Genomic DNA, 71375 nt, shown 5'->3' with positions numbered 1-71375 from the left:
CTCCCTTCCCTTTTTTTTTTGTGCGGGGATTGTGTTTTCACGAAATTCCAAATTATTGGAATGGAGTAAAGACTTAGGAGACGGACTAGAATTAAATGGGAAATCAATTCAAAACAAGCTTATTTTAAGTTAAATATGTGTTCGTGCTTCCTTGGCAAGTCTCAATGTATGTTTGGTTGTGCTATTTGCTTTCTGTGGGGACTCTCTGGGATGGGCCCATTGACCAAGTATCGACTCACCTTGCATAGGCTAGTGGAGCCATTTGAGGGTGTTCCCTGTACCCAGTGCTTCCTGTAATGCTTGACCTCAATTCTGCCCATGCATCATAAGCACCTGAGTGGTATTTTTGTTTTGGGTACCAGGGACTGAACCCAGGGACACTTAACCACTGAGCCACATCCCTAGCCCTTTTTATTTTTTGTTTTGAGACAGAGTCTCCCTAAATTGCTTAGAGCCTCAATAAAGTGCTGAGTCTGGCCTCAAACTTGCAATCATTCTTCCTTGGACTCCTGAGTTGCTGGGATTACAAGCATCTGCCACCAAACCCGGTTGAGGAGTTTTTCTTATTTTGGGCACTGGGAATTGAACCCAGAGGCATTCTACCACTAAGCTACATCCCAAGTCCTTTTAATTTTTTATTGAGACAGGGTGTCACTAAGTTGCTGGGGCTGGCTTCAAACTGGTGATGTTCCTGCCTTAGCCTCCCAAGTAGCTGGGATTACAGGTGTGTGCCACCATGCCTGGCACCTGAGGAGCTTTTTAAATTAAAAAAATATATATATATATATATATACAGTCGTGATCAGAGAACCTGCCCTTAGGGTCAGGTTTCTGTGTGTGCAATCAGGAATCCTTTTCTTGTGTTATGTGCAAGGAATCAATCTTCATGATGAAGACCTGGGAGAATATTAAAATTGTCTCACAGCTTATAGTTCAATAAAAGAGATAGTCTTTTAAAATTATGGAAAAAAATAGGAAAATTTTAGAAGAAAATTTTAGAAAGATCTTGACATATGTAAACCACTCTGGGATATTTAAAATACTCCACTTTATCTACTATTTAATTTCTAATGTAGCATAAACTCAGATTAGCCAGCATATGCTAGCATTACATACCTATGTGCATATATATTTTAAGTAATTTGTTATAGAAGTAGTACATATACTTTGTTTTAATATTTTTGGTACTTGGGATTGAACCAGGGCACTTTACCACTGAGCTGCATTCCCAGACCTTTTTATTTTGAAAGAAGGTCTTGCTAAATTGCTTAGGGCCTCACTAAGTTGCAGAGTCGGGCCTTGAACTCATGATCCTCCTGCCTCAGCTCCCCAAGTCTAGGTGATGACAGGCATGTGCCACTGTGTCTGGCTTAGTACTTTGTAAACTTCTTTTCATTTGTAGAAAGATATGAAGTGAAAAGCAAACATCTTGCCTACTCTCCCTACTTCCAGTTCAAAGGAAACCCTAGCAATTTTTTATAGATTTTTCTAGAAATTCTGCCCACTCAAACACATCTGCTTCACATTAGTACTGTTTTAACTTGGTGGGCTCGGGACTCGTGGGTCGTAGAGATTTTCATGAGAGCACATTTCTTTTGCTTTTATTCCACCAATGGTCCAACAACCAGTCCAGTCTTTTACCAGGTTTTCCTCCCAAATAACTCTTCAGAACCCTGGGGAACATTTGCCTGTCGCACAGGACCGTCCTGATCATGGAGTGGCTCCTGATAGGGCCCTTCTGAGCAAACGCGGTCACGCAACCTCAGGACCACCTTCTCAGAGCAGGTCGCCACTGCTCTCCATGAGATGACTTGTCTCATGTGTGTATTCAACCTCTTTGTTTTTGTTTGTTTCAATGCTAGGGTTTGAACCCAGGCCCTTGCACATGCTAAGCATGCATTCTACCACCCTTGTATCCCATTTCACACCCTGACTGGTGAAACCAGACTACAACTTATACATGATTTTGTTGCAGGGTCAGAGATAAAAGAAGGAAAACAACACAAAACACTTAGAATTCTTACTAGAGGTGGTTTCCATCAGAAGGTTCAGGCCAGATCCTGGATTCTCTTTGCCTCATTCCCAGGCAGTCACACAGGACAGAGCCAGTTCTCTTTCCTCTGCTTCAAGGGCCACCTGATCCTGTTTCTCCCAACTGGAACCCAGGTTCCCAGATTCCCTCAGGCCATATCTTGACTTTTCAACATCCACCATTCACCACTGTCCACATTTCCAAATGGCGATGGGAAAGTCTGTCTGCTCCTAGTGAATGACTTTACCTTTCCATCCAGGAAAGGGTGGTTTTGACTCAAGTGTGGGTGCTGCAGTCTTAGAATAGGGCCTTCACTCAGCATGGTCACACAGAGTCAAACCCAGGCTGTTCTGGAAGGCTCAAGTGAGGACCTGTCCTGCACTCCTTTCCTTGAATCCTCAGACTCACTTTTAACTTCCCATGAACAAGCCCATGAATAAAGCACATTTCACATGCCCAAAACAATAAGTGAAACTGTACTGAGATGGGTAATGCGCCTAATTCTACACTTAGCAAAGACATTACTTACTGCAAGGGAACTATAATCTGAGAAACTGTCTCCTAACCACAGACTGCTTTCACATTACCAGTCCCAGTCAGTTCATGCCTCAACTCAAAAACTTCCATCTCAGAAATGATATTTGGGACTTGATTCAAAATTAATAAGGGCAGGGCATAGAGCAAAGTGAGGGGGACTGTGAGGAAACAAAACTAGCCATACGCTGAATGTCACTAAAATCAAGTAATGGACCCGAGTGGTCATGATACTGGTCTACATTTTTTTTTCCCAGTGTTAAATTGAACCCAGGGTCTTTTGCATGGTAGGCAAACACTCCACACTAAGTCATGCTCTCAGGGGTTTTTTTTTTTCATTTTTATTTTTGAGACAGGGTTTCGCTAAGTTGCCCAAGCTAGCCTTGAACTTGCAATCCTCCTGCTTCAGCCTCCCAAGTAGCTGGAATTATAGATGTGTGCCACTGTGCCTGGCTTCTTATCTATTTTTGTATAAGTCTGAGGTCTCCTGTAGTTAAAAACAAAACAGCTCCATCTCTACAAAGGCTCGGCCCCTGATGTTTGCATCACTAGAAGGTTCTTCATTGAGGCATGCAAACAGATATTGCACCCCCGAAGGTGAATTCAGTAAGTACGTATTGCAAAAAAAGAAAAAAGTCAAATATTCCCTCCATTTATAGATTATTCCAGAGATTTTGGGGCAAATATTTATTCAAAGCTCACATGCAGTTATGTGGGTCTTCCTTACCATAAACACTCTCCCTGAAGGAACTTCGAGCATTCCTCAGATGACACTATTGCTCACTATTTCTAGGGCTGTGTGTCATCTTGCTTGATATGTACACAGAGGATTTAGGCACCAGACAGGTAAAGGAAATTTTATCTGTGCTAACTTATGCCTCTTTTTTAATATTTATTTTTTAGTTGTAGTTGGACACAATACCTTTATTTCTTTATTTTTATGTGGTGCTGAGGATCGAACCCAGGGCCTCACATGAGCTAGGTGAGTGCTCCATCACTGAGCCATAACCCCAGCCCCTATGCCTCTGTTTACAAAGGGACTTAATCAGTACAATTTGATGAAAAAGAGACTAACAAGGGCAGCTTTAAGAATAATTGGCCATTAAGCCTAAGTAGCATTAATCTTAGCAAGATTTAGGGCAGAGACCTTGTTCTGCAATGTGGTCTTCAGCTTTATTAACTCAGAAACTTAAATGTTGGCATACACAGACCTAATGGGACCCTAAGGGATGATGAATACCAATTAATTAACTTGAAATGGGAGCCATAACTAGAAGCAGGCCCCAAATTCATTTTGTGGTTAGACATTTTCTGTCCATGGGAAACTTTTTATGCAAAGCCAAATTATAATCAAAAGGGTATTTGGTGAGAGCAAGCTCTAGAACAGTGAGTTTTCAACTAGAGAGAGTTGCTATCCCTGGGGATAAGTAGAGCAAGGGAGGTGGGGGCGTATTAGGGGAATGTGTACACGTGTGGTCTTTTGGCATGTGTAATTAGAAAAGGCATAACTAATGTTATAATTCAACATTTTAAAAAGAAAATGTAAAGTCTATTACTTTCACAACTAAAATGATACAAAAGTCAAGCACACAATATTCCTGGCTGGTGACTCAGCTGAGAGGGTAGAAATCTACACATCAACTCTCTGGAGGACCTAGGACTTTCTGTCTTTCAAAATGAGGCAAGAAAACATTGTTTACTGGGGCATTAGACAAGAGCTACACCAGATAACCTGCATTAGAGGGATGCAGATCAAGTTGTGTTTTCAAATTCTTTCTCACTAAACAGTTCTGTGATGAATATAATCACGCAGTTATTTTTAGTGAGAAATTATAGAGAACCATATCTATGTCCCTTATAGAGTATCATGTACTTCATAGTACATAATATAGTACTACAAAACTACTATAGTTTTTGTGAACAGATTCTGCAGCTGGCCCAAGACACTGTATGGGTACAGCAGACATCTAATTCTTCTCTTCTTCCTTCCCATAAGACTCCATTTTCATTTGAGCATTGCTGTGGTTTCTGGGAAGAGAACTCTACTTCTATGTCAGCATATTCCAATTCATGAAGCTCAGCAATTGCTTTTAATCTACATGCTCATTCTATGGTAGCTGCCTAACTTCCAGATACATGATAATTTGCAGAGCTGTCACAATTTTTTTGTGTGTGAAATAAAGTATGCAATTTTACAAAGTTAATTTCATTGTATTGTTATACTTGCTAGCATTTAAGGTCATTTAGGCCTTAACTTCAGCAGAGAAGATTCACAAGGCATGAATTAGGCCCCTGCAGAATCAAGGGACAGTCCTAAGACCAGGTCCCTAAAGAGAAGAACAGAAGCCACTTCTGAAGGCCATGGAACAGACCCATCAAGCATCTTGCAAACCTGCCACTAAAATGAACATGCATCAACCATCCTCTTCAATCCTGGGGCTTCAGAGTCCCAGGACAGACAGGGGCTAAGTGTGGATAATGTAGAGCATGTTCCTTTGTCTGAGAGTCCCACCAAATTATGTCCAACTGGGAAGAAATTATTATTATCCAAATGTAAACAGAAGTGCAATGACCAAAACAGCAAAAACAATCATGAAAAGCAACACCTTCCTATGCTGATGCTCCTAGTGAGAATTACTCATCAAAAATGCAGACCTCCTTATCGGCTGTAGCTTTTCTCCAGCACACACATCTGACTGAATTTATGTCCCTTTCCATTTCCTCCAGCTGCTAAAGAGCCCCCAAAGGCAATGGCTATAGCAGCTACATCATCTGGAGAACAGCATCCTGGGGCTCTCCAAGTGGAGCTATTTCAAAATTATTCTGAGGAGTGAACGTAAGCAAAAGTAAATGACCTTTTCTCTATTCTACCAAAAATTTTAAAATTAGACAATTTTTACTTTTCTTTTTTTTTTTTTTTTTTTTTTTGGTACTGAGGATGGAACTCAGGGACATTCGAACACTGAGCCACATTCCCCAGCCCTATTGTGTATTTTATTTAGAGACAGGGTCTCACTGAGTTGCTTAGCACCTCATTGATGCTGAAACTGGCTTTGAACTCATGAACCTTCTGTCACAGCCTCCTGAGCCACTGGGATTACAGGTGTGCACCACCATGCCTGGTACAGATTTTTACTTTCTAATTTGAAAAATATACAAAATAAATATGCAAAGTCATAAATCGTTAGTTGTTTTCCTATTTTTTTCTGAATATGTAAAATGCCCACAAAACATGTCTTATTTTAGTAAGAAATTTTAAAATTAAAACAAAAAGAATAATAATCCAATTTATTTTTATTAACATATTAATTGTACAAATTAATGGTTTCACTGTGACATTCCATACATGCATATTTTATGCATTGATCATGTCCAAACTCCCTTCCACTGCAATCTGATTTTCCTTTTTTTTTTTTTTTTTTTTTTTAGTTGTAGGCAGGTATAACACCTTTATTTTTATTTATTTATTTTTATGTGGTGCTGAGGATCAAACCCAGTACCTCATCAGTGCTAGGTGAGCACTCTACCACTAAGCCACAACCCCAGGCCCATAATCTGATTTTCTTTAGGGTTGATTTCAGCTAAGCTGCTTCAACAGTTTATCAGATAAGTATAACTTTTGAGAAACTTCCCAAGTATAACTTTTTTGAGTAAGGCTAAAAATGAAATGTGGTACAGTGGAGACTAAATCTTCTAATAACTTGCTAAAAAAGACAATTTGCATCTGGGAAGAGAATTCTAAAAAGTCATCATTGTAGAAAATACATTACTAAATCTATTACCAGTTGTGTGTGTGTGTGTCTCTGTGTGTGTGTGTGTGTGTGTGTGTGTGTCGCTGGAGATTGAATCCAAGTCCTTATGCACTCCAGTCAAGTGTTCTACCACTGAGTCACACACCCAGTAACTCAAAGTTCTTTTATGAACACAAAGTTCATGTAGTAATTAATTTCACAGACCAGAAATAAGAATCAAATACTATTTTTTTAAAAACTAGACCATCCAAACAATGGAATAATTTTTCAGTTGTTAAAATGGCATACTGATTCATGCTACCATGTGGATAAATCTTAACATTACGCTAAGTTGAAAGAAGCCAGAGGCAGAACATATTACATAATTCTACTTATAGGAAATGTCCAGAAGAGGAATATCCACAGTGAGCAGATTTGAGGTCATCAGGGGCTAGAGATGCTGCTAATGAAGACAGGTTTCTTCTGTGAATGATGAAAACATTCCATAATCAGACAGCTGCAATGGCTGCACAGCTTTGTGAACATATTAGAAACCAATAAATTGCATACTATGAAAGAGTAAGTTTTATGTTCTTAAAACTTACATCTCAATAGAATAATTTTTTAAAAAGGGAGGAAGGAGATTAGATGAGAGGTTTGGCATGAAAATAAATTGTTCTAAGGACCTAAGCAAGGCATGCAATTTGATATGTATTAAAACAACAAAGACTGGAAGAAAAAAGCACAGAAAAGAATACCCCATACTTACATCCTTGAGAGCCTGAACATAAAAACGTTTTTAATTACACTGCTCATACCACAGGATGTATCATTGTTGCCTTTTGGATACATTTTTTCCTTCTGCTATTTTTTTTCAGGTATTTGAAAAATTGCAGCCTTTCTTGGGCTCTTCTTTTAGCAATTATATTGCAGCACTTATTCATTTGAGCCCTGTAAGAATTTTTTATTTGTTTGGAATAAAGACATACAGTTTTCAGACTGTGCCAGGAAATCATATCCTAACCACCTAGACTTCCCTGGACTTTCCCCTTCATTCTCTGAATTTTAATCTATGCTTTCAGTCTCTGAGTTAACTGAGAAGGCTTTTCGTTCTGTGAACTAAGCACATTCCTTTAAAACCACAGGCATCCACTTGTGACTGGATGTCTGACAATCACAACATTGGCATGCAGGTAAAAAAGAACTCAATTTGCTTTTCCCATCACACCTCTGGTTACCTCAGGGAACCCCATTTGATGGAGAAGGTATAAGGATCATCTCTGCCATCCCAGCCACATCCAGGCATCCCAGTGATCTCAGCTCAGCCAGAGCAGCACATCACACTGTCACCTTCCAGAGGATGAAGGAAAGCACTGCCAGCAGCCAGACCAGAGAGCCCCTCTTCAGAATAGCCCCAGAGATTCTTTTCTGCAGCCTCATGAGTTTATGGATTAAACTATTTCAGGGGATGGACGGGCCTGAGGTATACTAAACTCTTAAGATTAGGATTTTGTCCTTTGTTAGACACACAACATGGATCACTCTAAACACTTAATCAACATTTAACAGAACTGAATCTGTATCATGTTTTTAAGAAAGTAGAAAAGGTGTCAAATTGTTTCTTGTTTTTCTATCAAAATAATGTCATAGATAAGTAGGTAGATAACATCTTGGTGTAAGAAAGAGTAAAAAATGAAGAATAAGAGGTAAAAGACCTCATACTGTTGGTGAGAAAAGGCAGAAATCCATTTGTCTGTGTTCTCTCCTTTTTAGTTGATGACTGGGCAGGCTGTTCTGAAAAGAGCAGTCCTCTGCAGCTGGGGAGTGCCCATTTATTCAGCTTAGGCACAATAAGAGCATGTTCCCACTACAATGGCCATGCAATTAGTAACATTCCTAATGATAATGCAATTTACACAGAAATCTTAAAGATTCATCCTATAAGAAGTTGTTTGGGTTTAGAAGAATCTGAATGAAAGTTTTAGAGTGTGTGTGTGTGTGTGTGTGTGTGCATATTTGTACTCCTGATGTTTCTTTTACTTTAAGCTCCTTTTAAAAAGAAAAAAAGGATTACTTTTCCTATATTTTTACATTATGATTTGCAGAATCTTGTGGACTCATGGTTATCAGGCAAACCTGAGTTATTGGAGTTCCTGAGCAAAGAGGATCTATCAAAACATAAACCAGGGCTGGGGTTGTGGCTCAGAGGTAGTGTGCTTGCCTAGCATGCGTGGGGCACTGGGTTTGATTCTCAGCACCATGTAAAAATAAAATATTGTGTCCACCTACGACTAAAAAATTTTTAAAAAATGTTTAAAAAAACATAAATCAAAGAGCCATTAAGATTCAGTGATCAGATCATAAAATATATATTTTAGTGTCATCAAGTTATTTTTTTTCAACATCTGGCTTTTAGAGTTTACTCTTTCAAAAGAAAAAGGGAAATTATTTGTAAACTGAGATGCACAGGGTAGAGCCAACTATGAGTGGGAACAAAAATCCTCCAGACGATTGAATCTCCACTGGTATTTTTTATTATTTCCGTTGTTTTAAATGTACATGACAGGAGAGTGTATTTTGATATATGACACATACATGGAGTATGACTGTTCTTATGGTTGGTTGTACATGAAACGCAATTTCACTGGTCGTGTGTTCATATATGAACATAGCAAAATGATGTCCAATTCATTCTGCTGTTTTTCCCATTTCCATTCCTGCCCTCTTCCCTTCATTCTCCCAGTGAACTTCTGTTGTTTCCTCCCCCCACCCTTATTGTGTGTTAGCCTCTGCATACCAGAGAGAACATTCAATCTTTGGTTTTGGGGACTGGCTTATTTCACTTAGCATGGTAGTCTCCAGTCCCACCCATTTACCAGCAAAATTCATAAAAAGTCATTATTTTTTATGGCTGAGTAAATATACCACATTTTCTTCATCCATTCATCTGTTGAAGGGCACCTAGGTTGGTTCCATAGCTTAGCTATTATGAATTGAGCTGCTATAACCATCAATGTGGGTGCATCACGATACTATGATGGTATTAAGACCTTTGAGTATATACTACGGAGTGGGACAGCTGGGTCAAATGCTGGTTCCATCCCAAGTTTTCTGAGGACTCTCCACACTGCTTTCCAGAGTGGTTGCATAAATTTGCAGTTCCACCAGCAATGTATGAGTGTACCTTTCCCCCCACATCCTTGCCAACATTTATTGTTACTTCTTTTCTTGATAACTGACATTCTGACTGGAGTGAGATGGAATCTTTGTGTAGTTTTAATCTGCATTTCTCTAGTTGCTAGAGATGTTGAATGTTTTTTCATATATTTGTTGGGCATTTGTATTTCTTCTTCTGTGAAGTTTCTATTCAGTTCCTTTGCCCATTTATTGATTGGGTTATTTTTATTTTATTTATTTTGTGTGTGTGTGTGTGTGTGTGTGTGTGTTAAGTTTTTTGAGTTCTTATAGATCCTGGAGGTTAGTGCTCTATCTGAGGTGCAGGTGGCAAAGATTTTCTCCCATTCTATAGGCTCTCACTTCATGTTCTTAATTGTTTCCTTTGCTATGAAGAAACTTAATAGTTTGTTACCATCCCATTTATTCTCAATTTTACTTCTTATGCTTTAGTTTTGTTGAAGAAGTCAGTTCTTAAGCTGAAAGTGGGAGTGGAACCTACATTTTCCTCTAGTAGGCACAGGGTCGCTAGTCTAATTAGTGCCATAAAGTTGGGGTTTTTTTTTTTTTTATGGCCTGTGTAGGACCCTGTGCCTACTAGAGGAAAATGTAGGTCCCACTCCCACTCTCAGCTTAGGAACTGACTTCTTCAAGTCAGTTATTTTGTGTGTAAATACAAAATAACAAACGTGCGGCCCCTGGGGATTGAACCCAGGGGTGCTCTACCACTGACCTACATCCCAGTCCTTTTTGTTCTTAATTTCTCTAAGACAGTCTTCCTAAGTTGCTGCACCTGGCCTTGAACTTACAATCCTCCTGCCTCAGCCTCCCAAGTTGTGCCCAGCTATCACTTTTTTCATCTCTACAGTATAATGCTTTGCAAAGCTGAAAAATGGGCTTACTCTACTTTTCTAATTAAAACATTGCTTTAAAAGTTTGTAAAGCTCACTGAACTAACCACACCAATGATGGAGTTGGGCTCATTTGTTTTGGTCTAAGAAAAGTATTTAAGCTTGAACATATGGTGGTTTCAAAGGGAACACAGTTGAGTTAGAGGGACTGCAGGATGATGACCTTCCCACCAAAGTATTTTCTGCAGCTTGTGGAGGAAAAGACATGCGCACAACCTATGATTGTGGGAACTCTAAGGGTTAAGAAAAGTCTATTAAGGAGGGACTTAATCGGATACCTATTTTTAAAAATAAGTAGAGAAGAGTAAATTATAGGAGGACAACTATAACATTGCAACTGCCAGAACTTCCTGAACATAAGGCCTGTGAAAAAAAATCACAAAGTAGTGTTATATGTTTTCCTTTGGTGATTAAAATCAACACAGTTAAAACTATTTAGAAGTAAATTTACATCCAAAACTAGAAAAAGAGAAATGGCTTACTCTTGAGATTCCCATGCTTCTTTTACCAAAATGGCGGGCAGGGAGGAGTTGCAGAAAAGAGGGACTCTGCAAGGTCTGCTCACAAAATCCTCGCCTCCTCACTTGTATCTTCCAGGGATCAAGCAGTCATGCACAGCTTTTTCTGGAGAGCTACATGTGTAACATTTCAAGAATTAAAAACCTGACAGGCTAGGGCTGTGTGACTCACTGGCAGAGCACTTGCCTAGCATGTATGAGAAACTGAGTTCAATCCTTAGCACCATAAAAAAATTAAACAAATAAACTAAGGGCATCCTATCCTATCTACAACTATAACAACATTTTCTAAAAAATTAAAATCTTGGATACAAATATTATATTTAAATCCTAATATTTTCTCCTTTAAACTTAATATTTCCTAAATATTATGAAAGTCATTCAAACTCTAATTATAGATATAAAAATGAATGCCTATAATTTTATCACCCAGAAAAAAACCAGTCAATGTTTTCCCTCCGTTTTCTTTTTTATGGTACTGGGAATTGAACTCAGGGCCTGGCACATTAGGCAAGCACTGAGTTTTATCTCCAGCCCTTGTAAAGTCTATTTTGAGACAGGATCTTGCTACGTTGTCCAGGCTGGCCCCAGACTTCCCTTTCTCCTGCGTCAGTCATATGCCACCACACCCAGCTTCTCCCAGTTCTCTTACCGAGTATAACAGGATTCTTCAAAATAATTGGGATACTATATTAATAGTCTACACAACTATCTCAGTAACAGTAAATATTTGTTGTGTACTTTTGAAAGCCTGCTACTATGGTAGAGGATGGGAGCCAATAATGCATCAATAACACCCTTAAAGGCTACACGCTGTGGCAGATTTTAAAGGCTCCAACACAGGGATTCCTCTTCATTCAGTAGTTCAAGGAACTTTTGCTACTCCCATTTTTCAGATCTCAAAGAAAGTACATAATTTTTTTTCAATGGCAATTCCATCAACTTTTTCATTTGCTGCTTTAGATTTCCAAACTTGGAAACATCTTTTAAGTGTATTGAAATTTTGTGAAATGCTTAAGGAGACTTCAATGAATGAAGTATATTGGTAAGTGCTCACAGTTCTGCTACCAGATGTTCCTATTTTGGCTTTGAGACACGAAGGATATGACTCCCCTCCCCGCTCCCAGTACTGGGAACTGAACCCAGGGCCTTTGCATATGCTAGGCAAGAACTCTGACACTAATGCCACTGAGCTATGTACCCAGCCTGAAGGATATGACTCTTAAATCTAAATGTGCATCAGCCAATCTTCAAAAAAATCAGCATACTCATAATCCAGAAAGCTTTAATAAAAGTTTAGTTATAGATGTAAAGGCACATTATTCAGAGTCAAGAAACTTGGGTCATATTGGAGAGAACAGTGCTGCATATGCAGAAAATCATGTTCACATACAAGCCACAAAAATTATCAAACATGCTATAAAACAAAGAAAGCAAGGGAGTCCAGAAGGATGTGGAAGGTTTTCACAAGAAATTGAAGCAGCTCATTTGATGGCCTGCACTAAAAGGGAGCCTCAGATTCTAAAAGGCAGAGAAACAGTCCCCAGTTCACCCTTGCCCCAGAAGATGGAGGAGGCAGAACATGACAGAAACAATGGAGTACCGAGAAAAGTGGTCAGGAGTCTGACTCACAAAGATCAGCACACCCTTTCCTGTTCTGACTAGTATGAGGACAGTGGACAAAGAGGTAAAGGAAAGGCTGCTCTGAGAAGACACAGGGTCACTCAGTCTTGTCAGGGCCAGCCTTGCTTACCTTCCATCAACTGTGGACAGACAACAAGTCTCACGGACCTACTAGAACCTTGGCAGACATGTTGCCCTTTTTTTTTTTTTTTTTTTTTGGAGCACTGGGGATGGGAGCCAGGGCATCACGCATGCTGGGCAGGTGCTCTACCATTTGAGCAACATCCCCAGCCCAACATGTTGTTTTTAAACCCGATATCATGCCACTAATTTATATGATAAATCATATTTGTGAGGTGGTAATGAGACTTCCATTAATTGAATTGTCATTATAATTAAAAATGATTTCTGATTATACTTTCCTAATTAACATGCAGATAATCTTTGTTTTGTAAATGCAGACCTCATACTTAATGGAAAAGACTGGTCCAGATGCCTGCAGGGGACCCTATGGCAATTTCAAGTGTGCTTTTCTGACACTGTTCTTTGTTCCCTGGTAAGACTCTCTACTGAGAAACAGGACATCACTCAGATCTTAAAAAGTTTTTCACCCTTGAGTGTAGCTCAGAGACTGATGGTTCAGAAGGCCTTCCTGCAGTGCTCTATGGGGATGAGGCCTTGGACAAACATGGAAGACTAAATCCCATTTCTACCCTTCTATAAAACTCTTCTTTCTCAGCATCCCACTGTGTCTCTGTACTGTCTCAGGCTGATGTCAAAAATCAGCATCTGAGTTTTTCAGATCAGTACCTTTTGTTCACCTCTTTAAAAACAACCAAACACAAATCAAACTTGTATGGTAGGAAGGATATTTGCTTACAATGTAATGAAGAGGGTCTTCCATCCCCCGATGTACAGTTTATCAAACGAAATGATAAAAAGTGACAGCATTGATTATATTATTCTTGTTATTTATAAATGTATATGACAGTGTATCTCTTAGTTACTTTGGGTATATGGGAATAATTAATCCTTGTGAAAATATTATTAATAATCACACAAAATTGAGTACTACTTAAGGCAATTAACCATAAGCCAAACTTCAGCAATATGGTAAAAACTACTTATCTTTACATACAAAGAAAAATGCATGAACTTCCTATAACAATATGGGCATATAATTAAAAAAACTCATACTCAACTTTACATTATTCTGTGGCTAGTAACATCATGAGGTGTTTTTAAAAGTCAGAAATATTGTACTATTTAGAAATACTCTGAATAGGAAAGGAAGTAGTTGTAAATTTTATTCTCAAAATTGATCAATAAGGAAGAAAATAACAGTTAAGCAGACAAAAAAGGTACCAAAACAGGGTATTACTCATATATACAGAAGATATGAACAGTATAGATTCATTTCTAGTTGATTCAATCCTATTTACACATTTAAAATACAAAATTACATTTCAATCTGTCAAGAAGCTGACCACATTTAGCACCAGGAAAGGAACTTGACTTTAGCTTCTGATCATGACCTCAATATCCTAGAATAGGAAAAGAAATTTCATGAAATCTAGATGCATTTATCAACACCAATTAATAAAAATTAATTCTGAAAAGTAATTCCTGAATGTCATCCATTCACAAATGAGTCAAAGGCATTAGGACCTTAACACTTGGTACTACTTGATGTTGCGAACTACTCTCCTACAGTGGTTTGTTTTCATCTCCTCCAAGGCTTGTTCCAGTTGCTGAACTAAATGAAGTAGGGTGGCTGGGTCTGTCTGCAGAACTTTGGTGTTGTGATCTCCATTCTGATTTAGGTGTAGTTTTATAGTCACTGCTGGTTTAATCTGTTGCCTGAGACTTCTGCTTGCAAGCTTGATGGTAAATAGAATAAGAGCACAATACTATTTAATAGACATGCAGAATATGAAATATTTATAATTACCTCACATTATACACCAAAATCAAATTTAAGATAATCACAGACTTCAAAATGAAAAGTAAACTTTTAAAACCTTTAGAGAGAAAAAATAAAAATATAGATGAAACCCTGTGATACAGAAAAATTTCTTAAATGTCATACAAAATGTGCAGATCATAAAGACAAAAACCAATGAATTTAGTGAATTTAATAAATTTTCTTCAAAGAGAACTTGAAAAAATTGGCAACATGTCTATAATTAAAAAAAGGTTAGTATCCAGAATGTATGTCAAACTCCTCTGATGTAGTAAGAAAAAAAAAACAAAATCTAAAGAGAAAAATGAATTTTTTTCTGAAAAAAATGATATGAATAAGCATTTTCACAAAAGACAGGTAAACATAGAAAAATATGTTCACCTTTATCATACATCAGGAAAATGGTTAAAAGAAAAAACCTCATGAAATACAATTTTACATTCATCAGATTGTAAAAACTGAAAACCTAACCATATCAAGCACTGCAAACAATGGTAACGAAAAACTCTTGCTCATTCTAGTGAGTGCGGTGAGAGATCACTTTGAAAACAATATGCATTATCAGCAATTCTACTCCTAGGCAGACACCTTCAACTCTTACACATATACATTTTATTCATAACAGTATTTGTTTTCAAGAGCCCAAAACAAAACATTTCAAAAAATCAGAAACATCTCAATAGAATGGAGAAACTGAGAATATTCACACACAATGAATTGTTCACTAAATGGCAGTGAAAAGAAATGAACTACAGCAACATAAAGTACTAGCATGTGTGAAGCACTAGATTCAATCCTTAGCACCATAAACAAACAAAATAAAGGCATACTGTCTATCTACAACTACAAAAAAAATTTGTTTAATTTAAAAATGTCACAGAATATAGGAAATATTTAAAAATATACAATTTAGAGACAAAAAATATTTTAAAAAACTATAAAGAAGAGTAACAAAAAACTCAGGGTTATGATTTTCCTCTAGGTGGCTGGGGAAATAGGGGTTAAAACTGGGAAGGGCCCAGATGACTCAAAAGTACTGATTTTATTCTACTTGCTAAGTTAGGTGATGGGTAAACATGTATTTGTTTCATTATTATTCTTTAAACTGTATCTTACAATCTTTTGTGTAATATGTTCTAAAGTATAACAAATAAGCACTATTGACATATTTTCAAAAGATAAAAAACACAAATATAAACAATGATAAACTTGAAGGGATGGCACTCAACCCCAGTGTAACAGAGTTCTCCAAAGACCCTCCTCCAGTAAAGAATCAAGGACCACTTCACAGCAGGAGCTGCCTCAAGGGACAGGAGTTGTACGATGAGCCTTGAAATATCTTACTACACAAGAAAGCTGTCAAAAATTATTATAGTCATATCAGAAGGACAGGAAGTCCACTTGAAGAGACTTCTCAGTAAGAACAAATCTAAACTTGAGATTTTGGGATTAATTTAATAATAACAGAATATTCTAATAACTTCTTCTAAATAATTCTAGGTGAGATACTTATCCAAGGCTGCAATTTTAATGTTTTAAAAATTTTGCAATTAATGACTTTGTTTCCAAGATAATTTGGAAACAGGCCAATCCCTTTGGACGAACTAGTCCTTGAACAAAAAATAGTATTTAATAAAGTGAAATATCTCTTAATATCATTTCCTAGTACAGAAAATTATAGATACGATATGCAAACTGTGACTGAAAATACTACTTATTCATTCAAATGTACACTGTTTATTTTTGTGGGTTTTTTTGTTTTGCTTTTTCCTCCTGCATCTGTATTGACAGGGATAAAAGTATTTAAGTGTGTAATTAATACATTTTTTGTTGAAAGATTTAAAATCAATTTATCCATCATTTTTTTTTTTAAGAAATGATATCTAAATTCCTTGACAGATGAGAATCTATGTCCTTCCTTTCCTTTACATTTAAGCATACCATTCTTTAAAAATTTTAGAAAAGGCCAGGCACAGTGGTACATGCATATGATCTCAGTGGCTCTGGAGGCTGAGGCAGGAGAACAGCAAGTTCAAAGCCACCCTCAGCAACATAGTAAGGCCCTAAGCAACTTAGTGAGATTCCATGTCAAAATAAAATAAAAAGAGCTGGGGATATGGCTGAATGGTTAGGTGTCCCTGGGTTCAATCCCTGAGACAAAAAAGAAAAATTACAGAAATTAGTTTAACATCCTAACAAACATGTAAGACATAATTAGGCCTCATTTTTTCCTCAAAAAGAAGTTAAATGACATTCAGTACTACAGGATAAAGAACAGAAGCCCACATGGTCCACTGATATGAATTTATTTTTTAATGGGGATGAAATTCTGTCCTTCCTGTGAACATAACAATAACAGTAAATTTAAACTAAAATGTTGTATGTCAATGCAACTTAGGGGAAAAAATGTTTAGTCTGAAGAACTACATCTCAAGGCCCTGAAGGGGTAAAAAAAAAAAAAAAAAAAAGTAGGTAACAGGATACATAGGTCATGTTTCGCTTAAAGTTGTTTCAAGAATTTAGCCCTCTACTTGCCGCAGAGCAAGTGCTATAATATGTGAGCAGGACAGGAAAAGGATGCTTTGATGCAGCTATGAATGAACTAGCCCCCAAAGCAACATTCTTCCGCATCAGTCCCAGATGCATTCAATGTACATACGCTATTAACAAGGGCATCAATTGTGCTGATAATTTATGAAGTCTGGGGAAATGCTCCTACAAGAAGCTAAACTATAATGATTACTTTGTTTCCCATGAACAATCACACAATAATTAGATGGTGACTGTCCATTCACCACCAGTCTCCATGAGACAAGTGAATTTACTCCCAGATGAAAGGCAGCATGTCCTGTTATTCATTTCCTACCCATTTGACTGGTGTGATCTGTCATGCTTTCTTCCCCCAAACAGCAAAATCCACTCCAGTCAGAACCCCTTCTAACAGTTTCATCTAATGAGCTCAGGGACTCCACTAGTCCTGAATAGCTTTTTCAGCTTTCAGTTTATTTCACCACGTGTGGCAGGTCCCTCAGTATCTCAACGTTAACCTGCACTCATCCTCATGTTCATGCAGCAACTCAAAGTCACTTCACTGGGCAAATGAACCCTCCAGTTTAATTTTAGAAAACTCGACTTCGTAATTTCTAACTTCTAAAAATGTCTTCATAATGGAAAATCAAAGTAAATCAATAGGGGCAGGGGCTGGGGCTCGGGCTGAGCAGTAGAGTGCTCGCCTAACATGGGCAAGGCCCTGGGTTCGATACTCAGCACCACATAAAATAAATAAAATAAAGGTACTGTGTCCATCTACAATTAAAAAAATAAAGATTTTTTTATAAGTAAATCAATAAAGCCCAAAAAGACTCCATGGGCTACTGAGGCCTTAAAAAGTCCTAAAAGCCAGAGAACACCCATGCAAGAGTCATAATTATGTACAAGATAAATTACTGATGGACCACCTAAGCATGACCACCCCCATATCTCCACCTGGTTATTCGAAAGATCTAAACATACAGGTTTAAACACATTGATGAAACTTTTATGTGCCACATACAGAGCTGGGCACACAGTATCTGCTGTCAAGGAGCATGCAGTCTGGTTTATACCATATCCTGTGATCATGGCTACTCATCATGCTGGATTTTAGTTTGCTTTTTGGTCTTCTTTTATGAAATTGTGATGACTTAAAGACAAGTATATTTCTTCATTGCTACACATATTTATCAACTTTCTGTTACTGTGACAAAATATCTGAGATAATCAACTTATCAGGAGAAAAGGTTTATTTTGGCTCAAGGGTTTTGCTTCCGGAGGTCTGAGTTCACCTTTAATTGGTTCTGTTTTTTATGGGCCTGTGGCTCATGGTGGGAGCACCTGGTAGGCAGAACTGTTTACCTCATGGAGGCAGAGAAACAAAAGAGAATTGGGAAGGGGCTAGAGTCCCAACATCTCCTCAAGGGTATACCGCCAACTGCCTAACTTCCTTCCATCAGACTCCATCTCTTCAAGTTTCCATCACCTTCCATCAGCACCACAGGATGAGCAAGTCTTTAATACACAGGCCTGGGTAATACACAGAGCCAAACCACAGCACTATATGTCTACAAGGCCTGGCACGCTCCAGAAATCCAACGAATGGTTTTTGATAACTGAATGGACATATGGTAGCATCAAATGATAAAAATGGTCTTTTCTGTGGTTATCTACATATACTAAGGATGCTGATGACAAGAGAGCAACCTCTCTAAGCCAGCCACACTATCCCAACCGAAAAACCTCAAAATACAGCATGACATGTACAGCTTTTTTCTGTCCAAATCCTAAGCCTTTCATCTTCTCAACCCCTAATGGTCCCCAGTGTAAATGCTACTCTTAATTCCAGTGACATTGTATTGTGATATGGTTGTTCCTCTCTGAAACTATTCTCCCTTTAACCACCAGCATTTCTTTTTTTTTTTTTTAATTTTAAAAATTTTGTTCTTTTTAGATATACATAGATATACAGGAAAGTGGAGTGACCAGCTCTTCTTTCTATCAACCATGAGTAACCAATGAGATTCAGTTCAGCTTTCAGAGAAATCACTCTCATTTGTGGTCTGGAATAAGTCTTGTATGCAAGTTCTACACCTATCTCTTCATCTGCTATGGACTGAGGCATACAGGGAAGAGGCTGTCCACAGCTGGCACATGGGCACTTCCTCAACTGTAACAGGGATGAAGGCTCAGCACAGGTGCTAATGCAGGCAGGAGGCAAAGTGGTGGCAGGAATGTGTCAGAGTTCTCTTCTGATTTAGAAGAATGTAGAAATACAGAAAATGCTGAGACTTTGAAAAAAGAGCACATACAAGACATGCATGCTCCTTGCTATCCCAGGTTATCGGCTCACTGTGTGCTGTATAAAACGGGTACTATAAGAGTGAAATGGCTTTCCAAAATGGAAACACAGGTGCGTGAAAAGGAAAACACAAATGCCACCAAGATTAAACTGTAACTAGCAGCACAGGGAACTTCTCTCAGAGGGAGGAATCATTTTAAGCAAAAGCCAGCAAACCACGTATTTCTGTAAAGAACCAAATAATAAATACTATAGGCTTTGCAGAACTGCACAGCTTCCAGCACAACTAATTCAACTCTACCTTGTACTCAAAAGCAGCCATCGACAATATGTTAGCAAATAAGCATGATTATGTTCCAATAAAACTTGACAAATACGCAGCAAGTCAGATCTGACCCACAGGCCACAGTGGACTGAGCCCTGATGTAACCCGATATGTAAAAGGATAAGGAATACAATCAGAAGTAATGGCAAGGCAGGGGGAAGGTATTTCATAGAGAGGGAAAAATACATAAAGCCCCAAGTTCTTCCTACTTCTAACCCCCATTTTCATTCTGGTCTGCCCAAGATACCAGATTAATTTTCTTAAATGTGACTTTCTTTTTCTTTTTTTAGAGCTTGTGGTTTTCTTTTTTGTTCTAAATGTTACTCTCTTATCCAAGAATCTACAAGGGCTTCCTATTTATTGTCTGTGATGTTAAGTCTAAACTCCAACTGAATTTCTAATCTATTTGATCACTTTACCTTAATTCAAATCATGAAGAGTCTATTCTAACAGCTGTTCACAAACAGTACTTAGTATTATTTGGGTGAAAGGGAAGCTTTTAAAAATTCTCATGTCCAAGCCAAACCTCATACCAATAAATCAGAATCACTAGGGGTAGAACATAGACATTATAAATTTTTTCAAGCTCCCCAGGTTATTCTAATGTGCACCAAGTTTAAGAACCAGAACAGTATACCAGATATTTGTATCTTTTTCTTTTTTTTTTTTTTTTGGTTAAAATTTTCTAGATAATGCCAGTACACACTGAACTATGCAAATACATAAATAAATAAAGATTTTTTTAAACACTCAGTTGGTATCTTTATTTATGTAATTATATTCTTTTTTCCCCTTCAGGACCTACTTTATAACTACTTAAATCTCTTATACCTTTTAGTGTCCCAAAACATTTAGCATAGCTGTTATCAGCCAATGGATCACATTCAACAAACATCTACTAACTTATCTTTTACTGCATAATAAAGGGCTACATGCAATAGTTTGAAATTAATTAACTAATTGATAAATTTGTTTGAGATGAGGTCTCACTATGTTGCTCTGACTGGTCTCAAACTCCTTGGCTCAAGTGATCCTCTTAGCTTACCCCTGAGAGGAGCTGGGACTATAGGCATGTGCCACTGTACCTAGCCTTTCCTTTTATTTAACTATGTGGCTTTAAAACAAGTGAAAGATAAGTTTCATAAAAATAATTTTGTGCAAAAGCTAGAGACCAAAGAGTATCTAACAAATCATTCCAAACGTGGAAAGAGAAAAAATGAGTAAACTCTGTGTGTTAGAAACAAGGATGCTGGTTACCTTTGAAAAGGACAGAAGAAGCAATAATTAGGAGGAGGCAAGGAGAATCCTTCAAGGATACTGGTGATGCTCATGTCCATTTTATGGGAATTTCCCCATGACCTAATTCATTATGCTGTACGCTTACTTATGTATTTCTTATATATGTGTTATATTTAAGGAGAAATGTTTTTTAAAAGTTAATACCACCTAAAATGTCTGCTAACCATTTGCTTTGCTAAAGTAATCAAATTAAGTTAAATTGAACACGTTAACAAAAGAAAATGAACTATTTGTAAAATGGTCTGAAAATGAACATTGATTAAAAAATCAGTTTCAAATCAGAGTTTGGTTGACATGGTAAAGAATACATAAGTAGGACACAATCTTTAAATAATTCTTATTCTATGTCAGGTTTTTAAAAACACACACACACACACACCTGTACATCTAGTCGCCACTCAAGGCTGTGGTAACTGGGAAGGCTGGGTGCCAGTTCACCCAGAATAGTCCTGATCTCTTTTCTGTTGTCCAGGTAAAGCTGAAGCAACAATTTGTTCAGTTCTTCAGAGAATCCCAGAACAAAAACAGAGTCTTGGAAATCCACTTCAGAAATCTACAAATGAATTGAATTTAACAGAACATCAAAATCTATTTTTGTCAGGTAAATGCTAAAATACTTGTTATATACAAAAGATATATTTGATATCCCCTAATTCACTTGTCTATAACATTCTTTATAGATGAAGATAATCATTATTTACTATTCCAAGATCTGAGTTACTGTCACATAAAAAATACTTTTTTAAAATATAAAAAGAACTAAGATGCCCAATATTGCCTCCTATTCTCCGTCAAGTCAGATACTGCTGATGTGCAAGGAAAGTAGATCATTTCCTTCCTCCTCCTCCTCCTCCTCATAGGGTCCTTCCCCAGCCAACGGTCTGGGCAACACCGGATGCCCCAGGCGCCCTCACCATGAGCTTGGAGCTCTCGGTGAGCAGGTAGGTCAACCCTTCCACACCATGCTGGACAGCGTCGCTGCTCACGTTGAGCTTCCCTAAAAAAAAGGAAAACGAATAAATCAATCACCGTGCGACGTTCTTCTTTTTGTTCAAATTCCTACCTAAAAATAAATATTTTAACTCGGCCTCTGGCTTTCTCCTCTGCTGGCCGGACGCCTTCCGGACTTCCAGTTCAGTGCAGGTCCAGCACGCGCAAGCGCACAGCCGCTGGCCCAGAGGGCTGGCCCGCGCGGGCCGCGCCCCGAGCCTCACCCGCTCGCTGCCCGGCCGGCCAGGAACGCCAGCGCCGCAGCTGGGGACCCCCAACGCCGAGCGATTCCGAGGGGCGGGCGACACAGTGCTCCCCTGGAGCCGAGGAAACGACTCATGGAACTCCAGCCCGCAGCCCGCGCCCCGCCCACCCTCACCCGGCACCCCGCATCCCGCCCACCCTCACCCCGTACCCCGCGGCCCGCCCCAGTCACCGAGGCTCCCGCCCGCCCCGCTTACTGGCGGCGCCCTCGTAGACCTTGGGGTTGGTCCCTCGCCTCAGGAACTCCACCGCGATCCGCCCTAACTCCACCACCACTGAAACGGAAGTCGGCAGGCCGTGAGCGCCCAGCGCCCAGCCTTCTCCCCGCACCTCGCCGTCGCCACACCCTTACCCGCACTGTCCACCTGCGGCAGGAAGGCCAGGTGCTCCTTATGCTCCTCCGACAAGTCCAGCAGCATCTTCGCTGCACACCCTTTTTCACCCAGCAGCGCCCTGGTCTTCCGCGCCACTTCCGGCTCCCGCGTCCAGGGCGAAGAGGGTCCGGCGCGGCAGCATCCTAAGTTTTGGGTTCCGGTCTACGACGGTCCTAGACTCGAGCGCCCCCTGCGGCGTGTTCTGGGATTGCGGGTGGAGGTGTCTGACTAGAGGAGTCTAGAGGCAAAGGCTGTACTGGAAATGGAAACTGTAAAATCCGACTCCCCCGCCCCCGTCACGTTTACAATACAATACGTTTACAATATCAATAGCTAATTTGTTAAGCCCTGTATCAGGAATGTTCTTACCACCACCCCCCACCACCTTCCTGGGGTGGAACGCAGGGATGCTATACCATTAAGCTACTTTCCCCAGCCCTTTTTGTTTTTGAGATGGGATCTGCTAAGGTGCGGAGGCTGGCCTTGAACTTGCAATCCCCCCATCTCAACCTCTGGAGTTGCTGGGATTACAGGCTTGCACCACTATGCCCAGCATGCCTTTACATTTATTATCTGATTTATGGTTCATAAGAAACCTGTATAGTAGGTTCATTATTATTTTCATTAGAGATAAGGAAACCAACAGACAAATCAAGCAACAGAAACATTTATGGAGTTATTTCTTTGCAGGGTTTTGTACATCTTATATATTTCATTTAACGCTCTCATCATTCTCTTCATTTAAGTAGCCACATCTCCTTATCACTAGTTATAAAGCAAAACTCCAGAGATATGTGAGCAGATCAGCGACAGAGATGGAAGGAGATGGTCGGACCCCTCACTTGCCTGGCTCCAAGACATGACCTTCTACACAGCAGCCAAACGCTGAAGCTGCCTTTTTTATTGTTTTTTTTTTTTTTGTGGTGCTGAGATGAACCCAGTGCTTCACATGTGCATTATACCTGCTTTACTACTGAGCTACATTCCAGCCCATGTAATGAGGTTTATGAGTGATGCTAAAGTTAGGATAATAATGATGGAAATAGGAATGCTTGACGTATTCTCAGCAATGCCATTATTTTTATGTTTTGAGAATGCATAAGAATTTGGTCCCTTTTTCCATTCTCTCTTCTCACCTGCTATAGTTCACATATAGGAAACTATAGAATTGCTAATGGCTAGGAAGATGACTTTCCACCTTTCCTCCCCTTGGTGGGGGGGGGAGGTGAGTGAGAGAAGGGAAAGGGGAGGAAGAGAGAGAGGCACTTCGCATACACCTTTCATAACTAGGAATGTGGGGACTGAATTAGGCAAGCATTCTGCCACTGAGCTACACTCTCAGCCTTTAATTTTGTTTTGAGACAGGGTCATGCTATCTTGCCCAGGCTGGCTTTGAACTTGTCACCATCCTGCCTCAGCCTCACAAGTAGCGGGCACTGCAGGTACGTGCCACTGTGACTGACAAACAGCAATTTGTTTTAATGTTTTAGCCTCTCCATCTGTAAAGTGGGTATTTTAAAGATTGCCTTTCTTTGCCATGCAGGGCTGTGATAGTGCTCCCATAAACTAATAAATTTACATTGAGAGACTTATTTTGATGATCAAATGCAACAATAAATTAGAATTAAGCAATTGAATGACTTGTAAACGGAAGTGCCTGTATTTTATAGGAGCAGGTTTATGTACACAAATAATTGAGAATTCCTCATAAGCCCATCTTAAAATCCACTCACCTAATTCAGATATGCATTGATTCACGCATATACTATGCCTCCAGAACTTGAGATGAATAAAACAATCTCCTTGCCCTCTAGAAGATAAAGACAGTAAAGTGGAGACAGACATGTGATTTCAGCAGTGTGATAAGTGGTGACACTTGTGGGATGAATACAGTGGCCGGGAAGCACAGAGAAGGGGCAGTTAACCCTAACTTCATCAAGATCAGAGTAAGTGTCATTGGATATCCTGTGCACGTTAATGATGCTTGACAGTTGCACCACAGGACAGGTGTGGCCATGCTTTCTGTCGATTCATGCTGTCTCTTCCAGGGCTAATATGGAAAGAGATCAGACATACAGTATTTTCCCATTGATTCTGGCAGAAAGCTGGGCTTCAGACCTTCCTGTGTTCCTTTCTTTTTAGGAATTCCACACCAGACTCTTTGCACAACACATTTCCTTGCCTGTGTTTTGATAAGACATAAAATATTGTGACCACTGCAAAAAAATCCCAGTTGAAGTCCGCACACATCACAGGGACGGAAGTGCAGTGACCATCCTTCCTCCCAAGCTGCTGCCTCATGAGTCCGCAGTTGGCACCAAATGCATGAGTTAACCTCTGGTATTTTCTTCATTATTTCAGTTTACTTTGAAAATTTGTATTATAAATGCATATTGTAAATGGGTCAGGTAAGACAATATTCCTTGTTGAATTTTCTCAAACACTTAATATTCTAGAGCAAGAACTAGAATGCTATCATCTCCCTGGAAACTCTGCAGTGCCCCCATCCTGGCACTATCTGCTCTTACTTTCTTTATAATAAAGAAGTTTACACACACTCCCTTACATCATTTTTTTAACACACTCCCTTACATCATCTCTTTAACATACTCCCTTACATCATCTCATTAACATCAGCTTTGTATCTGCTTTTGCCCCAGTTGCATAATATCCAACTAGGAATTCAGAAGTAAGTGTGCATGTGTGTGTGTGTGTGTGTGTGTGTGTGAGAGAGAGAGAGAGAGAGAGAGAGAGAGAGAGAGAGAGAGAGAGAGAGAGAGACAGAAAATGAGCTTTTAGATTTGGGGTGTTTTTCATTATTGTACCAGAATATATCTTAAAATATTACCAGCCGGGCACAGTGGCACACACCTATAATCCCAGCATCTTGAAAGGCTGAGACAGGAGGATTGTGTGTTCAAAACCAGCCTCAGCAAAAGCAAGGCGCTAAGCAACTTAGTGAGACCCTGTCCCTAAATAAAATACAAAATAGGGCTGGGAATGTGGCTCAGTGGCCAAGTGTCCCTGAGTTAATCCCTGGTACCACCCCCCCAAGAAAAAAACTCCAAATAGCATCAAAAACATGAAATACTTAGGAAAAAAATTCAACAGAAGCCTTAAAAGACCTCTACACTAAAATTTATAAAACATTGGTGGGGGAAATTAAAGAAGACTGAAATAAATTGGGGCTATGTTAGTCAGCTTTCTGTCATTATAACAAATCCCTGAGCTTAGCCAACTTATGCAGAGGAAAGGTTTATTTTGCCGCACAGTTTTGGAATTCCAGTCCCAAACCTATGGGTCCCAGTGCTTAAAAGCCTGCAATGATGCAGCATATCATGCAGGTAGGGCATGGTGGAAAGAATCACTCACCTCATGGTTGGGAAGCAAACCAGAGAAAGAGGAAGAGGCTGAGCTCCACTGTCCTCTTCAAGGCATACACCCAAAGACCTAAAGACCTCTCCTGAGGGCTCGCCTCTTCAAGGTGGCAGCCATCACACAGCACCAAACTCGACATGTGGCAGACATTCCACATATAAGTATAGTAGTGACATGTGTCACGGATAGAGAAGTAAATCACAGGTTGTGAGAACTAATATTGTAACGATATCGTTTGTACTGTATCAAAATCCCAATAGGCTTTTTAAAATACAGAATGGCAGATTCACTTTAAAATTTACATGGGATTGCAAAGGACAGAGAAGAGTGAAAACAAACTTGAAAAAGAAGAAAAAAACCCAGAGGATTCATACCTGATTTCAAGGCTGGGCACTGGTAATTAAGACAGTATGGTATTAGTGTAAGGATAAGGAGATAGATCAGTGAGACAGAATAGAGAGTCTGGAAATAAATCCATATGCATGCTGCTCATTGGTTTTCAACAGAGGAGCCAAAGAAATTCAATAGGGGAAGGAAATTCTTTTCAATAGCTGGTACTAGAGCTTAAGAAATTTGTGGAAAAAATGAATCCTGATCTTATTGCTTATCTCACACATAACAATTTGAGATAGATGTGAACTTTAACATAAAAGATGAAACCATCAAGCTTCTAGAAGACAACATAGAGAATATCTTCATGACTTTGGGGCAGGCAAAGAACTTTTAGAGAAGAAACAAAAAAAACATGAGCCACTAAGTCAGGGGTGGTACATACCTGTAATCCCAGAAACTCAGAAGGCTGAGGTAGGAGGATCACAAGTTCGAGACCAGTCTCAGAAACTTAGTGAGACCCTAAGCAACTTAACAAAACCCCGTTTCAAAATTTATATATACGTGTGTGTGTGTGTGTGTGTGTGAATGAAATCCAATAAGTAAAAAATAACCCAATTTTTAAATGGGCAAAAGCTGAATTTATTTCATTAAAAAAAGATATAAAATGGCCAATAAGTGTTGAGAGCCACAGTCCAGTCGGAATGGCCCCTGGCATTTTGCTAGAAGTAATGGTTGAGAGGCGAGCCATTAAGATGATGCTGGATTGATTCAATTGTATATAGACCCCTGCTGTCCACCTCGGATGCTCGCTGCCTGGAGTTCTCACTCGGGGATTTCCTGGGGAGTTCAAGTTTGTTGGGGAAGTTCCGGTGAAGGGAGTTCCGGTGTGTGTGTGGTGTTCCTGGGGGCCGCGTGGGTGGCGTTCGGGAGAGTTTCCTGGGAGTGTGCGTGGAGTTCTGTTGGAGGTCAGGCAATAAAGTTTCCTGTTTGAACATACAAGTGCTTTGTGGCAGCTCGGTGATTTGTGCCCAGCCAGACTGTGGCAAATAAGCATATTAAAAGGCATTTGACATTGAGATATTAGGGAAATGCAAACTAAACCCATAATGTTGTGCGGTTTCAACCCCACTAGAATGATTCAAGAGGAAAGGCGTTGATGAGAGCAGGTGCAGGTGAAGTGTGTGAGGCTCTAGGATGCTGGTGTATTGCTGGTGGGGTGCCAAGTCCTAGGACGCTCGGGGAAAATGCCCAGGCAGTGTCTTATAACATTAAACCCTCACCCCATCATCCAACAGGTCCATTCCTGGGTATTTACCCCAAAGAAAGGAAAACATATACCCAGAAAAAGACTTTTACAATAATGTTCAAAGAGCTTTATTCTTAATATCACAAAACTGGAGACAATTCAAACGTCCAAATAGTTGAATGGATACATTGTGGCACATCCATACAATAGGGCAATTTAGAGACAAGAAATAGACTTCTAATGCCTGCAACAGTATAAATGAGTCTCAAAATATCAGGGACAGTCAGGTCATCCGGAAAGATAAGGGAGGAACCATATGGTTGGAATGGTCTGGAAATCTTTACCTCTGGAGACAGTCAGAATTCCTTTCTGGTCCTGACTCGGGAGGTTGAAGAAATTCTCTGGGGGTAACTGCTATTCTTTATCTTGACTGGGAGAACCTTCCCACAAAGGTATGTTTGTTAAACCCACTGAATCTTATATTTACAAGACACACAAGTCATTGTATGTTAACTTTTCCTCAATTTAAAAAATTAGGGGCTGGGTTTGTGGCTCGGTGGTAGAGTGCTTGTCTAGCATGCGAGAGGCACTGGGTTCAATCCTCAGCACCATATAAAAATAAATAAATAAAGGTACCGTGTCTATCTACAATTTTCTTTTAAAAAGGCAGTTAGTACCTGTTAAAAAAATATGAAACAATGTTTTAATAGAAGTTAAAAAAGATGTCTGGACCACTATGCTAAACCTAGATGGTATCTGTAACTCTCCTAAGGACTTCCTTATGTAGAATTTTAAAAATTTTATTTACTCTGTTTTATGTTCTACATTTATGTGACTTAAAAAAAATCTAAAAACATTGAAACAGATCCAAAGAAACAGAAAACAAGTAAAAATCCTAAGTTTTATCCTTGGTTCTCATCTTTGCTGTTACCACACCCTATAGACAAGTACTGTTTTCATGTTCATGTAGATTCTTCCTCTGACTCTCTATAAAAAAACAATGCCCTACCTTTTCTCCTGGGATAGTGGAGTCTAAGAGATCATGGCACTTGGCATTTGGTGTCCTTTTGGAAATCGTGTGGCCCGAGAGCTGTGGGCGTGCACTGGGTTGTTGGAGAGATGACAGCTTAGGAATGTTAATGTTAGAACTGGAGTTCTGCAGGAATAGGTCTTTGCCCAAACTAAGGTCATCCTGAATTTTCAAAGCAACATTTCTGGAGGGTTCTCATCGGCTGCCAGGCCTCTGTGGGTGGTCAGGTGGGAAATGCTCTTTTTGGCAAGAGCTCTTGCTATTCCTAGCTGCTGAAGCCATCGTTTCTCCTTAAAGGCACTGCAAGAGAACAAGACATCATTCTCCAGGAGGTTCAGTCTTCAGATCAATGTGCAGCTGTGGCTAGTTTATCTTACCACATGGGTATGATGTGAAACAGAAATAAGAATCTGTCTAAAACCAGCTCCTTGTGATCTGTGGAAATCATGTTTTCCAGTCAATACTAGAAATTTACAAACCTCAACTGAAAGCAGAAAGCCCTTCATGTCGGGTAGGATTCTCCGGGTGGAGACAAGCTGCTCGTCCTTCCTAGACATCCCTGTATCTCGCCAGTCGCTTGACCACTTCTCCAACCCCCACCCAATACACTTTAGGGTATTTTTTTTTACAGTGATGTTAGTTTTTTTGATAATCTAACTGAAATGCAATGAAACTTAATATTTGATGATATTTACTCTCTGGCTAGATACCTAATAAAAACACTGTAAGTCTGAATATGATTACCTACTTTGTAGGAGGCAAATTTGATTTACAGCGGAAGACTTTTACATTCCTAAAATGTAGGGGTTCTTCAAGGTTCTGCCTGTGGTCCTCCTCTCTTTACACCCTCACCCTAGGAAGCCTCATTTACTCCTTGCTGCAATTCCCATATGTGTGACTCCTCAATCTTGGCCTTTCTTAAAAGTTATAAATCTCCAATTAGCAAATAAAAAGTATTTATTCTGTAGAGATTTCCAATTGAACAGTCTTTTATCTCCTTCCTAAGTTTGTCTGCTTCACAGTACCCTTGCTCTAACACACTGATTCTGTCATCCTTGCCATCCCCAAAACCAGAAACCAAACTCACTTCCTCCTTCGCCACTGCTATACCATCAGTGACCAGACTTCATAGGCCATGCCCCATCAGCTTCTCTCCCACGGCCCCGTCTCCTCTTACTCAGCATCAGTCTCCACCGCTCCCTGCACAGTCTGTCTCAGCCAGTCCCACCCTGCACAGTCGGCCCACACTTTTCCAGTGGCCTCCTACATCTCTCTACTGGACTCACAAACTCTGTGAATTACCTTATGAAAAAGAGCTTCTGAGACCTTCCCACCCAACACCTCCCCATGGAGAGGAGACTGAGAAGCAAACTGTCCGCCTGGCACAAGGACGCTGCTCAGTGTGGAATGTCCACCTGGAGTCTCCTCTCAGCCAACTTCTCTGCAACCCTCCAGATGCGTTTTGCCAATCCACTTTCTTTCCTGAAAATTAAATTTCTTGCCCTTTGACAAAGCAACACCTTTGACGGTGTCATCGCCTCTACAGGGATCCTTTCCTCCACCACCAACCCTTTGGTCTGGCAAAATCCTGCAGACTTTTCTTTCTTTTTCTTTTTTTCCTGCAGAATTTTTAAGGGCTGTCACTCAGCTTGTTGGGAGGAACTTTGCATAGACACCCCAGGGTTTTAAACATTTGAACAAGGTTTGTGTCTGCCTGTCTCAACGTTTTTGTTCTGCTTTCCATTTTGTTTGATGGCTGCATCTCCCTGGGCCCTCTGAAGTGGATTAACCCATCTAGCCTGTCCACAAAACCCTGAGGCAACCCCCAGGCTCCTTAGCCTTTCCCCATAGCCTACCTGACTGAAGCTGATGCGCCCTCTCCCTCATTCTGACACATACCCCAGCTCCGCCTTGGTCAGAGCACATCAGATTCTCTCCCTACCGTTTGAACCCTGGCTTTTCTGCATTCGATGAAAAATTGTTTACTGGGTAATTCCTCTGTGCCTCTGTGTGCTGGAGATCCCAAAACATGAATAAAAGATGTAAGACTTGCCTTTTTACTAAAAACTAAAGAAAACAGCTCTCCTTTTCTTTGGAGCACAGGAGCCCTCAGAGTCGGTGTCTGGGGTTACTGTCCATTCTCGGTCCATTCCAACACTCAACCTTTCGGATCAATCCCCGTCATCCCACTGTCTTTCCCATTCCCATCACCCTCCCTTCTGCCACTCCATCCCAACCCCCTGCCTTGGACTCTTCACTAAACAGGGCTTCCAAGTCCCAGGAACCTCACTGGAATCAGCTGACCAGCAATGAGGAAGGTTTAGGGACATTAGAACTCAGAGGTGTCCCTTGATGTATGTGAAGCCTACACTGTCCTTTAGACAAAGGAATAAGACTGTGTGATCTTCTGGCCTTTGTCAATATCGTGGGCATCAGCCATAAGCACACACCAACCCAAACTCCCAGGAGCACTTGGTCGGTGCTAACTACAGTGATACCATCTTTGGTTTAATCCTAAGAAGAATATTTTCATGAACCTGAATGGAGAATTCCCAAAGAGTGCATGGTTCAGCACTTTCGCCTGAGGCCAGATAAGTTGTCTGAGGTCCTGACTGACCTTCCCAGACAATTGGGAATGCTAGCCTGACCAACTCTCTGGTCAGTACCATGAAGGACTACATTAGGTTCTTCCCCATCTTCTGGCCATGATGGTAGCTTCATGAGAGTGTGTGTAGCCTTCAAAGTGTGCATGTCCAGTCCTCATGTGTGTGTCTTTTGGGCACAAGATCTGGACTGGTCATTTAGACTACCAGGCTTCCCAGCTCGACTAGGGGCTTCAGATAGACATAGACATGGATGGGGAGGTAGAGCATGGTTAAAGAGAAAAGAAAAGGGTTGGAAAAAGAGAAAGGGAAAGAGCATATGCTGGAGTGACCACCAGGCACAGCGAGGCTGGCGAGGCTGGCCACCACTCCCAGGACTCCCTTGTGCTGAACCCCTTTCTTTTCTTTTCTTTTCTTTTCTTTCTTTCTTTCTTTCTTTCTTTCTTTCTTTCTTTCTTTCTTTCTTTCTTTCTTTCTTTCTCTTTCTCTCTTTCTTTCTTTCTTTCTTTCTCTCCTTCCTTCCTTCCTTCCTTCCTTCCTTCCTTCCTTCCTTCCTTCCTTCCTTCCTTTCTTTCTTTCGTGGGAGGGAGGGGTGCCAGGGATTGAACCCATGATGCTTAGCCATTGAGCCCCATCCCCGGTCTTTTTTATTTTTTATTTTGAGACAGAGTTAAACAAAAGTTTCTTAGGGCCTTGCTAAGTTGCAGAGGCTGCCATCTTCGTGCCTCAGCCTCCTGAGCTGCTGGGATTGCAGGCACGTGCCACTGTGGCCAGCATGAAGCCCTTTCTTAGTAGGTGTTTTCCGAGAAATCTCCTTCTTGACCTTGCATTGCCTCCCTGTGATAACTCCAATACTCATGAGGTAAATCTATCAAAACCCCAGCATACTGGTATAACCTCTTTGGAAAGCTCTTTGGAAGTGTTTGCTAAAGCTAAACATCAACTTACCCTATGATCCAGCAATTTCATTCCATAGAAACAAAAACTAATGTCTTCCAAAGCTCATATACAAGGTAAAATACTATATATTTATTCAAAATAGCCTCCAAATTAGAAATAAGCCAAATGCCCATCAATAAGAAAATGAATAAATAAATAAATTAGGATGTGGAACACCACATAGAAATGGAATATTACATTAAAATAAGAAAACAAATCATATTCACAAACACTAATGAATTTCACAGGCAATACTGGTATGAAAAAAAGACCTAAAAATCATACCATATGATGAATTTCATATGAAGTTCAAGAACAGACTAAACTAATTGTCAATCATACAGATCAAAATAATGGCTCTATCTGGGAGGAATTATTATATTTTCCAAACTTTTTTACACAAAAGGAAACAAAATCTTCCTTGAAAGAGCTTATGTTCATTGGATGTAATTAGCCTGATTGCTTTCCACTAAACTACAGTGTCTCCAGACTTTAAGAAGTATTCACACTAATGTGTGTAAAGGAAGAAAAAGAATATTCCCTTAATTGGATTCAATTAAACAGCATATATGTACATTTATAAACATGGAAAAATCAACTTTTATTCAAATGTCTTTAAATATCTGAGAGGGATTATTGATGGGAAAGGGGCATGAAGGAAATTTTCAGAATGCTGGAAATAACTTACATCTTGTCTGGGGAGGGGGTTACGTGGACATGAGCAAATGTAAAACTTCAACAAGCCATCGGGAGTGGTGGCAGAAGCCTGTAATCCCAGTGGCTGGGGAGGCTGAGACAAGAGGATTGTGAGTTCAAAGCCAGCCTCAGCAAAGGCGAGGCGCTAAGCAACTCAGTGAGACCCTGTCTCTAATAAAATACAAAATAGGGCTGGGGATGTGGCTCAATGTTGAGTGCCCCTGAGCTCAATCCCCAGTATGAAATAAAAATAAAAAGTAAATAAAAATTCAACAAGCCATACCTGGGAGATCAGTGTTCCTTGAGCACTTTATGGTCTATTTTATTACTCAACGTCCTCCTCCCTCAGGAAACACTCCGCACAGTACACCCCTGCAGACTCTCTCAGCTGAACCTATACACACTTGCCTCAAAAGCACATACTTCTGGGGCCGAGGAGGTAGCTCTGTGGTGGAGTGCTTGCCTTGCATGCACAAGGCCCTGGTTGTGATCCTCAGCACCACAGAAACGAAGAAAAAACATACTCGTACATGTTTCTGTTAGCCTACCCTGCACTAGGCCATATAAATACTTATTGAATGTTTGTAAAATAAACTCATTTCAATATGCAATAAATCCATTTTTCCTTTCTTGTGTTTTACATCTTGATTTTAAGACAGGCTATATGATTTTTTTTGTATTAATTAATTTCCTCGTAGTTTTCTAGGATTTTAGATGGCAGAGATATTTCACAAACTGAAGCTGTTGATTAAGTCTTCTTTTACTGTCAACCTCAACAGGTTGGATCTTGTGCATTTTCCAGCCCAAGTAACTCTCACCACTAGGTGGCAACACCTAGCTGAAGAAAGGCCAGCGGACCGACAAGACCAACTCCGAAAGGTGCGCTGGCCTTTCTCTTCCATTTCCTTCTCATTGCATTGATTAAGGGGGAAAGCTCCTCATAAACCTATACTTCTCTAATATCTGCATCCAATAATACCTCATAAGTAATAGGTAGGACCAAAGATCTAATCTAAGACTTCTGTTTTCAGTGAACTCTAATGACCCAAATTTCTTCCCCTCCCTCCCTCCCTCCCTCCCTCCCCCTTCCTTCCTTCCTTCCTTCCTTCCTTCCTTCCTTCCTTCCTTCCTTCCTTCCTTCCTTCCTTCCTTCCTTCCTTCCTTCCTTCCTTCCTTCCTTCCTTCCTTCCTTCCTTCCTTCCTTCCTTCCTTCCTTCCTTCCTTCCTTCCTTCCCTGGGGATTGAACCAGGCCTCTGCATGCTAGGTGTAAGCACCCACCATGGAACTATATCCCCTGCCCTCAACTCAACTTTTCGTGGTTCAATTTGTTTTTAAATAGTTCCTTTCTTCCACTTTCATTACCATCTAGTCTTTCATGACACCTTTGATGTCTCCATCCTATATTTCAAGTTTATTTATTTTCCTCAACAATAACTAACAATTTCTTATCAGCTTCAAAAAAGAAATAAGCACCAGCAACTGATCTAAGTGATACTATGATCTTTTTCTTTGGGTTCTAGGGATTAAACCCAGCACTGCTCTTCCACTGAGCTACATTCCTTGCCCTTTGTAATTTCTTACTTTGAGACAGGGTTTCCCTAAGTTGCCGAGCCCCCTGCCTCTGCCTCCCAAGTTGCTGGGATGACAGGCACGTGCCACTGTGCCCTGAGACACTATGCTTTTCGTGTGTCTCTTTGACTCTTGAATGGTTGAGGAGTAAAGCATTTACAGATTGTGGGGCAGCAAGATGGGCTACCCCTAGGCAGCCAAGATGGGGTCTCAGAGGAGAAGAAAAGGAGATGTCGGGTCTGGAGCACACCCATCATTTGCCCCTGACAGCCTCAACCACAAAGCTCCTGCTTAGTTACCCCTACCCCTACCCCTGGCAATGGCCAACCACAAAAGCTCCTCTAAAGCACTTTCTGTTGTGCCTAAAACCCCTCATCCCCACCTTATGTCAATAAAAGTTTGAAACTATTCTCCCCAGATTTGTTGAAGAAGACAAAATAAAGAGTGTCAATTGGACCCTTTCCAAATCCTATATCTCACCCATCACCTATAGGGATAGATCAAGCCCATAAAACCCCCTAGACAACAGGCACACATTGGCAGCCCTGTCTTGGGATCCCTCTCTCTCTCTGAAGCTCTGCTTTCTTTCTATTGCTCTGATAAAGCATACTGTGCTACCTTGTGTCTGTGCATTTCATTCTTCAATTTTGCAAGACAAAGAACCCACTCGTGCACGGAGATGCATTCACACATTGGACTAGGCGGTGACTTCAGTTCACTGTGTCCTAGACACAGGCTAAGATGAGGACCTGGGGCTGGGTATGGCTGCATTGAAGCGATTTATGTTAGTACTGCATGTGGCACAGGAGGCTTTACCAATGTCCTCTGCACTAGACCTGCCTTATCAAAGGCCTGCCCTTGTGTGTTCACAGAGGAAACGTTACCTGGCCACAGCCAAGCAGTAGATGGCGTTCTCTCTGGGAGTCCTCCCACTGTGCTGCTGGAAAGATGCGAAGCAGGACTTCAGTAAAACGTCCTCACTGCGCGCTGTGGAGTAACAGGGGTGCGAGCACCCCGCTCTTAAAAAGGGGGGGAGGGGCACTTGGGGGAGGTAGGCATTTTTCATGCGCCCTTCTTTTCTCCAAGCTGTGGAGGTAATTTTTATCTGACTCTGCTGTTGATGTAACTCAGAGAATGCATCCGCATCTACCAGTGGAGGCAATACTAGGGGCCCATCTCCCGCATCCCTTTGTGGAACTGCCACAGAGTCTCCAGGCTTCCTGCTTGTAGCGTGTCCTCTGAGAGGCGGTAGCTTGCTGGAGTTGCCTTGTGAGTCCTGGTTCCCAGCCTTATGCCAGCTCTTGGAGGTCATTTTGGGTTGGGTGAAACCATCCACCATCACAATATCTCCAACTTTCGCCCCACGGACCCCAGCTCTGCACAGCTGGCTCCTGCGAAGGCTGTGACTCTGAGCTCTGAGGATCCATTGTTTTATCTTAATATAAATCCTCATTGGGATAGAAATCTTCAGAAACGAGACGGTGGACCACATTTTATTCAGCAGATACAACACACAGTCTTTATGCCTGTGTTTGGACGCGATGGCCAGGGGGGTTTGTCCTGCTGGGTCTTTGCATTCCAGGCACAGGACACTGCAGTGGACAAAGGTCTTCAGAACCAGCAGTTGGCCTGCTTCTGCAGCTGCATGAATGGGGCACTTGGAGACATCTGCGTGGAGGGCTTCGTGGCACCATGCTCGATAGGGGTGGGCACCTACTGCCTCGTGGGGCCGCGCACCCTGCTTCAGGGCCCACTCAGTGAGCTCGGCGTAGCCATAGAAAGCTGCAATGTACAGGGCGACCCTCCGCTGATACCTGGAGGAGGGAAGCAAGTGGGGGAAGGGTCAGTAAAGCAGGGTCACCGGGCACTCACAAGACATTCTGCTGAAGTGCTCACTTCTTCCTAACGTTGACCTTGAGGCTGTTTTAAGAAAGGCTTATAGTAGCACCTGGTTGGATTCACAGGCCTGCTGATACCCACTCTTCTCCCACCAGCAGGTAAATGATTCTAACTGGTTCCCTTGGAGTGGATGTCAATGTAAAAATCAAATGCTTAGGACAACTGTGAAGCTTTATAGTAAAAAGGAAGTTACTGGAAGCAATTCAACGCATTTTAGACATCTGAGAGCTCAGTGTGTTTGTCTTGCTATTTGGACAGTAATGTGTTCTGTCTTTTCAATTCTCTGCTACTCTCCTGAGCCACAGCCCTGCCTCCTATGGCCCCCACCCTGCCTGGACTCCTGGTTGCTGTCCTCTGTCATCTCTACTATCCTGTGCCACCCTGGTCCTTCCAACATTCCCAAGGCATGAGCTGGGGATTGGTGAAGGTGGTTCAGAGGCATGAGTGAGGGAGGCAAACCTCGAGTGGGCCCAGCCTCGTCCAGGACACACGTGGGCAGGGAAACTGAACCCCTTGTAAAGATGGAGACAGGTGGCCCTGTCTCAACTTGCACACCAGCCTCTGCCTTTTGCTGTGCGTGCAGCTTCCCATGTGTTTTCCTGGATGGGGAACACACTCTGCCCAGAGCACAGGGGTCAGTTAGGTTATAACTAAATGGAGTTAAGGTGCTGGCATTTATGCACACATCAGCTTCACACTTGAACTTTGAAAGTCATCGTGGCAAGGCAGCCTCTCTGAAGTTGACCCATCTGGGATGAGGAGCCTGCTCCAGAATGAGCTGTGAAAGCCCCCTGGGACCTCTGGATAGCTGGGCAATCATCCTTGCCTTGGTGACACCAGGTCTCTGGGCCACATCTTGCCTTCAGACATCTACAGTTTGATTGATGCGTCCAAATAAGCCCTTGAAGCTCACTGTGTCAGTGACTGAATTCCTCATCTTCTTTCCCAAGTTTGCTCTTCTTCTGAGGTTCCCCTCCTGGCCAGCCAGCAGCTCTTCGTTCACCCCATCATTGAAGCCAGGAGCGGGGGCTTCAGAGTTACTTTGCCTTTCCTCTCCTTTCTTCCCACACCTAGTCTGTTATTCGCAGGGGCTGATTCTGCCTCCCACACCTACCCTCAGTCCGTCCTTAGCTCCCCCTATCCCACCACAGGCCTGGCTCCGCAGCCTCCTTCTCCTGACCATCTACTTCTGTTCCACAGATGGCAGGTGGGGCTGTGATCTTAAATGCCAAGCCCATCCTGCCCCTTCCCTCCCTTCAGAGCCTTCACATCCCTGAGAGACCATGTCCAAACCCTTTCCATTCCTCCATAGGACTGTGTGGATTGGTCTCTCACCTTTCCAGCCACCAGCCACCAACTCCCTCTCAATCTGCAGTTCACCACAAGGAAAGGCGTTCAGTTCCATGAACCTGCCCTCTTGCTGCTCGGCTTTGATACCTATTTTGGATCCTCGTCTTCTCTCCTACCTGCCACCCCCCTGGGTGCTGGTCCTTCAGGTCTCAACCAGGACCTCCCTTTTCAAGCTGCCTCGCTGATCCCTAGTGGAGCAAGTTGTCCACCCACATGCTCTTCGGCCAGGCTGCACTGTGCCTTGCTTACAGCCTATAACACACGGGTGGTGACAGCCACGAAGCCTGATCCTCGAGGCTTCTGACCAGGCCTGCAGCACTCTTTGAGTCCTTATGACCACAGAGTCACTTCATCTCTAAAGCCGTTCTCTGGGTAGATACTATTATTGTTGCCACTTCTCAGGAGGCTGAGGTATGTGATGTTTAGGTTGCTCCCCATGTTTATGGAGCTGATCAAGAAGGAACACGGTTGGCTCCCAGGCACGTGGGCACTGGAGTTGGACTCCCAAGCATTTTTTTCATTTTGCTTCTCCAGCAACTGGTTGCTTATTTTCTGTTTCCCCTACTAGATGTTAACCTTGCTGAAGACAGGTGAGGTCTTGTTTATTGCTGTATTCCTAGGCTCTTAATACATAGCAAGTGCTCAACAAATACCTGTTGATTGGGTGGAGGAGTTAAAGGAGCTTTTCATCTTGATCATGAACATTCTCAGCTCTCGGACTTTGAATATTAAGTCCAGGGGAGATGGTTGAGCACACAAAGACTAGAGGTAAATTGTCAGGATCCAAGATCCTGCTGTGCCCTTCCTTGACAGAAGCGTGACATTGGGGACATTTCATAACCTCAGTTTCCTTTCTGTTGTACAAGACAACAAATACTTACCTCATATATTGTCCTAAGGACAAAATCATGCAACAGTGCTCACATCAAAGAGTGTACTTAGTAAATATGCTATGTTAAAGGCATCAAGGTGAAACAGACATTTCTTTGGATTCAGAACATGAAACAAGAGACTCATCACCATCCTAAATTAGAAACGGATGTAAAATACTTCAATATTTCATGAGACGGTGAAAGCTGCTCTTCCCATCTGTCCCCTCACCAAGCCCTCAGAGCTCCTGATAATGCCTGCGCTTTTATAAGCAGGGCTGAAGTCCCACGAGGGGGCGCTGTTCTAAACGCGGAGGAACGCGGACCTCAGGGTTACTGGGGCTTGTGCAGTTGGGCAGCTGCTGGCTGCAGTGATACCTGGGAGGCCTCCCGAGCCTCCCTCTTCACCGCCCAGGTACAGTTTGTGTGTGGCCAAATGCTGGCTGCTTGTATGAAATGCACTTTAAAAAATTACAAGTGAGCTTAGGAAGGGGCGGATCACGTTCTCGGCCAATTGATTGGAAAGTGTTTTTGTAGGATAACTAAAGTGAATGGCAAGATACTTATCGTCTCAGGTTTTAAAGTGACGTTTAGAAGTCCGATATCCAAATCAAACTGACGTCACCTGTTTCATTAGTATTTCTAATCACTGCAACCCATCACCAAGGGCTGCCAGCTAATGCCTCACGTGTAATATTGTGTGCAGTGGAACCCGCCTGGAGCAGCATCCCAGGTGTAGAGGAAACAGCAGCTCACGGTCTGACGGAAGTTTAGTGAAAAGTTACTTAAATTAATTCCGCATGTGCCTCCTCTCTCGTACTTGAGCACTGGTCCTTCTCTGGATAAATAGCGTTGTACTTTGAGTTTCTGCCCAAGGAGGCAGCCCATGAGAAACTCCTTCCATCCATCCCAGACGTCCAAACGTAGTGTTGTGCCTGTGGACACAGAGAGGCGGGTCACAGCTCGAGTTTGTCCTTGTGGCTCGGCATTGCTTAAAACTTCTAATGATAGCTCTCCTCCAACAGAGGCAGGAGCTGGACACACACTGGAAAGTAACCTTGGGATAAAGAGCCAGGGTGGTATTTTTAGCTTAGGCTTTGGGTTTTGGAAGAGCCACTCAGCTTGAGTGCACTCCTGTTTTCTCATCTCTGGAGCCAGGGCATATAATGCTGTAGTTTCCTGCAGCCCTCTTAAAGCAGTCTTGTGGACGGTTGATCCAGGGCTGAGATATGCGTTACCATGTAAACTGAAGCTGGTGGTTTTGGAAAAGGAGACTAAGCAAACTGGCTTTGTTGGACCCTTAGGTAAGAGCTTCATTAACTATACCTTCTCCTTACCTGTCCAGATAGGTTAAGGGGCTCTTCCTCTGGCTCCCATATATGCTTGGAAACTCTCTATCATTGAACATATGTTGCAGAAGCTTTAGAATACCCAGTTGACAAAGGCCAGTGGAGAACTGTGAGCCCAAGCACCAGGTCTCATCCAGTCTGTTTTAATTGTGCCCTGGGGTTGCAAGAAGTCCTTCATGTGCAAGAACAACCAAGATTTGCTCATGGCGGGCTGCTCCCTCTCCTCCCCAAGGACCCAGGATTCTCTCCCTTATACTCTCCATGTCTCTGTGTGTCTTCTCCCCTCTCTACTGACAGGCTGCACCTACTCACTCCTGCTTCTGTCCTAACATGACTTTGGCAAGCACATGGCCTTGATCTGCAACAATCCAGCCCTGCTGTATGGCACCTTTCATCTTTTGCCTCCACTGATAAATAGCTTGCACTTACCAACTGCCAGACACACTTACTTGCCTACTCCAGGCCCCCACCACTGCCCTCTCTAGGTGTGTGCAGCTGGGTTTTTCCCAGCCCATCCATCCGTCCCTAGGTTCAGGGTCTCCACCATCCCTAGCTCAATCCTCCTTAATATCAGTAGGGCACCTCTGTCAAGACCTACATTTTATTCTACTTTAATTTCCTGTCTGTTAGAATTATTATTATTATATAATATGATATAATAATATATAATATATATTATTATTATTATATCAAATCAGTTCCTTGCAATAAAGCAGCCCTAATTTTTCAAAGATCAAAGGTAACAATCAAAGGGTTTTCTTTTAATGCTCAACTTTTGAATATCCAAAGAATTTCTAAACAAGTTTAGTAAGCACCATTTACTGGCTAATCTTTTCATCCCAGTTGGTCTTTAATGCTCTTTTTTGTCACATATTGAATTTCTTCATAAGCTTAAGAATTCTGTTGGAAAATAGAAATTTACTTGAAAAATGTTATGCTGCTCCAGATGACACTACCCATACCTGTCGCAGAAATGAGTAAAGGTGATGAGACTTAAGCTTGGGGCCCCTTTCTGCATTAGCCTTCTAATTCTCTATTCTTATTTTTTTGAGGGACCTACAGAGGTTACAGAGCTTTCCAAACTTGCACCTGCTTGGTGTCTACTTGCACACCTGTCCACACTGCCCAGGACCACCCTGGAAAGCAGATGGGAACAGCAGGGCCTATTTAGGCAGTTGTCCCCAAGGCTCCCTGTTGGTCCCTGTCTCCCAAGTTCCTGGGTTCCTTACTTTTGCTCCAAGGGTCGATATCTGCCTGACTGATCTGGGCTTTTTCTCCCAGAATATGCAAATCATTACTTTGACCTTAAAGGGCATCAATAAAGGTGTTCTGGTTTGGCAGTCCAGATTATTGGGGAGAACTCAGTTGGATGGAATATGATCACTGTTTATTGGCAGTATGGCCTTGGTCAGGTCATGTACCTCCCTGAGCCTCATTTTTCTTATCAATAAAGGGTTTTAAGAGGCACAGAAGGTCTCCCTGGACCTAGGACTGGCAGAGGTACCCTGAACCAGCTCAGATCTCAGCTCCAGGAAGAGTTTCTCATGTGTAACATGCTCAGGCTGTCCATGAACACATACCATGAGCTATTTACAGTAAAAAAGAACTGACTGGCATCATTCCTAAAGAAATGATTTTCATTCATTTATTCATCCTCCACTTACTCATTTGTTTAGGTAGGTACACCTTGTTCCAGAAAGGATTCATGCCAGTTTTGAGCATGCATATATGTGTGTGTGTGTGTGTGTGTGTATGTGTTTGTGTGTGTGTGTGTGTGTGTGTGTGTGTGTGTGTGTGTGTGTATGTATGTATATCGAGTAACAAGCAGGTAAGCAAGAGGTAAACAAAAGCCTGGCAGAGACCTAAGAGTTGGGAGCAAGGCCAAAGGGAATACCTGTACCATATTGTTAATGCAAAAAATGGCGTGGGTGTTGGACCTGTGTTGTGCCACTAAATTTCAAATCACAAATATTTGGATATGCTTAGCTTGATAAATTTTATTTAATATTCATTTTTTAGTTGTAGTTGGACACAATACCTTTATTTATTTATTTTTATGTGGTGCTGGGGATCAAACCCAGGACCGCCCATGTGCTAGTCAAGCACTCTACCACTGAGCCACAACCCCAGCCCTTTAGCTTGATAAATTCTTGGTAAGTCAGTTATTAAATGTTCTATCACCAAAAAAAGCCCTTTATCCCCTTCTTCAGTCCAAAATCCTTTTGTCACCACCTACTTTATTAAAATGCGCTGAGCTCACCCATGACCTTTGAATCGAACCAGAAGCCTTTTCTTAGAGTTGTCTGGCCTTCACCAACCTCCTGCCAGTAGCCTCTAGCCCACCCCCTGTTCCAGTACAGAATCTTGGTTCTCCCGACTCAGACAGCTTTCCATGGCTCATTTCCCACTCCTCTGAGGTCTGCTTCCCTGCTACGTCCCTCTCTGTACTTGATCTCTCTTAGGGCTTGACCCCACCTTGTGGGCAGGACACCTACCCCAACATCTGCTACCACTCAGGCCTGGCTCCCTGGTTGTCGCAGAGGAGAATGGGAAGATTCAGGCATACTTGCAGCCTCTGTGAATTTCCTCCTACCAAACCTTGGGACCCAGCTCAGCTCCCTTCCCTAGTTTCCCCACCCCCATCCTTAGCGGGGTCCTTCCCTTTTCTTAAATATGGGTCCAGCATGACTCTGTTTCTTCTTCTTCTTGTTACTCTGGTTGTCTCGCCCATTGCTGGTGGAATCACTTAATACCGGGACCATTAAAACTGCTGGTCAGTGCACCACCCTGCTGCAGTTTCTCCTCATTCCCTCTGTAGTCCACGCCACTCACTACCAGAGGACGCTTCAGCCCCCACGGAGTGGCTGAGGATTGAGTGTCCTGCTTGCCCCATTTCCACAGCGAGGCTGGGAGTGCAGCCCGAGCTTCGCGTATTCCTGCGCGAGCCAGGGTGTCCAGCAACTGCTTGGCCATTTACATCTTTGATTTTCAACAACGACTTGACTGCTTCTTCAAAACCTGGATTTTCCACTGCTTTTGGAAAAAGGGTCAAGGGTCAACTCCTGAGAGCCCAGGGGATGACTCATTGACTGGACAGGGGAAAATCTGGAACAGAAGCTAAGGGTCCTTCGCCCTCTGGTTAAAGCCAGGTGTGCTTGCTGTTGGAGGAGCACGGGTTATGCTTTAAGCAGAGGTGCAGGGCGTGCCCCTTGCCCCTGGCCTGTCCTCCAGGACCCCCTGTAGCCGTGATAGCTAAAGCAGCCCATCAGAGGGTGCTGACCCTGAGCCTGGTCTCTGAAACCCTCCTCCTCAAGCTCTTTCCTCAGAGGCTAGTTTTAAGGGTTGGTGTGTTATCCTCCGAACACTTCCAGAAAAGTTAATTTAAAAAAAAAAAAAATCTGTGAAGTCGTTTCTGAATTCTCTAAAATGACACAGCATAATCTGAGCCATATAGGACCAAAGAACAATCATCCAGACTTTATGCTAGTTTTGTTTTGTCTTTTGATGTTTCATTAAATAACCAGATTACAGTTGCTTGAGGACAAGTATCACAGTGTGTTCTGCCTCATGTATCCCTCAGCATATCCGAGGGAGGGCTCAGTCTCCAGCCAGCGTGCACAGCCGGCATGTGCTCTATAGAGGAGCACTCTGGGGATAGACCCTACAACTTTACCTGCTCTGATCAAAAATGGGGACAATAATTGACAGCAAAGTTCTGAGAGCCTCAATTTGAAACTGCATGAAGGAATAATGCTAAGACAATACAACAGTCAAGAGAAGCATCAATGAGTACAAATTTAGCAGTTTTTAAAAGCCAAACCCCTTAACTTGAACTCCCCTAGAAAGCTCTGTGTATAGTAGGGAGAAGCAGTCTTACAGCTTTGCCCTTCCTGCAGCTGTGCCCCTTTCAGCAAGGACTCACTCACCTCAAGTGATGACCTAAGTTCACATCATTTTCTAATAGGATTAAAGCAAATCTGAAGGCTTGTCAGATCTGAGGTTTTCTCATTGACGTCTGGTGTACCATGCGTGACCTGGATTACAGTATTGAAAGAGCAGTTGGAAGCTGTCTATCAGGGGCAAATGCCGGTCTGCTAAAGAAAGGCAGCTTTCCACCCTGAATCCTGGCATTCCCATGTTACAAAGCTGGTTTTTATGTAACTGGTAACATTGTAGAATGAGATTGCACACAGAGATATTCAGAACAGTGTACAGTATATGCTGCTACTTGCATTAAAAAGGGGGAAAGAATATGTACTTGATTTACTTTTGTATATGCTTGAAATATACTTTCAAAGAGAAACAGATAAAGTGGTTTGAGTTTTGCTCTTCTAACCTGAGAGTATCAACAAATCCTGCTTCAAGAACAAGAGTTGGGGCTGGGGCTGTAGCTCAGTGGTAGATCGTTTGCCTGGCACATGAGGTACTGAGTTCTATCTTCAGCACCACATAAAAATAAACAAACAAAATAAAGACATTGTGTCCATATATAACTAAAATTTTTTTTAAAAAAGAACAAGAGTTGGCAGGACTTTGAGACCTTCCTTATTCTTAGTCTACAGACAAGGGCACAAAGTGTTGATATCTTATATCCATGCTATTCTGGCAGAGGATTCTGATTAGAAGCAACTCCTCCATTTGCTGTGACTCAATTTAGAAATGCTTTTGATTCTCAGTCTTCATGGCCACAATGGTTGCCTGCAGGGGCTGGGAGACGCAAAGATGCCACAACCTTCTATACTGCTGACATTTTAAAACTATGTAACTATCAACTATTTTAAAATCAATAAGTAAATGAAATCAATATACTGCATTTTAAAATCCAGATTTCCATTTTCTTTTGAAAAAGTCCAAAATCTGGCTGGGATCAAAGCACTCCTTGCTGAGTGAGCATACCCACCGCCGAGGCCATACCAAGATGGGTCTGGTAGTCCCGGAGGGTGTTGCGATCATACATCTCCAGGCCAGTGGGGGTCCGCAGACAGTAGACGCTCACAGGGAGGCCACATCTCAGAGTCACCTCGGTCCTTAGGTCAGACACTGTTTTACCAAGAAGGGAAACACTCTCCATTATTGGCATGGTCTCTTGGGTCACAGCATTGAACACGTACAGCGTGGGCTTGTCTTCTTCCTGAAGGGAGAGAAAAGGAGGAGATGCACTGTTTGGAGGTTGACACAAGGGACCAACCCCTCGGAGGGTCCCCGAGGGCCTCAGGCTCCCTCTACTGAGTGTGCGGGGGTGGGGTGGGGGACAGGATCAGCTTTGCACTCTTACCTCTGGTCTTGGTCTTGCCCTCTGTGTCCACATTAGCGAGTCCCCCTGCTTTGAGCAAGGTGGAGGAGACACTGCGGGCTCTGAGATCTTTCGTCCTTTATCTACAGACCCAGATCCACGAAAGGAAGGCTGACAACCTACGTTCTTGCTGTGGTTACCCAGGTGTTAGTTTGGAAACACCCTCCACAATGCTGCCCTTTAATTTAGAAAGACCGTGGATTCTAAGCCTTGGGTCAATCTTAAAAAGTCCTTTCTGAGAGGCTAATTCTGAAGAGTGGGCAGGGAAGTTTTTCTTACTGTTACATACTCTCCATGGTCTGTCTATGCAGCTTGACTCATTAAAAATACAATAACCATGTATATTTAATTTTATGTTTAAAAAGGGAAATACTGAATACAGGGTTTTTTTTTTTTTTTTTTTTAAGTGTCCTTTGTTCCTTTTATTTTACAGTCCAACTAGGAAACCGAGTGGCACTGAGACATCTGAAGCAGAGTTGATATGGGAAGCTGGTGGAGTCTCAGTCCTCAGTTGGCCACAGTCAGTCAGGACAAACTAAAACTAGGAACACAGCAATCGGGGGAGGGGGAGGATCTCCACATTTCCACTCTGTAACAGAAAGTGAAACTGGCCTCGCTTCCTCTTTGCAGACTAGGGAGGACAGTGACTCTTCCGTGGCCTGCGGTGGCCTGGGTGTGCCACTGAGGGCCCCGTCAGGGCTCTCCTGAAGCTGGGCGCCCGGCTCCTCCTGGGCACTCCAGCCAGCCCTGGCATCTTGCCCTTCTGCTTCCTTACCCTCTTCCTTCCATCAAAACTCCCCTCCAGTCCCTAATGAAATTAGTATATAAGAAAGGGGCCCTTCTGGACACCACTTTCTTATATACTAATTTCATTCCCTCCCTCCAGGTACACAGTGCCATCATATGAATCTACATGCGGAGCTCTTAGAAAGTCCTGAGGAGCGGCTTGCTGTCAGGTCTGCAGTGTCTGGATCTAGGGCACATCTCAGTGACTCCAGCACAGGAGCAGGCTCCACCTTCTTTGCCTCACCTGAGGCCAGCCCCACAAGCTGAGCTGTGTGGACACTCTGCAGGATGGTTTCACAGAAAACTGCTCAGTACCCATAGAGAGAACCATATTCGCCCTCCCCTTTCACCAGGCCCATGCTTTCCTTCGGTTGTGCAAGGCTGGATCTGCCGAAGCCAGTCCGTGAATGCGTGCGTTAGGCAGAAATCCCTGCAAAGCTGGACAGAAAAGTGCTAAGTGCAAAAGAGGGGAGATGATACCTATGTCATCTCTGTCCTTTTCTTCTCTTCTTGTGGTGCTGGGGATTGAGCCCAAGGCCTCGCACAGGCTGGGCAGGCGCTCTACCATTGAGGCACAACCCAAGCCTTTCCCTTATTTCTTTAGAGATTCCTCTGATTTATCTTTATTCCTCTGGCTGGGTACTAATTTATATTTAGAATGAAAAGCAAATGAATAGAGTAACTTGCAAATAAAATAGAGGAGGCCTGAGTTACTCTCCCCAGTTAACTTGCTACTACATGAGGCCACATAAAGGAGGCAAAGAGAAGCTTCACAGCACGTGAATGATACCACGTTCACATGGTAGATAAGCCCCTCTATTCCTCCCATGTTCCCCTCCCTGCCCCACTGTGAATCAGCCTCCTAATATCAGAGAAAACATTTGGCATTTGTTTTTTGGGGGATGGGCAAACTTCATAGCATTATCTTCTCCAAAACCATCCTCTAGATAGGGCAGAGGGGTGGGAGGGAAACGGAGGGGGCATGGGGTTAGAAATGATGGTACAAAGTGATGGTCATCATTATCCAAAGTACATGTATGAAGACACAATTGGTGTGAATATACTTTGTATACAACCAGAGATACGAAAAAATGTGCTGTATATGTGTAATATGAATTGTAATGCATTCCGATGTCATATATTAATCAAAATAAATAAATAAATAGAAGCACTCACAGGCAGGGTGCATGCATGCCTGTTATCCCAGAGGCTTGGGAGGCTGAGGCAGGAGGATTGCAATTTCAAGACCAGCCTTAGCAACTTGGCCAGGCCGTGGGAAACTTAGTAAAACCCTGTCTCTAAATAAAATACAAAATAATAATAATAATAATAATAATAATGGAGGGGCTAGGGATGTGACTCAGTGGTTAGGTGTCCTTGAGTTCAATTTCTGGTAACCCTTCCCACCTCCTACCCCCCCCAAAAAAGAAGCACTCACAATTCCAGGACTAAGAATATTTGTTTTGAGTTCCACTCTCCTCTGGTACCATCAGCTGGAATTTTTATAAACTTCCTGGTCTTGGTAACTATTTACTAAGGATTTACAATTCCTAATTTGAACCTGTGAAAAACAGAGATCTTTCCCAACTCATTTGTAAATTACAAATTCTGTCTTTTGCTTGCCTTTTTTTTTTTTTTTTTTTTGTACTGGGGATTAAACCTGAACCCAGGGGCACTCCTTTTGTTTTTTATTTTGAGACAGAATCTTTCTGAGTTGCTTGGGACCTAGCTGAATTACTGAGGCTGGCCTCAATCTTGCTATCCTCCTGCCTCAGCCTGTTGAGTCACTGTGGATTACAGGTGTGTACCGTCATGCCCATCCCTGGGATGCTGACTATAGCTTCTTACCTCATAGGAAGTGACATCTTTCTACCTCGCTGAGTACACTGAGTCAGGGTGCTGGTCAATGCATAAACAATGCATAAACATTAGTGCATAAACAATGACAGATCACGAGGTGCAAACACAAAATCAGGTCTTTCCCTCCACACACCAACCAAGACACCAAGGAGAGGCATGCATGATGTCTTTCCAATAAAAACAAATACGTGAAATAGGATGGACATTCTTCCCCACTTCAAAGAACAAAGAAAACTCACTGCAAATACAGACATGTACATGAACAATAAAATAGGAAGGGTTTTAGAAACACTGGCTGAAAGAAAACAGAAGTTGAGTCTAGTTTTGAACACTGCTGTAATTTTGTGTCAAGTTCTCCTTTTTTATGTTTGCTATTTTGGAGTAGCAGCACCAAGACAGCGGAAACTTGCCCCAACTGTTCCGGAGTGAACCAAAAGGGGAAATGGTGTTTGTTTTGTTGAACTGAATGAATTCTGGTCAGATGTCTTCATAAATTCCTCTTGTGTGGTAGTCATCCTGGACAGGATGGGACTCTAATTTGAAACTGAAATATCTTTCTTTTCCAAATTCTTTCTATACTTTTTGTGATGGTTTCTCTTAGAAAAAATAACCATTTAGCTGGGGGTATAGCTCGATGGCAAAAGAGCTTGCCTAGCATGCTCAAGGCCCTGGGTCCATCCCCAGCACGCCCCCCATCCCAAAAGAAAAAGCTATTTATTATAAATGTATTCTCATTGATAAACTGTACATTTTGAAGAATCGCATTTATACATGTTCTTGTGTATAAAACTGAATTCAAAATATAAAACTCCATGTTTCTCCTGGACTTTGGTGTTTATACATTCACAGAGCCTTTTGAAAGCTAAAATGTGTATCATTTTTAATCAGTTTTCCATCGATCAAGATAGCACACACGTTTCCAACTTGCCTGGCAGTCAAGTCTGTACTCCACGAGTTAACTCAGTCTCACAAAAACAGCTTCTCACAACATTCCAGGGATATCAGAAGGGATTAGGACACTTTGTTGGGGGAAGTCTGGTTACAGAAGGAAGCCAGGGAAACCAGAAGGAGTCTGAAGGAGACTTAGGGTGTCTTAGGAAGGCTGGGCTCATCTCCGCTCTTCGAGACGCAGATGGCCGCCCCTTTGCAGTTGGCTTGGGTGTGCGAGGAGGCAGGCCAAGTCCGACCTGCTTACCCACTCCTTGGACCTAAGAGCCCAGAAAGCAAGGAAGCAGCTGACTTGGGGAGTGGCAGCCCTGAAGCCTTGCTGGCCTGGCCACAGGGCTGACAGCAACTCCAGCACCATCTTCAAAGGTTCATGGCAGCTGCAGTCTGGCCTTCCTGGACTAGTTCTGGGATGTGACTTAGATATTGTTTCTGGTTGAGTAACCTCTGATCCTGGTAATCTTCCCTGCAAGATTGTGAATCACGCAAAAGCTCTTTAATATGTTTATTTTCGGCTTAAATCATCTGGGGTTTGTTTCTGTTGCTTGTAACTAAGAGCATGATGCAGACAGGGATAGAGGCCAGATACTAGGAAGTGCTTTGCCTCAAGAGTAGAGAGGGAGGGGGAAGCCACAGAAAGGTGGGGATCCAATCCCTGAAAAGCACCTCAACACCTTGCTGTGAAGCTCCAGGCTGCAACCAGACCTTTCTAATTAGCTTTCATGCTCTGCCTCTCAAATCCTCATGAACTCACTCATTCAGTACACATGACGCAGCACCACCAGATGCCAGGGACTGTTCTGGGCCCTGGGTGACAGGAGGGAAGAAAGCCGCAGCAGTGATTTCCAGGGCAATATGGGTCAGAATGAAAGGGGCCAGTGCAGAAGCACCTCTGCGTGCCAGGAAAACCTAGGCTCTTGCAGTGCCCAATGCCATGGTTTTTTGTCTTAATATATCTTTAGTTGCAGAGTGGACACAATATCTGTATTTATTTATTTTACTAGGCTGAGGATTGAACCCAGTGCCTCACACACACAAGGCCAGTGCTCTGCCACTGAGCCACCACCCCAGCCCTCAATGCCAAGTTCTATAGGAGCAGCAGTAGCCACGGTTGTCAGGACCCACCCTGTGTAAACATAATGTGGAGACACAGGCACAGAACGGGTTCTGTGGCTTCCGTAGGAGTCGATGCAACATTCTCTTCACACCAGTCTTGACTGAGTCCCCATTCACTCCTACTCCAAATGTACCTACTTTGACCAAAGTGTGACATGCAGGCAAACTGGAAAATAACTATATTTCAAATGTAGTGAAGGTCAGATTGCCTGCAGATTTACCTAATGTCTTTCCCTCTTATCACCTAAGCAAATTTAGCAATCCACACAAGAATATAAGCATAATAAAATAATAATAAAAAAAAACTAAATGTCTTGGGTTTACTTCAAGTGCACAATACCAACCATACCTTTCAAAATAGAAAAACTGCATACCCAACAAGTCTTTGAACTTCAGTCCATACCTTTCAAAATAGAAAAACTGCATACCCAACAAGTCTTTGAACTTCAGTTTGGGGTTTGCATCATCGTATTTCTAAGTTATGCCAAAATAAATCAGGAGACCCTGGCTTTCAGATTCTCAGAAGGTAGAACTCATGTGCACAAAGAAACATAGCTGGAAAATAATACGTGACAACGCTCATAGAACATCAAAACATATATAAACATGGGTTTTGTAACAGTGGTCCACTTATGGTTTGACTCTGTCCCTTGTAGCTCTAAAACTGACATGTGTTTTCGTCCCAAACTTCTCCTTCCTGACATCCTCTTCCCATCTTTTCTTCTTGACTTTCTCCCTGTCCATCTCCTCCCTCCCTCCTTCCTCCTGCCCATCTCTCTTCTCTGGTGTCCTTCCTAATCTCTCCTCCCTAATCTAGAGAAAAGGGATTCCTCTGAGTCACCTCTGTAACCCCGCACCCCCAGCTCCCATGACGGGCAGAATCACAGGCTCTGGGACGGGAGTCCCTTGTTTCTCCTTTGCTAGTAAAGCAATAAAACTTCTCTTTCCATTTCCTCAAAACCTTGTCTTTGTTACTGGGTTGGAAACGGGGACAAGGACCTAGCTTTCAGCCACATTTTGTTCATACAAGCAGAATCAGTATGTGTTTTGTGACTTGTCTTCACTATTTAATGTTGGAGAACATTTCTTTTAAATACCCTTTTAGTTACTCACTGAAACACATATCGAGTTAACTCTCTACTACCATGAAAACCTTTTAAATATAAATATGAGAAAAGAATTGCCCTGTTTGGTGGGAAATTAATACTTTACTAACTCCTTGAGGTTCCTGTCTTCATGTAGGGTAAAGAAAGAGTATAGAATAATGCTTCTACCCTAGAGCAGCCCTCTTGAATTCTTTGGATGACTTGTTCCTTTAAAAATTGTTGTAAGTTAAGGACCTCCTGAAATATCTAGGCACATAATTTTGTATATTTATAATTATAGGTTCTGTAAAGTCCTCCAGGGCTCATGAGTGCCTAGTCGTGCACATTCAATGTTATTAATTAAGGACACTAAGTGGAAAAGGCTACTTCCACTGCAGCATACCTAACCCAATGACTACTTTGGCTAGATTTGGGTGAGGAAACTGCCCAGCCACTCTTGTCCTGCAAATTTCTTCCTCTTCACTCCTCTGCCCCTAATAATCATGGCCCATGAAGGGACCCGATCCAGTATTCTAGATCTGCCCTGGGCCTTGTTCTAATGTTGGATTGTGATGAGCTCATGTTTACAGGCAGCAAAGGAGGTGGGAGGGTGGGGAGCAGACAAGGGCAACTGCCTGGTCTCCAGGTCACTCCCCTGCATACAAAGCCTGCGTAGGACCAGCTATGCCAACTGCAGAGAGGAGGCAGGGAAAGAAAACCTCTAAGTTAGTTACCAATTTACTGTGGCAGGATTATCCACAACTTAATACAAAGTGAGACAGGCATCTTGCACAAATGTTATTTGGTTCATGGTACCTTAATGAAGCATTTGAGAGTCGAACAGAAAGATATTCCAACATCAGCAAGACTCCAGCTGTTCCTTAAAGCAGCTCCTGCATACATCAGCTCCAGGTACCGCTTGCCTTGTTCATCTTCTGAGAGAGGAATGTGGAAATAATCCTTCAAGATAACAGCATATTATGAGGAGAGTAGATCTCTAAGTTAGTAGACTGGAAAGGTAATCTCTCCCCAGCCCCTTTCTCTCTAGCTCTCACTCTTTCTCTTTCTCAAAAACATTTCTCCATTGAGCAATATAATTGGGGACAAAGGGAAGAAGTATCTCTAGACCACGCCAAGAAGTTTACAAACAGAATTTGGATGGGATAAAACTATGTCTTCATTTCATGAACTCTAAATGAAATTAAAAATTTCCTTAAATTATGCTCGACAGCAACAAACTAAAGTAGCACTCGTCAGCTGTATCTGTGACTTTATCACGAATAAAAAGTCACCAATATGGAGCTGGGGACATAGTGGTAGAGTGTCTGCCTAGCATGCACAAGGTCCTAGGTTCCATACCCAGCACACACAAACACAAAAAGCCACACATACTTTCATTTTCACGTCACATTACTGGTGTGGCAGATATTTCAAAATGTCATTCATACTGCTCACTGCTTTGCAAGGGTAATGGTTGTTAAATGCACTGCTGGAACCTGTTAGTGGATAATAAAGCAAACTCTCTACACGATGCCTCTACGTCACAAATTTGATTTTTATCATTTGAAAATTTTACTTCAATATAACAGGCTTCTTTTTTTATCCGTATGTATTTTACCTTATGTATTTACAGATATTCTGAGAAAGACTTCGTAGGCGTCACCTAACTTCCAAAGGAATCCATGACACATAAGGTTAAGATCCCCCAGGTTAGAAAATCCTGGTTGTGGAAATCAACCATGTATCATGTAACTCAGCTCAACAAATGCTTCCCTGCCATTGGGAATGACCGTCTCCAAGTTAAATATTTGATGATCAGAAACTAAATATTTTACTTAATATTTTATTTTAGTGTAAATATTTATAAAAAATGTGTAAATATTTTACACAAATTAATATTTACATAAATATTTTTTCACTGCATCCAAATAGTTTCTTATTCTGGCGCTATGATCCTCGGTGAGATAGCCTCTCTGAGCTTGGCTTACTCTGAACACAAATGAAGTCACAGCTCACAGTTGGCTGAAGTCCTCTGCTTCTAGAACCCTTTGATTCTTTTTATTTGCTTGCTTACCAAACAAAACATCTATCAGATGACTGGCATTTTCCACTTTCATGGCCTAAAGGTAGTGTCATGTTGTTGTCTTTTAATAAAGAAATGCTATCAGATATGTGGGCCATGAACAACCTTTTTTCCTGAAAAGTTACTGACTCAGTTTGCTTCCTCATCCAACATATTCAAAATTGCCATATTCTTAAAACTCTTATAGATAGTGAGGTTTTCAAATAGTTTTTAGCTCCTTGTTTACTGAAAATATGCCGGATAGTATCTCTATCTATGTACATTTTAAACTATACTGCACAATCATAGTTAATATACAATTTAGTGGCTTGGGACAAAGTACATACCTTTATCATCAGCTTGATAGCTTCCACCGTTTCATCTGCTGAAACATCAAATGGTTCAAAAGATCCTTCAAAAGCTATGAAAATCCTCATCATGCAATTACCTTAAAAAAAAAAAATCCCACTTGATTTCAAAGATCCTGCTAAATAGTTGGGAAAATTCCAACTCACAATTAAGGACCAAATTGATGGTTGTCCCTGTCAAAGGTGAGAGAATGTGGAGATCCAAGAGTGTCACAGTGCATCCCAGGCAGAGGCCACCTCTGTGTTGCAGGAAGTGCTTCTTTGCTACAGGAGAAAACTGACACCTGGTTCCCATATTACAGAAATCAGCACCCTTGACAATGGCTGAGGCAAGTGTGAACAAGCTTCCCATGTGTAAAACAAAAGCACACACAGAATGACACCTTGGAGATGTGGTCACCACCCCGACTCTTGACTTCCTACTTACTCAACTATAGCAAAATGAAGAGCCCTTAAAAACAACCCCGTGGCTGAGATGCACCCGAGAGAGAAGCACCCCACAGTTGGCGACCCTGGAAGTTCTCTGTAAATAACTCAAGCTGAAGCATCTGGTTTCCATAGCGACTCTGTGTGCTTGTTCTCTGGCGTCTTTGTAATCCTGCCACGGGGTCTGGAAATACCCACTTGCACCAGGAGATGGATGTGTAGGCAACCGCGGCTTTCCCTGCCCGTCCCTGGAATCTGCTCACAGCAACACGGTGGCGCGACATTTCCCTAAATTCTGGCCTTTCTGTTACTTAGAATGACTTACTATTGTCATCTCCTCCAACCCCACTTGGTGTTGCTGGGAAATGTTTAAACCCCTCTCACGAGGGTGAGTGAAAACATTTAGCAGCATTACTCAAGTTTGTAAAGGAAGCAATTTACTGGGACTTAGACTCTTCTGAGGTCCTTTGTTGAGTCATCTGGTTTAATGCTGTGATACCTGTTCCCTTTTTTTCATATACATTAATCTTGCATTCTTTCTGAAGTACTTCCTGACCTAGAATAGTCATCATCTTGCATTTCTATTAATATTGTGGCCAGGGGACTGGGTACTGGGGATTGAATCCAGGATTGCACCATGCCAGGCAAGCACTCTACCCCTGAGCTATTTCACCAGCCTTTTTAAAAAATTTTGAGACAGGGTCTTGGTAATTTGGCCTGGTTGGCCTTGAACTTGGGATCCCCCCAGCCTCAGCCTCTGGAGCTTCTGGGATTCCAGGCTTGTGCCACTGGGCCCAGATATTTTCTTTTATTTTTCTCCCTTTTATTCTTACCAGCACTCAGACACTGTTGTCATGCGACAACAGCCAGTTAGCCTGTTCACTGTGAAGGACATGGAAACTGCCAAGCCCCGTGGAGAAAGGGAGAATGAGGGGCTTGGACCTTCACAGTCTCCCGTGTCTACAACTGCCCTGACTGCCGCTGCCGACACATCCTGCTGCTGCTGAGTCTCCCTGAACCCTACAACACTCAGACTCCTGTTGTGACCAGTTGCCATTTTCCTCTTGAGAATGTGCATCGCTGACCCATGGGAGTCTGTGACTGTTTCTTTTTCTTTCATTTGGTGCCAACCCCTAGGTTGGGGTTCGAGGCTCTTCACCCCCTCTATCCTAACAAACCTCGGCCACGCTTTCATATTTCCTCTTATTTTTCTTTTCCTTCCACCTTATAGAGGAGGCCCTTCACACTTTCCAGGTCCACATCAGCTAAACAGTGGCCAGTATGTGACCTGAAACCAACCCTACTCTTGGGCTGGGTTTCTGCTGCCTTATTGCCACATGGATGGCAAAGACCTGTATTGAGTCCTTTTCTGGTGTTGGGGACTCCCTCCTTCTGACCCTCTCCTCTCCAGTCCCTCCCTGTCTTACTCTCTGAGTCCTCCAGATCAGAGGTGCTTTTTGCCATTTTGTTTTCCTTCATGCATCATGGCCTGCTCATTCTTGGGAGAGGTAAGGTCCCTTCCAGTCTCTCACAGAGTGCTCTGCCATCTGGACCTTGGGGATCCTCTACCATTGGGAATTGCAGGAGGAGAAGCCCTCTCATTCACTTGATGCTTTGACTATATCCCTTGTGGCTTTGAAACTTACTTTATTTTTTCTTTTTTTCCCATTCTTTTCCTCTCTGGTCCTTCTTTTCCCTGATCTTCTCCTCCCTGATCTCTCCCTAATCTCATTTTTCTCTAAATCACCTCTATAAAAGTCCCCTATTCCTGCAGATGGGCAGAATCACAGCCTTTGGAACAGGAGTCCCCTGTGTTTCTCCTTTGCTGGCAAAACAATAAACCATCTTTTTCCTTTTTCTCAAAACCATGTCCTCATCATTAGATTGGTATTGGGGGCAAGGACCAAGCTCTCAGCAACAACGGGAGACATCAAGTGACACTTTGATCTCAACCACCACTCTGCCAATCCTCTCCAACATGGGGGCTACTCCCCCTTAGGTTGTCTCATTAATAATTTTAAGACCCTCCACTTCCAAACCGACCTTAAAATTAAATGCATCATTGGGCTGAGTACTCAGATCTGGCTGCAATATAAATTAAACAATCTGCATCAATGGCCCAAATTTGGGATGTTTGATTCCCAAAACCTCCAAGACTTAAGACAATTTCCTCCAACAAAATGGCCAATGGCCTGAGGTTCCTTACCTCCAAGCTTTTGTTCTCTTCTCCTTTGCTCAAGACCCTCATTATACCACCCTTGATCTACTCTATAATTAATTCACTGACTGCCCGCTCCCTATGCCTTCTAGATCAGGCCTTGACCGCCCCCCCAGCCCTCTTTTTCATGTACTGCCCCCCAAATAGCAAATGAGCCCCCACCAAAAACAAGTGAAGCTGGAGGCCATCAGGGAAGGTTTCACAGACAGGAGTGCCTTGTAGCTATCAAAGGCGACTGTCAGAGTCACAAGCTTTTGAGTCAAATTGAGACCTGCAAATCTTCCCAACCTTCTGTAGTGGAGGCTTGATCTGTTTTTGTAAGTGCTTGTATGATCACCTAGCCCCAATATTTATCCCTCTTATTGTTCTAAAAAAGAGGTAATGTGGCACATAAAAGTCCTAACTTTACTAAGAAAGCCCCTAATTGACACAGATAAAAGGACCTCTACTAAACACACAGGTGATGCCAAAAGAAAGGTATTTTACAAAAATCAAATAGCATTAAACAATGACAACTCATGCGGACATCAGTGACATCATAAAAGTTAAGTGTGGTGCATAATAATTCTATCAAATGGGTTCACTGTGCTGACCCCCACTTGCTTTGTTTTCCAAGAAGCAATGTATATGCAGCCCTGCCTGGCCTCTGTGGACAGGATAAGTCAGATTCCTTAGCAAACTACCTGTTCACTGCAGGAGAAATGCAATGTTGATAAAAGGTGGGCTGGATCTCCCTTCACCCAGGCGCTGGGAAAGTCGGTCCCTACTTGCTTCAGTTTCTTTTTGGTGGGAAAAAAAAATTTGTGCATGGGACAGAGGATGGCTTGAGACAAACAAAGGCAGTGGGCTGGGGCCACTCCCCGGTGCTGCAGGAAGGTCTCGCATCCTAAGTCTGACCCCGACACCCAGCAGGGTACCAAATATCGACCACTGTCACTATTTGTCTCTGTTTCGGATTGACTTGTCCCAATGTGGAGGGCACCCTCACCCAGTGAATCTTGATCCAGAGATGAAATCTCAGTCTGACCTGAGATCTTGGGAAAGAGTGCCCCATTAATCTCTCAAGCCTGAGCCCCGCAACCTCTCCCTCTTCAGAAATGCTTCTACCCCAATTCTGTCCACACTGTCTGCCCCTTAAACAGGGACCCATTATGAGAGATTCCCAAGATAGAGCTCCCCCAGCTTTGAAATTAGACTCCCTTCTCTAGGCTCTCATAGGACACATCTCCTGTACTCCCCTCAGCTGGCCAGAAAAAGAGAAGAAAATCTGTCTCAACTTAGAGTAAAACTACGCCTCATCTGTCCTAGTTCAGGAATCCAAATTACTTATTTTCTGAGGTGGAGATGTCACCCAGAGCAATAACAGGCTTGCCTCCCTCTTCAAATTGAGGAGCATAATATGAAATCATGGTCCTGTGAGTGTGAGGACCCAAAAGGACAACTGGGGAAATGAAACATGGTTAGAATGCCCTGTGCATGAGGTTTTGCTCAAAACAGCAGCTTCCCTTACTTCTTAGTTTCTGCCAGACTCTCTCTCCAAGGCCTACAGAGCATGCAAAACTTTCAAGATTTACAAGGCTTTCAGAGAACCAGTTGAGAACAAAGGAGAAAAAAAGTGTCACTTTTAAATACAGGCCACTTGTGGAACTTAAATGGCTGGTTATCTTATCTCTTCTTAGCAGTCTAACATGCTGCTTTCTTAAGAAGTTCCTCCCTAAACACTACAGGGAGGGAAGATGGAATGATCTCATGGATTCAAGTCTTCTGTACCTTGAAAATCTTTATCTAAGGATTTCAGGGCTCTCTCTGAACTGACTCTAATCTGACCCCAGGGTGCACTCTGATCTGATAAAGGTGTTCTGCATGCTCCTTTACTAATTACAACGCATCATCTTTTTTTTTTTTTTTTTTTTTTTTTTTTTTTTTTTTAGTGCTCCTGCTTTTAAAAATTCTACATTTTGGAGTTCATGGTTTTATGGTGAAACCACATTTGATCCTGAGTGCTTAAATTAAAATATTTTTTTCCTGGTCAGTCTTATTTTATCTAACTGTAGAGGTTTTTATACTCTGTCTTTGTTTAGATGCCAAATTTTCAAGGGTTGGCTCTCAAATACATTGGAGAATCTCTTTTTACAAAATCCTAAAAAAGGACATAGACATGGTGATGTTGAGAATAAATCTGATAGCCATTGAGGGCAAGTAGCCACCTGAACTTTTGATCTCAGTGTCCGCCATGGCCATCAGACTTTACACCTAGCATTTCCAACTGCACAGGCCTCTGAATTTAAAGCGTAATTTGAAAGTCTGATAAGCTCTATTTTAATTTCTAACAGTTTAAATCCAAAAGAGGCTTTAGTAAACATTTGAGCATTGCCTCCTACCTGTGAAGATCTACCTACAAATAGCTACAAGATCTCTGTTACCTTTCTGCTTTATGTATGTGTGTACACTTGTGTATTGTGTTGGGTCTACGTATGTTCTTATGTCCATGCATCATATGCATGGTATCAAAACTGGCGTATAGATAAATGATTGCTCATAAATTAAAATTTAAAAGAGAGATGGATCCAAATACCTTTTGGTTCACACGTCTTAAAAAGTTCGATTTAAATTAAGTAGACAGATAAGTGTAAAGTTAAAATTACAACTCAGAAGTTTTTGTAGATGATCAGACAATCAACAGAGGGTTGGTTTTATAAAATACCTAGAATGCAAAATCCATTGTTTCTAGGATTTTTCTTCAACAAGCAAGAGATAGCTGGTACTGTTAACTATACTTGTCTGATATCTTGTTTTTTTTACAGTTAAAAATGAGTAAATTAGATTTAACATCAACAGCAATTGGATTAATCATAAATATGTCTGTTAGAGGGAACATCTGATTAATTTACAAAGTTAAGTGTTGGATTAGTCAGGTAGTCTCTGAAAAAAAATACTTTTTACTTTACACTAGGAGAAATTAAAAATGAATCAAAGATTTATATACAAAAACAGAATCCTGAAAGCATTAGTCTTCTTATTATGGATTTTTTTTTATCACCCAACATGAAAAAGACCTTTCCAACAACAACAAAACAATCCCAAATTCATAAAAGGAAACATTGACAAGTTCAACTTTATTTAAAAAAAATAGAATTAGAATTAGATTAAATGAAGGGAGAATAAATACATAGGAAGATGACACATGCCAAGAGAGAAAGAGGAAAATAATTTTACAAGATCTAGATGAAATTTAAAAAGAAACAATTGTGCTCCAATCAGTGACTAGTATTTTAATCCTCTGATCTCACCTAGATTTCAAGGAATAAAATCAGTTTCTTGATTTTTTTTAAAATGCAATTCCATTTGTTCAATTTTCAGACTTCTGGTGGAAAACATCTCACATTTTCCAGAACTTGTTTTTTGGTATCCTGCAGTTGTATTGGTTGAAATGGAGAAAGATGCCCTTTTCCATCAGAAAGCATTAATAGACTTCTTTGTAGGAGGAACTCAGCATCCCGGTGGCTGGGGACAGCCTGTCTGCTGCTGTGATTCCTCCTGCTTGGCCATGGTTGCTTTCTTCTGGAGCCCAACACAGGAGGCTTCACAGTCCTGATCTACTTTTGATCTAGGAGCCGAGGGATGGGAAGTTCCCATGCCAGGCTTCAACTCACCTTCTGTCAGCATACCTGACTAGTGGCTGGGGAAGGATAGAGCCCTGAGACATCAAGGGTGTTGCCCTCCCAGTGTCTTGATAAAGCTTGCCCCTGTGACAATCTGACCTCCATGAACTTCTTGAAAAAGAACTCTGCTTCCTACATATCACCACCTTACTAAGTCTTCAGGAAGCAAGATGTTCAACCCAGCATTCCTCTTCCACTGACAGGTCGTCTTTGGATTTGGAGAGATTATCTTTCAATTTGGAGAGATGGCTAGCAGCGGCTTCTGTGACCCTGCTTTTCAGGCTTGTTGATCTTTGGGCAGTTTTTTCAGGTATCGTCATTGGCCTCCTCAATGCCATCTTTCAGGGCCATTTCTGTCACTTACTTGATTCTGTTTCTGTTTCCTTTTCCCTGCAATAGTTTAGCCTTCACTTTAGGTTCCTTTAATAGTTAAGCCTTCACTTTAGGTTCCAAAGCTCTGAAATAATGACATTTGCTAGGACACAGCATAACATGTCATATGGTAAACAGAATAAAAACAAAAATTTTATGTCACATAGTGAATAATGTCATAAAGAATGCTGAATGGTTGAGAGTCCTGTACAGTAATATTTCCTGTAGAAACATCTTTTTTCATTAAAAGTGTCAGTTCTCCCAAAGGGAACTTTTAATATATGCCTTAGATTTTAAGAAGTTGGTGGCAATGTTTCGAGAGAGAATCGATAGCATCTATTTTTCTGTGCCAAGGATAGGACCCAGGGTGCTCTACCACTAAGCCACATCCCCAGTCCTTTTTTATTTTTATTTTGAGACAGGGTGTTACTAAGTTACTCAGGCTGGACTCAAACTTGAGATTCTCATGCCTCAGCTTCCAGGTTAGCTGAGAGTACAGGTGTGTGGCACCATATCTGGCTATTATGGCAACTTTAAAAATATGTCATTGAGTGCTGTTCGTCTCATCCAGAAAACACAAATGTGCATTTGAATCACCTGATGATCCTCTTAATCTGGATCCAATTGAGTAGTTCTATAGTGTGATCTGAGGTTTTCAATTCTAACAACCCCCTTGAGCCATACTTTGAATCACAAGGAATAAATGCTCCTTGGAGATTTTTTTAAAAAAAATATTTATTCTTAAGTTTTAGGTAGACACAATATCTTTATTTTACATTTATATGGTGCTGAGGATGGAACCATGCCTCGTGCATGCTAGGTGAGCGCTGTACCACTGAGCCACAACCCCAGCCCCTCCTTGGAAATTTTTAAACAAGCAATTTTAAAGAGGGATTTTGACCCAGCTGCCTCTCAATTTGATACAAAGAAAAGCCAGAGGATATTCTTCTTCAAATTCTGCTGAACATAGTTTTGCAAACAGTAAATGATTCAGTCTTGCATGCTTGTAGTGAATTAAGGAATTTTCTTGATAATGATACAAATAAACCTGAGATATGACTAATTGATGTCAATAAGCATTTTCAATTGTACATGACTACAAGAAAAATGAACTACCTTCAGCTTACAGTTTAAAATTTTTAAAGTCACATTTATCTACTAAAATAATTTTTAGCAAATTAAAAGGGGATCTATTTAGAACACAAAGCTTGCTTCACATTTTTCCAGGTAAGAACGGGTGGCCTTTACTGGGGGTGGGAGAGGGAGACAATGTTCAGAGCTCACTTCTGCTTCCAGGTAGATCTTGCTGCCTGGAAAAGCCCTTCCTAGAACACCATCAGACAGCACCTGCTATTGAAATAGACCAGTATTTTGAGAATAAAAATAAGTTTTTTAGTAGAAAAAATGGAAAGACTTCTTGACCACCACATCAGAGCTAATAATACTCTCTCATTATTTACTAAAAAATCTTCTAAATGGCAGTGATCTGGAAGCAGAGCAGGGCAACGAAAGATCAGGAAATGCTGGGTGTTGGGGAGGGAGGGTGGGATTGACGATGGCACATTGAAGCAGAGCAGTCGCTCAGGGATGGAATGTGATAAAGGAGGAGTGAGAAACTGCTACTTGCCCAGATCACAAAGGAGAGAATTATCTGGCTCTACCCTGGAGCTGGCTCTCTCATGGTACAGTGGCTACTTGTTTACCCCTTTGGTTCAGAGCCCAGATCTGATGTCTACAGACTTGTATTTAAATCCCAGTTCCAGAGCTCCAGAGATCTGTTACATTTCTCACTAGCCCTGTGAGTTTGAATGGTTATTTCATTTCTTTGAGACATATTTTTTTTTCTTGCATACAAAAATAGTGTAGCTGGGCATGGTGATGCACACCTAGAATCCCAGTGACTCAGGAGGCTGAGGCAGGAGGATCACAAGTTCAAGGCCAGCCTCACCAATTTAACAAGGCCCTAAGTAACTTAGTGAGATCCTGTCTCAAAATAAAAAAGGCTGGGGAAGTGACTCAGTTGTGGAGCATTCCTGAATTCAATCCCTGGTAAAAAGGAAAAAAAAAAAAAGAAAAGAAAAGAAAAAGAAAGAAATAAAGAAACAGAAAAGAGCAAAAGAAATCCAAAATAAACACAACAGCAGGACTTCAGATTATCTTAAGGGTACAGAGGTTCTTTAGTAGAGCGTTGTTGCTGTTGTCATTGTTTTTAGTGAGGGAAGCAGAGAAAGCTTTAAAATGTTGAGCGGTTGAGGCCACTGGATCACAGAGATAATTAGATGTGGGAACAAGCAATGTTGAAAAGAAAAATGAAGAAAGTTTGAGAATAAACTTTGCCTAGTTAAAAGTTTCATTTTGCATTGAACATGAAGAGACCAGTGGGTAAAAATTGGAATTATCATAAAACAGTAGCTGGAGGTAAGACAGAAAATGAAGACTGAGTCAACACAAGAAAAGCTCAAAACAACGATCAGCTCTGGCAGTTCTCAATCAGCCCATGTTTTCATCATGTCGTTAGTACTCCTACTATTTAGCATACTTAGTGTTTTTAATTTGATGGTCTGAACACATTGCAAATGTAATTAAGCAATTCCCTCACGTATTTATTTGGGAATGAAACAAACTAGGGGCAAATGCATTTCATTAAATTGTTAAGATTGATAAGACTAAACTGCAATCAGGACAGAAGCCAGAAGAACTTCCAGACCTTGGAGCTCATCACCAGAGGCAAAGACTTTCAAGGAAGTGGAATTGTGCAGCTGGTGGCTAGAATAAGCTCATGCTTGAAAGAGAGCAACACAGCCAGCATTGCACAGGAGAGGAACACATATTCAGGAAAACAAGCAGTATTGGGGAAAACAGCAATTGGAAAATACAATTTATTGTCAACTGAAATAGAATAGTAGGCTAATTGAAATACAAATCATCGCATTAATTGGAATATTTTTATCAATAAAGAACATGTAAATTAAATTCTATCTTTAGTTCCGTATCCCATTTAGTAAAATCAAACACATTGTGCTTGGTAGCTTCTTCCCTTCTGCTGTCACATGCTGCTATCTTACCTGTCTCTTGTGTCTAAATTTCAGAGAAAACACTTCCATGCTCACCAGATCCCCATAGCAGAGTACAGTGCTAGCTCAGATGCTCTGTGTTCCCTTCCTTCTGTCCAGTGCTACACATTCTGTGGAATTCCCTTCTCTGCTCCAAATATATTCTTTGCCCTTGAGGTCTGCAAGGGTGAAAGCATTTGTCAAGTAGCTGAAATCTCTGCTTATCTGCCTTCTTTCTCAATCCAGAGAAAAGAATTCATGTAGGAGTTTCAGATACCATTATGAAGGTCCTGTGACTCTCAAGGCCATAACTGTAGGTGGCTACGTGCTTGATTTACTGTAAAGGTTAGCCTTGATGTATTTAGTTTAATGTAATAGTTTCATTAAAATGTTGCAAAGAAGGCTGACTATAAATGATCTCATACATTCCTGTTTAATGCTAGTTTTACAATAAAAATCATTAATTTATATCTCCTGTTGGAACAGTTCCTTGCAACTCATTATATCCAGTTACTTCCTGGACCACTCCATTTGGATATCTTAATATTTTTTTTGTTTGTTTTTTGATACTGGGGACTGAATCCAGGGCCTCACATGCTGAACTACGTCCCTGGCCTTTTTCAGTTTTTAAAATTCTAGACCAGATCTTGCTAAATTGCCCAAGTTGGACTTGAACTTGGGATCCTGCTGCCTCAGCCTTCTGAGTGGTTGGGTTCCAGGGGTGTTGTCAGGCTGGGTAGCTTAATCTTCACATGTGCAAAAGTGGTGTTGTATTTTTTCCTCTCCAAATTTTTCTCTGCCTTCATTGCTCAGTTTTCGCCAAATCATAAAAGGCACCACAAATTACTTCCTTGCTCAGTCCAGAAACTTGTGAGTCACCCTGATTCTTCTCTGCCCCCTCATCCTCCACACCCACCAACAAACTCGTAATGTGAACTCCCAAGTACCCAACCATTTCTGCCCACTGTTATTCCACCACTTTGGTCATTATTTTCTTCTTGAATTATTGCAATGATCTCCTAATGTCTCCTTATTTTCACTTGTGTCTTTCTTCACTCTATTTTCTACACAGTTGAAAGGGTAACTCCCTTAAGACCTTAAGATGCTAATCTCATGATGTCACTGCTTTGCCTGAAATTCCTAATTCCCCTTAGGATACAACCTGAACTTTCACCATGGTTTTTAAAACCTACATTAGTGGATTTTTACACACTTAGCACCTTTAAAGGCTCAGGGCCTTTAAACATGCTGTTTATGCTTCTTGAACACTTATTTTATCTTCTTTTGGAAGCATCATCCCAATTTCTTCATTTTGGTTTTGGGACAGCTAATCACTGCACCCTGCTCCAGGGGTGGGCTTCTGTTACGTGGTGAGCATTGAAGGCTCCCTCCCTGGAATTCCACCCTCGGTAGGGTGAAGAAGTTGGAGAAGTATGCCAGGAGGAGGGTGATGATTAAGGTGGTCACTTAGAGCCCCTGGTTCCCTATTTCACAAAACTATTCAGAGAGCGTCTTTCTAACCCTGAACATTTCCAGATCCTTTGAGTAGATTTTCTTTTTTGACCTTACTCTCTCAGAGCCACCTCTTCCGGCTTCCCAAGTCAGTATCCTCATTGCTTGGGTCTTAGTCTTGTACAATATAGGCCCCTCTCTCAAATGCTTTTTTAGCACCCAATAAAATTATTTCAATTTTTCACTCTTTCTTTTGTACTGGTGATTGAAGCCAGGGGTGCTTTTCCACTGAGTTACATTTCCAGCCTTTTTTCTTTTTCTTTTCTTTTCTTTTCTTTTTTTTAAGGGAAGGTCTTATTAACCTGCTAAGGGTCTTGCTAAATTGCTGAGGCTGGCCTTGAACTTGCAATCTTCCTGCCTCGGCCTCTTGAGTTGCTGGGATTCTAGATGTGCACCATCATGCCTGGCTCAGCTTTTCACATTTAAAATATGAATCATATTAGTAAATATAGTGAATCAAATTAATGCATTTTATATTATCTTAAATCCAAGGAATAAACACAATTTTATCATAGTGGATTTTTTAAGCTTTCCTAATTTTGTTTTCCCAATATTTTATTCAAGGTTTCTTTTTTTCATTTAGTTTTGGTATAAGGTCATATTGCCCTTTGGAATTAGTTGGATATCTTTCCCTTTTGAATATGTGAAATAGCTAATAAACATTGGATTATCTGTCCCTTAGTGGTTTGGTGAACTCATCATTAGAAACTTCTGGAGTTGAAAAGTGGATCTTCCAAACATAGAAGGGAGAACAGCAGAGGAAGGGAATCCAGGAGGAGGGAGGAGTGGAGAGAAAGGGGAAGAACTGGGGACTGAAGTAGGCCAAATTATTCTATGTGCATGTGAAATATGTCACATGCACATAGAATAATGGATCCTACTTTCATGAAGAATGCACGATTCAGATCAGTGTAGAAAAGGGAGTGGAGGAGGGGAGGGAAAGAAGAGGGGAGACAACAGAACAAATCATGTCACACTCCAAATACAGTCACACTCCAAATACAGTCACAGTTATGTGTATTTAGAATGCACTAATAAAAATTAAATAAATGAATAAAATTTAAAAACCTTCCAGAGTTGAGAATTTTGGAGGAAAGGTGCAGATTTATGACTAGTGTTTCAAATTCCTTAGCCTCATCAGATTTCCTACATTTTTTCATGTATTTAAGTTAAAAAACACTTTTTCTGCTGGGCGCCATGGCGCATGCCTGTAATCCCAGTGGCTTGGGAGACTGAGGCAGGAGGATCACAAGTTCAAAGTCAGTCTCAGCAATGAGACAGTAAGCAACTCAGTGAGAGTTGCTTAATAAAATAAAATACAAAATAGGGCTGGGGATGTGGCTCAGTGGTTGAGTGCCCCTGAGTTCATTCCCCGGTACCAAAAAACAGACAAAAAAAACCCCCAAAAAACAAAAAACACAACGCCACTTTTTCAGGAGAAGAGAAACTGAGAATCTTTTGAACTCCAATGGAAAGAATTCTTTAACTTTTTATTTTAAAATTTTAAAATTTTAGAATTTTAAAAATTATTTTTCTGTTTAATTTTGACCATAATGTGAGGTACTAGAAAATTTCAGGGACACTGTAAGTCCACAGAATAGAAACTCTACTGCCTCAGAGCCATACTGTTAGATGGGTAGACACACAAACAACATGAAAAAGCAAGGGAACAAATCGCCCTAAGCCAACTGAGATACTCCAGTGACAGAATCCATTGACACCACAGTGGAAGAAATGTCAGAGAAGGAGTTTAGAATGTACATAGTTAAACTGACATGCAAACTAAAGGACAGCATAAGGAATGAAATCAGAGAGAAAATACAGGAAGTGAAAGATCACTTCAATAAAGAGGCAGAGATTCTGGGGGAAAAAAAGCAAAATGAAGGAAACAATAAACTAAATTAAAAATTCAATGGAAAGCATCATCAACAGACTAGATCACTTGGGAGACAGAACCTCAGGCAATGAAAACACAATATATAATCTTGAAAATAGAGTCCATCACAGAGAGAAGATGATAAGAAACCATGAATAGAAATTCCAAGAATTATGGAATAACATGATAGACCAAATTTAAGATTTATCAGGCTAGATGAAGGTGTAGAGATACAAACCAAATGAATGAACAATACTTTCAATAAAATAATATCAGAAAAATATTCAGATCTAAAGAATGAAATGGAAAATCAAATACAAGACCCCAATGTACAAAATTACAACAGATCCACATCAAGGCACATTATAATAAGAATAGAATTTTAAAGGCAATAAGAGAAAAATATCAGATTATGTATACAGGGGAACAAATGTGGATCTCAGCTGATTTCTCAACCCAGGGGGAAAAAAAAAGTGAAAACCAGTAAAGGGAGGAACTACACTAAAGGATTAGTCAATAAAAGGAGAAACTAATTCAAATTAAAAATCAGAAATAAACCAAGATGACCGGGAATATAAATCATATCTCAAAAATAACCTTGAATGTTAATGGCCTAAACTCATCAATTAAAAGACACCAACTAGCATATTGGATTAAAAAACAAGACCCAATAATATGCTGTCAAGATACTCACCTCATAGACAAAGACATCCACAGACTGAAGGTGAAAGAATGGGAAAAAAGCATCACTCACATGGATTGCATAAACAAGCAGGGGTTTCTATCCTCATACCAGATAAAGTGGACTTCAAGCCAAAGTTAGTCAGAAGGGACAAAGAAGGAGATTTCATACTGCTTAATGGAATTATACATCAACAAGACATAAAATCATAAATATTTATACCCAAACAATGGAGCATCTATGTACATCAAACAAACCCTTATCAATTTCAAGAATCAAATAGACAACAACACAATAATACTGGGTAAATTTAACATGACTCTGTCGGCACTGGATAGATCCTCGGAACAAAAACTAAATAAAGAAGCTATAGAAGTAAAAGATACAATTGATAATTTAGACTTAACTGACATATATAGAATATTTCATCCATCAATGACTGAACACACTTCACAGCAGCACATAGATCTTTCTCTAATATAGACCATGTTATGTAAGTTATCACATATGTTGACATGGAACTGTAATAGTACCATAATGTACTTTTAGCTTCTATAGGGTTATTTTGATTGCTCCCTTTCCATTGATATTAATTTTTGTGTTCTTGCTTTTTTCTTGATTAGACTTGGTTTTTTTTAAAAAATCAAATCTTAGCTGTATTATTTCTTCTCTATTTCATAGGCAGTAGGAAACTATATATTTGAAAATAATTTTATGGGGCTGTGGCTGTGGCTCAGCAGTAGAGCGCTCACCTAGCATGTGCGAGGTGCTGGGTTCTACCTCAGCTCCATATAAAAATAAATAAATAAAATAAAGGTATTTTGTCCAACTACAACTAAAAAATATTTTAAAAAGAAAAGAAAATAATTTTGTTGCGATTCTGGTCTCTTTCTTTCTTTTTTTTTTTTTTTAAGCAAAGATAACCTTCATAACAAAACAAACAATGAAGCTAAGAACTGGATCACTTGGCCCTTTCTCTTCTTATCTCCTCCCAGTTCAAAATGCTTGCATCTCTTAATAGCCAGGATTCTCTTAGATCTGCAGTTAGGCTCAACACACTCAAGCCTCAGCACAATCTTCTTTGTAGTTTTAGCCTTTTTCCTGAAAATTGGCTTAGTCTCTCCACCATAGCCACTCTGTTTCCTGTCATACTGCTGCTTTCCCTGTGCATACAGAGAATCCTTGCCCTTCGTGTACTGTGTCACTTTATGGGGTTGGTGTTCACCACATTTCTTACAGAACGTCTGACGGGTCTTAGGAATGTTCACCATGTTTGTGAAAGCGTTATTGGAAAGGAAAAGAAAAACTGACCTCTTTCTGATACAAGTTATAATTGTTCATCTGAGTACTGTTTCATCCCAGAGATCTTGATATTTTAAGCTTTTATTATTATTTAGTTCAAAGAACTTTTATTTACTTTTATTGTGCCTTCTTCCTTGACCTATGAGATATTTCTAAGTGTGCCATTTAATTTTGAAGTAATTGACATGTGGGGGTCTGGTTCTATATCTTAAGGTGATAAATTTCTTTTTTTAAAATTAAATTATTCATTTATTCTAATTTGTTATACGTGATGTCAGAAACGCAATTCATTTCATTTTATACATATAGAGCACAATAAGGTGATTGATTTCTAATGTAATAATCATTCAAGGAACACAGTCTGCATCATTTCAAATTTTAAAATAGTAATGGAAATGCTTTTTATGTTGATCGTATTGGTTACATACATGTCAAAACTGATCAAATTACATACTTCAAATATGTGCATTTTATTGTACTTCAATTTTACCTCAATAAAGCTATGGGGGAAAAACCCACTTTTTTTTAGTGGGGTGCAGTAGTCCAAGCCTGTAATCCCCAGTGACTCAGGAGGCTGAGATAGAAGAATCACTAGTTCAAGTTCAGCCTCACCAACTCAACAAGGCCCTCTGCAACTTAGTGAGATTCTGTCTCAAAATGAAAAATAAAAAGGTTTGGGGATGTTGCCCAGTGGTTAAGCACCCCTGGGTTCAATTCCTGGTACCCCAAAACAAAACAAAACAAAACAAAACATTTTTCTAGCCAGGCACAGTGGTGTAGGTCTGTACTTCCTAGATGATGGCAAGGTTGAGACCAGACTGAGCAACTGAGTGCAACACTGTCTTAACTAAAGGGAGAGGGCCGTTGGGATGTAACTCAGTGGTAAAGTACCCCTGGACTGGAAAAATAATTTTCTTTCTTTAGAAAATTGTCCATTTGATATTTATTCATATTTATTATCTAAAGTTGATCATAGTATTATCTTAATTTTTTAAAACATATACTTTCCATAGCCAAAACTTAATATCCTATTCTGGTCATAGAACATGGGTTATATGCAACCAGTTCTTTGGCATATGTTACAGTTTGCCTTTTTGGACTGAGGATGTAGGTCAGTAGCAGAGCACTTTACCTCGCATGCACAAGGTCCTGGGTCCAATCTGGAATACTCCAAGTAAGAAAGTGAAAGGGGTGGGGAGGCTTGCCATATGATATGATAGAATGTCATTTTGGGAAAAATTCCATATATGACTGAAAAAGAATGCAGAGCTTCCTATGTAATCTGTGTGCTGTCCAAACACTATATTCTTATTACAATGTTGTATGCTAGATTTATCAGTTGCTGAAAGTTGTATATAGAATTCTATTATGAGTGTAGGTTTGCTGAAGTTTCCTTATAAGATTGTCCATTTTTGTTTTAAATAAATGTCAGCTCCATTTCTACATGCACATTGGTTCAAGATTGTCGTAACCTATTTGCAAAGTTTTCCTTTCATCATCATTTTTTTAAACAGATACAACTTTTTTTTGTACCTTTATTTTTTATTTGTTCATTTTTATGTGGTGCCGAGGATAGAACCCAGTGCCTCGCACATGCTAGGCAAGTGCTCTGCCATTGAGCCCCAGCCCCAGCCTCATCATCATTTAATAGTGGTGTATACTGGTAATAATGCTCTGGCCTCAGGTCTGTTTCCTCCTCACCCCATGGCAATACCAGCGTGCTTGTGGTTACCTCTTTCGAATACATTTCCCTCTCTTTTTACTAATAGCCTTTGGGTGGCCTTTACATTGTGGTACTGTGTCTCTTAAAAATGTCATAGAAGGCCATCTGCCCTTTCACTGGCAGGCCTGCTCCATTGCTGTGGTTTGTCCCCTAAGATCCCATATTGGAAGCTGGGTCCTCTGTGTGATAATGTGAGCAATGGTAGACACTTGGAGAAGAGGCTTCTTGGGAGATGGTTGAGTGGTGAGGGGCACTAATGTTCTGGTGGGGCCACATTGGTTCTGGGAGATTTAGAGTTGACTCTTCCAGGTTTCTGGTGTCCTGTCTTGCCCCTTGACCACTCTCACTTGCGATCCCACCACAGTGATGCCATCGGATGCAAGGTCCTCACTAGAGCCAGGCAGAAGCATGTGATGATGTTCCTGGACCTCCCAGCTGTGAGCAAGGAAACCTCTCTTTTCATTCCTCCCCATCTCCAGTTTTTGTTATACCAGCACAAACAGATTAATACACATGAACCTTTTTAGAGATTATTGATGTATTTCTTTCATCTCTTTATTTCAGTCTTACTGAAATACAAATGACCAGTATGAATTTAAAGTTGTATGCATTTAAGGTACACAACACGATGTTTGATATATGTGTACATTGTGAAATGATTACCACAATTGAGCTAATTAACATATGTCACCTCCCAAAGTGACCTTTATTGTGTGGTAAAAATGAACATAAGACCTACTTTCTTAGCAGATTTCAAGGATGTAATATGTTATTGTTCAGTATTCAACTACCTTTTTTTTTGTCCGTTCATGTGTCCAGGGACACTTAGGTTGATTACATATCTTGGCTACTGTGATAATGCTGCCGTGGGCGTGGGAGTGTGCATGTGTCTTAAGAGACAAATTCCATTTCCCTTGCGGGTGCTAGGTGTGGTGGCACCTATAATCTCAGCTACTTGAGAGGCCGAGGTGGAGATTTGGAAGTTCAAGACCAGCCTGGGCAACATGGTCAGGAACCCACCTCAAAAAAAAGTTGTGTTTTTTTTGTTTTCGTTTTTTCCTTTTGAATACATATCGAGACCCAGAGTGAAAGTGCCAGATTGTAGGGCATTTCTATTTTTAACTTTTTGAGGAATCTCTACACTGTTTTCCCACTAACAAAAGGTTTTCCTTTCTCCACAACCTTTACAGAATTTTTAGA

General features: G+C 41.3%; 3 protein-coding genes across 10 annotated transcripts; all 3 read right to left on the bottom strand.

Moving 5' to 3' along the window:
* Positions 1-12168: 12168 nt before the first annotated feature.
* On the bottom strand, positions 12169-22705 carry Commd2 (COMM domain containing 2). 3 transcript variants are annotated; one of them, XM_078043574.1, is made up of 6 exons: positions 22551-22705; positions 22396-22473; positions 21859-21941; positions 21324-21497; positions 14192-14403; positions 12169-14067 (listed from the first exon to the last, which is right to left on the bottom strand). In XM_078043574.1, exons 1-5 carry the CDS (start codon positions 22615-22617, stop codon positions 14206-14208), a joined length of 600 nt encoding a protein of 199 aa, XP_077899700.1. In that variant the 5' UTR covers positions 22618-22705; the 3' UTR covers positions 12169-14067; positions 14192-14205. The 3 variants fall into 3 exon arrangements, with proteins under 3 accessions (XP_077899700.1, XP_077899699.1, XP_021575559.1); XM_078043573.1 differs by having other exon boundaries at positions 12169-14403; XM_021719884.3 differs by lacking the exon at positions 22396-22473 and having other exon boundaries at positions 12169-14403.
* Positions 22706-27641: 4936 nt separating this feature from the next.
* On the bottom strand, positions 27642-65117 carry Ankub1 (ankyrin repeat and ubiquitin domain containing 1). Of its 6 annotated transcripts, none has more exons than XM_078043570.1 (7): positions 63093-65117; positions 53329-53429; positions 51736-51854; positions 44731-44965; positions 39306-39420; positions 35252-36181; positions 27642-28859 (listed from the first exon to the last, which is right to left on the bottom strand). In XM_078043570.1, exons 3-7 carry the CDS (start codon positions 51820-51822, stop codon positions 28730-28732), a joined length of 1497 nt encoding a protein of 498 aa, XP_077899696.1. In that variant the 5' UTR covers positions 51823-51854; positions 53329-53429; positions 63093-65117; the 3' UTR covers positions 27642-28729. The 6 variants fall into 6 exon arrangements, with proteins under 6 accessions (XP_077899696.1, XP_077899694.1, XP_040125941.2 ...); XM_078043568.1 differs by having other exon boundaries at positions 51736-51879; positions 63138-65115; XM_040270007.2 differs by having other exon boundaries at positions 51736-51879; positions 63093-65113.
* Positions 65118-68061: 2944 nt separating this feature from the next.
* On the bottom strand, positions 68062-68436 carry LOC101965105 (large ribosomal subunit protein eL42). Its single transcript, XM_005339903.4, has one exon. The coding sequence runs from the start codon at positions 68419-68421 to the stop codon at positions 68077-68079; it is 345 nt and encodes a 114-aa protein (XP_005339960.1). The 5' UTR covers positions 68422-68436; the 3' UTR covers positions 68062-68076.
* Positions 68437-71375: the final 2939 nt, after the last annotated feature.

This window comes from Ictidomys tridecemlineatus, chromosome 3 (genome assembly GCF_052094955.1).
Source record: "Ictidomys tridecemlineatus isolate mIctTri1 chromosome 3, mIctTri1.hap1, whole genome shotgun sequence".
In the NCBI taxonomy this organism is placed as follows: Eukaryota; Metazoa; Chordata; class Mammalia; order Rodentia; family Sciuridae; genus Ictidomys; species Ictidomys tridecemlineatus.
The sequence above is the reverse complement of the archived record's forward strand: the minus strand, read 5'-3'. Positions and strand labels throughout refer to the sequence as shown.

Excerpts from the sequence above, each read along its gene's own strand:
- Ankub1 (XM_078043568.1), bottom strand. The coding sequence starts at position 53,421 with ATGATGAGGATTTTCATAGCTTTTGAAGGATCTTTTGAACCATTTGAT. Across the intron at positions 51,880-53,328 it reads CTATCAAGCTGATGATAAAG|GATTATTTCCACATTCCTCT; the intron begins GTATGTACTTTG and ends GTTATCTTGAAG. Across the intron at positions 36,182-39,305 it reads AGAGAAGGACCAGTGCTCAA|GTATCAGCGGAGGGTCGCCC; the intron begins GTACGAGAGAGG and ends TCCCTCCTCCAG.
- LOC101965105 (XM_005339903.4), bottom strand. The coding sequence starts at position 68,421 with ATGGTGAACATTCCTAAGACCCGTCAGACGTTCTGTAAGAAATGTGGT.
- Commd2 (XM_078043573.1), bottom strand. The coding sequence starts at position 22,617 with ATGCTGCTGGACTTGTCGGAGGAGCATAAGGAGCACCTGGCCTTCCTG. Across the intron at positions 22,474-22,550 it reads GCCGCAGGTGGACAGTGCGG|TGGTGGTGGAGTTAGGGCGG; the intron begins GTAAGGGTGTGG and ends CTTCCGTTTCAG. Across the intron at positions 21,942-22,395 it reads GGTCTACGAGGGCGCCGCCA|GGAAGCTCAACGTGAGCAGC; the intron begins GTAAGCGGGGCG and ends CCTTTTTTTTAG.